This window comes from Mytilus trossulus, chromosome 9, assembly GCF_036588685.1.
Source record: "Mytilus trossulus isolate FHL-02 chromosome 9, PNRI_Mtr1.1.1.hap1, whole genome shotgun sequence".
NCBI classification, from domain to species: domain Eukaryota; kingdom Metazoa; phylum Mollusca; class Bivalvia; order Mytilida; family Mytilidae; genus Mytilus; species Mytilus trossulus.
In genome coordinates, this window is record NC_086381.1 from 68,215,729 (window position 1) to 68,287,817 (window position 72,089).

Genomic DNA, 72,089 nt, shown 5'->3' on the forward strand with positions numbered 1-72,089 from the left:
TTGAGAATCGCTTTTGTTACAAGTTTGAAAAGCAATATATTTGATGAAGAATGAATGAGGAGTTTGTATTTCAATTTGAAAATACATGTTTCATAAATCCTAAAGTCATCATCTAAGTTTTCTTTTCATTTGTTGCAAGTGCATTTAACACATAATTCAACAATAAAAATTCCTCGCATCTTTGAAAATTCTACATTAATAATGACTGCACTAACAGTGATAATTCATCGCATCTATAGTTAAAATGGATCGCTTTCAAGAATCGATATGCTATATTACGATGCTTTCATAACACTTATTTGAACTTTAATGCTATGTTTGTATATTATAAAGACATATCACAATGAAAATATGTTAAAACTTAACTTAAAATCCTTTAACTTGATATTTTCAAAACGTAAACAAATACAGTTTTCCCATGATCCTTTATTCTACAATAGACATACCCGCATATAACAGTAAAAATGAACTAGCTGGATTCGCACTTTATATACACTGATTAGGACATTAACGGTTTTATTGAATATAAGTTTTTTCCCGAAGCATGAGTTGAACCCATATGATTTTAAAAGTTCAGCAAAAATAGTGTACATAATTCCAATGAACTTAAAATCACGTTCATGAGACCTCATAATTAAAATTAGATTGAATCGTGAAACGTTTATCTATCTCAAAGATAAGACAGAAATCACCTTTTATAAGTGAAACTCGTTACTAAACATTTCACATACTATCTGTTCTAATTGAGCCTATAGGATTAAACATGAAGATCGCCATAATTTTAGTTGCTTGCATGATTGGTGAGTTTAAAATAATACTCTGGTAGTTGTATGGCAATTTCTTACTATTGTCCTTACATGTATGTATAATGTATTAAATGTACTTATATTGTTTTACATGCACGTATATTGTATTGCATTATAGATACATGTATGCACAGACACATGTTTTCTTATCTTAAAGATATGCAAAGGTTTCGTGATTCCCTCTCACAATAATTCTGAGTTACAATAGAAGAAGACAAATGAATGCTAAGATTCGCTTTCACAAGTTTATTGCTGAACGTTTAAATAGAAATACAAGATGTTCTCCCTTTTAATGCAAGATTACACCACAATTGAAAGTATTATCTGTCATATTTATTAACTTCAGTCTCGCGCGTGTATACATATTCGTATTTTTCATCATTTGCTTTAACATAGGGTTTTAAAATAATATCAGCGTTTGTCTAGTGTATTTCTTATTGTAATTGGAACTTTGGAAGACGGGTCAAGTCTGCACTATATCCTGAAGCTGTTTTACGCCGTGTCTACAAGCTACTCCGTTGATGTTCACGCTTTTAAGTAATTGTCATGCTAAATTATGATCGTACATATTTTCTTTCTTTGACAAATAATTAATTTTTACATGTATTCCATGGTTTTCTCCATCAATTTACAGCTGTAGCGTAATCATCAGTGTTGAAGGAATTCTGCTAAAAAAACAAGATTAGTGATTTTACCCTATGTTGAAGGCCTAACTGTAAATACACTGTTCCTTTGATTTGTTTGTTTGTTGCTGTCCTTTCTTGATTGTGTATCATGGATAAATTCCGCATTACTTTTTGTATCTTTTTTTAAATAAAAAATTCCGACATGATAAATTGTAGTCAATATATATAATCCGTTTAAAAAATCTTTAGGGAGATTGCGATGAATTTAATAAACTTCTACGTACGTACATAATTTACATTTTAGCTATCGTTGCCGGAGAGACATGTACAGGCAACTCAAACTTGAACTCTGAATGCTCACATCTCAACTGTGATGGTGGCTGGCATTTGGCATGTGTTAACACACAATGTACATGTGTTGAAAACACAGCTCATAGTAAGTGCACGTTTTAAATCTTAATTTAGAAACTTAAGATAAATCTAACTTTGTGATGATGAATTGTCGTAAATCAACTTTGAAAAAGACCCTGCATCATCTTCGAGTGCATCTTTATTCAACAAAAATCAAAATTAGAAGGCTATAGAAAAACCTTTCTGTATACGGGGCGCCGAATGGGACTCTTGTGGTTTTGTACTCAAAATTCAATTTTGTACGGACAAAAGTGACTTTTGTTCAACAAAAATGAGTTCAGTTTAACAAAATTTGTATCATACTACAAATTTAAAATTGTGTCATACAAAATTATCTATCAGCGGACAAAAGTCACTTTTGTCATGACAAAATTCATTTTTGTTACACAGAATTGACTTTTGTTACCTAATTTGAAAATTGAGCGACAAAAGTCAATTTTGTATTCAAATTAGTTTAGTTTGGTTTCTGTGAACTAATTTGCATACAAAATCGACTTTTGTTACACAAAATTGACTTTTGTTACACAAAATTGACTTTTGTGAGACAAATTTTACAAAATTGATCAATGTGATCAACAAAATTGACAAAATTGACTTTTGTGAGACAAAATTAACCAATGTGAGACAAAAATGACTTTTGTCTCAACAAAATTGACAAAATTGAATTTTGTCTCAACAAAATTGACAAAATTGACTTTTGTGAGACAAAATTGACCAATGTGAGACAAAATTGACTTTTGTCTCAACAAAATTGAATTTTGTCTCAACAAATTGACAAAATTGAATTTTGTCTCAACAAAATTGACAAAATTGAATTTTGTCTCAACAAAATTGAATTTTGTCTCAACAAAATTGATTTTTGTCTCACGAAAGTCAATTTTGTCTCACGAAAGTCAATTTTGTCTCATAAAAGTCAATTTTGTTGTTACAAAATTGAATTTTGTCGTCACAAAAATGAATTTTGTCTCAACAAAATTAACAAAATTTACTTTTGTCACAACAAAATTGATTTTTGTCTCAACAAAAATGACAAAATTGACTTTTGTCTCAACAAAATTAACATAATTAACTTTTGTCTCAACAAAATTGACAAAATTGATTTTTGTGTCAACAAAAATGACAAAATTTACTTTTGTCTCAACAAAATTAACAAAATTGACTTTTGTCTCAACAAAAATGACAAAATTGAATTTTGTCTCACAAAATTGAATTTTGTCTCACAAAATTGAATTTTGTCTCACAAAAGTCAATTTTGTCTCACAAAAGTCAATTTTGTCACACAAAAGTCAATTATGTCTCACAAAAGTCAATTTTGTCTCACAAAAGTTAATTTTGTCTCACAAAAGTTAATTTTGTTTCACAAAAGTTAATTTTGTTTCACAAAAGTCAATTTTGTCTCACAAAATTGAATCTTACCTCACACAATTGACTTTTGTGATTTAATTTCCATATCAGGTAACAAAAGTCAATTTTGTATGCAAATATGTTTATATTTGCATATATTTGCATACCTTTTGTCATGTCAAATATGAATTTTGTCTACAAAAATGAATTTTGTCCACACAAATGAATTTTGTCATCACAAAATTGAAGTTCTCACAAAACAAGTCTGTAGCACATAGTTTTGTAAGACAAAAATGATTTTGTTATGACAGAATTGAATTTTGTACAAAACCACAAGAGTCCCATTCGGCGCCCCGTACTGTATGTTGAATCCGTATTTTCCGGAACTGTATTGTCTTAACCATGATTGTTGTGATGATGGCATCTATCAGTCTCTTATGGCGTTTGAATCCAAAGTCACAGGACGATAATTTGAAAGCTCTCCGTTTTATTTACATAATACTTGTCTTAAGTCCCCCAAACCTAAGTCAGGTATATTACACTACGATGTAGCACAAATAAAGTGTGCAGTTCTTGGCTTTTATCTGTTGTTTTCAGTTTTAAATCACCCCAACAATATCCCATCTGAATCAATACGTTCAAAGCATACTACCAGATGAGTAGTTCAGACTATGCTTTTGAGTACCCTTGTTTCAACATTGAACTCTGAATGGTTACCAGTCTTATTATGCATCTTTTTCGATCCTAATAACAATGTTTACTTGATTGTGATAATCTACCTAATATATATTGAAATATTGAAAATACTTTGATGCTTTGGCCTTGGTGATTAGAAATTCACAGAATTCTTAGGCGCCAAAACGATGAAGTTCGATAACTGTCTTTCAATGACTATAATAGTAAACGAAATTGATACCATAACTCATAAACGTAATGGGAATGCATGCACCTACTCAAATAAATATATTCATATGGCGTTTGAATTATTCATATGGCGTTTGATTGAATAATTTGTTATGGTTAATAAAACGGTCCAGTTAATAGATTTGTATGATAATGAGATTCAGACAAATAATTTTCCATGTTATTTCTGATACTAAAATAACAAGTAGCTTACAACATCGACCTGACCCACATTACTCGGTATGGTAGCAGAATGTTTTAGCAAATAGAGAGTAAAATATCAAACAAACGAGGTTCTTCAAAATGGCTTCTTTACTCTTATCCAGGGTCATTCATAAAATGAAATATTGACATGCATGTAATACATGTATATATAAGAATTGTAATTTAGTTAGAAATTGTGTATTTAAATGATTACTTAAATGCTATATTTATTATTTTAGCTTGTACCTCAAAGGCTGAATGTGATGCCGTGACATCCTGGGACTGCCCCAATCGTCGTCGTCATTGTGTCGATGGCACATGCAGATGTACCAGATTTTAATTGTACTTGTAATAAAAATGGCGAGATTTAGTATTTTCAGTTGTTGTTTTTTATTTACTATAACATATACGGAAATATAAGATATGATAATAATAATTTTCAAGGGTAAAGCCTTTTAAAATTGTTCCGCACTTCTAAGCCTACCAATAAAACAGAGATTGGACCAGTATCCTTAGCTGGGAGTGTGATGTTACTTTTCGGAGAATGAGGTCTACAATAAAGTCTAAAATGAATGACGTTTTCTATTGTTTATGAAAAAGGTAAGATATGTGATACTAAAACACGACATTGAAACAAAAATCTTACGACGCAAACATAAGACAAATGAGACCCACTTTGAACGTCTTTGACAACAGATAAATATATATGCAAAATATAAAGTGTTTAGTGATAAATGTAATCGATAATTTCACACATTTCCGTCCGAAGTGCTTTTTTGTACTTAAATTTCTTCCAGAAAGCTTGAAATGATGATCGGGGACATACAATATTAGACACTTTTTTCTTTGAGGCTGAGAAACTGGGGAAGGGCGATGTTTTACCGAGACCTTCCTCAGTTTTGTGTCGAATACAACTTTGTACTTGTTTGGCTTTATAACTATTTTAATATAAGATTAAGCATCGCTGATGTGTCTTATGAAGACGAAACGCGCGTCTGACGTACTAAATTATAATCCTGGTACTTTAAATTTGATAACTTACTACTGTAATATAACAGTTTTAATAGATTTAGAAAATAAATACAACTAGTTTCGGTATAAATAGAAAGATTGGGCGCAATATCAAGAAAAGAGACATCTGAGTAATCTTTGTTTGCATTAGGGAGGTTTTTTTTATATTAATTTCCAATTTTTTTAATAGATAACGTTATCCGAGTGAAATTAAATTCTATATAACTAAATCATGACCGCGTTGTTAGGACTCAAAATGAAATTTGTTATCTTCATTTAGAAAATAAACTGTATTTGTAAAATGATACCATATACAGGTAATTCACAATAAACTCATCAAAGGTACCAGAATTAAAATTTTATATTAACGCCACACGCGCGTTTCGTTTACAAAAGACTCGTCATAAAAAAAAATGTTAAAAGGCCAAATAAAGTTCAAAATATTGTTGCCGTTAATTTCGAACGGAATACAGCATGTCATTTCAAAAGTTACTATTCACTTATTTTCTTTATATTGACAATTGTTTTGAAATTATTTAGTCTATTGAATATACCGCGCTGAAGTACGTCCATTATTCATAGTTCATTATTCAATAATGAATAATGAACTATTCAATAATGAATAATGAACTATTCAATAATGAATAATGAACTATTCAATAATGAATAATGAACTATTCAATAATGAATAATGAACTATTCAATACTGAATAATGAACTATTCAATACTGAATAATGAACTATTCAATAATGAATAATGAACTATTCAATAATGAATAATGAACTATTCAATAATGAATAATGAACTATGAATAATGGACGAACTTCAGTCCGGTATTGAATATATGGTTCGCTAGGCACTTAGGTGAGGTTTTGGAATAAGTGTCAAATGTTCGGACTCCTTGGTGTTTTCCAAGCGATACAAGGTAAACTATTTTCCCCCCATAACACCTATATTTGTATTTATTTTGTAACATAAGACTTGGTAGTTCATAAAAAGTCATTTGACAAAATTTAAGCAGATTTTTTATTTTATTTTTTTTTTTTAATTTGAGACCCGAATAATACCATTCAAATATAAGGTAAAAGTCCGAGTCAACCTTAACCCGCATATCTTAATAATCAAATATCTCGAAATGGAGCAATATTTTTGACTTATTTCGATCCTTAACTAATTCTCTTTCCGCTTAAATTATCAATTTTGAATTCTTGATTTATTTAATTTAACCATAAAATCACCTAAGTACACCCTTAGCTATATACAAGTGTGTATGGTGTTGTGTGTATGTACACAAAGTTTATCTCTCGTTATTTAAATATATGATTTACCAATAGTGTTTCGATTGGAGTCCTAAATTATGGACAAAACTGCTGTCAAACCACAAGGTACAGTTGTTGTGTGGGGTGTCCTGATAGCAAGTCACATTTTGTGTGCGTGCTGTGCAGTGGGTTTTTTCTAAACTTGACGAGTGTAAAAAGTTACTTTTAGACCTCTTAGACTGTTAAGGTTTTCCTACAATTTATATAACTGTATATTCAGCCTTTTGCGCGATGTTTACATTCTAGCGAAAATTGCGACTAAAGAGATTTCACATAAATTAATCAAAGTACTGAAGTACTGAACATCGGATGACCGCAAGTTCTTGTGAATGGCCAAAAGCTCTTGTCACAGAAATAAATCATTCCTCTATTACTAAAAATGAGGTTAATGTACAGAGATTTTTTTCTGAGACAATTTCACACATTTCGTGACCTTTTTTTATACCGGCTTTACATTATTGGGTTTTGTCATTGTTGAAGGCCTAAAGGTTACCGCCTATAATTGCTTACATCCAATTCATATTAAGATAATTGCCTCATTAGCAATCATATCACATCTCTTTTTTTTTTTATTATATACAAAACTTTTTATCTAGTGTTTTCCTGATTATGCATAAAATATTTGTCACTGGGCGTTAAAAAAATACCATCATTTTAAACTTGACTGTGTCAAATAATAGAAAACCATCTTGCGGTCATAAAACTTTCGAGAACGATTTTTATACTCAGACTCCAAAATCTACCAATCAAATTGCTGGATTTCATGTTTCGAGCATGATTTTTGTGCTCCGAGCACTGAGCAAAGTTTTATGCCTTCATTTATTCATTTATTTGTTAGGATGGGGGACAGGAAGATTTTATAAATATATATGGTTTCCTAGTAAGAGCTACAAATCTATTGATTTAAACTAATTACTAGCTCAATCATGAGTGTTGAAAGTAGCTTTAAAACTAATGAATCAAAACATCTTCCCTTGAATTTCAACTAGTTGTCCCTTATCTGTTATTGTTCGTGTAGTTCTTATATTCGATCAGCTTATCGTCCGTATAATAAAGATGTCCTACTAAGCCTATCGTGCCATAAAAACGTTTATAACATAGCTCACATACATGTATCTTCATTCGTTATATTAATGTCATTTAGACTAAACGACGCCATGTTTGTTTTGTGCCTCCGCCGTCTAAACCACCTATTTAAAAGGAAGAGTCGAAAGAGAGTCAGAAGATCTTCCCAAAGCAAACAAATAGGAATGGACATCTTCTGGCTCACTACCGAAGAACAAAAAAACACGCCCCAAATGTTACACTATAATTTAACTAATTTAAAGTGAAGGGGAAATAACTCGAAATAAATTGACAAATTTCCATTTTAATGTCATTTTCGTTCATAACATAATATGCTTACGTGATGAGAGGGTACTAAATTCACAATTGATATTTTTAATTGTAGTGTATGCAAATTGTATACATGTATCTTTAAATAATGATTCATTAGGAAACATAAACTGTCACATCTGTGACCATGCAGGATCATTATGAAAGTTTTTTTTTCGCCTTCAGCGGACCATAAATATAGTTAGAACTTATTCACTTCTTAAATATATTACAATGTATTTTGGTAATGTTGTTGCTTTAACGTATTGTTACTAATTTGTATAGCAGTTTTTGAATTAATTTTAAACAACATTTTTGACTATATTACGTATATAATCATTAACGAACAATAGTAAATAATTTTCCACCTATGTTTGGAAATGTTTGCTCTTTCCACAACTGAATCCTCAGCTACATGTTGGCATTCAAGTACAAGGATCAATTGGTGCGTGAGGAGTTTTGAAACGCTAAATTTACACACACACTTTAATATATATTTATAATTAATAGACCGATGTACATGTATGTTGGGTTGTAAATGTGTATCATTTTATTATTAACAATAATCACAATAAACCTATTTCTCGTATCAAACATAAACTAAAAGAACTAGCCAAGGAATTTGTGTTTGTCCCGGCCGATAAAGCTGCTAATAATATTATTATTGTTTGACGTAAATTTTACATTGAGGTTCTGAAAAAAGAAATTACCAATTCACCAACATAACAACTCACTCCATTTTCAGAAAACGACATCTGTAACAAACATAAACTTTTAGCTACCGCTTTACAAGCAGAACCAAGTACAATGAAAGTCCCTATTATGTATTGGCTTCCGAAGCTACACAAAACACCTTACAAATTTAGATTTATTATGTCTTCAAGCCATTGTTCCACTACTAAATTGTCTATTCTTCTTACCAGTACACTTGGTACAATCAAAAACCGGATATAAATTGTTTAAAATAAGACCTTCGAAAATAGTGAAATTAATTATACTTTTGGAGTGCCAAGAACTCGTTGGAAGTACTTGATAAATCGCATGCTTATATTGGTGATTTTGAATCTGTTCAAAGTTTTGATTTGTCTACCCTGTATACCACATTGCCTCTCATTCTTATTAAGAAAAAATTTACCCACCTAATTAAATGGGCATTTAAAAAGTCGGAATGTGAATATATATGTTCAAACTCTTTTAGGTCATTTTTTAGTAGCAATAAACAAAAATACTATGTCAATTGGACATGCTTTGATACTATATATGCCCTTGAATTTTTACTAGATAACATTTGTGTTCGCTTTAGAGATTCCGTATATCGTCAGGTTATCGAAATTCCAATGGGGACTAACTGTGCACCACTTATTGCGGACCTGTTTTTGTATTGCTATGAGTTACAATTTATGACAAAAATCAGCAAAGACCCATCGAAACAACATCTCGTAAACAAATTTTATAATACTTTTAGATATTTGGATGATATTTTGGCTCTCAATAATGACGACTTCAGTATGAATACTAAAGAAATTTATCCTGTTGAACTTACTTTAAATAAAGCTAATACTAACAATGACCACTGTCCTTTCCTCGATCTTGATATCTAAATCACTTACCGGAAAGCTTAATACTAAAATTTATGATAAAAGAGATGATTTTTTATTTCCTATTGTTAATTATCCATTTTTAGATGGTGACGTTCCCTTGTCACCATCTTTCGGTGTTAACATATCTCAACTTGTACGATTCGCTCGTGTATGTAACAATGTTTTAGATTTTAACGAGAGAAATTTATGTATTACTGAAAAATTATTACACCAGGGATTTCAATATCACAAACTAGTCAAAACATTTACTAAATTTTATCATCGGTATAAGGACATCATTCGTAAATATAGATCAACATGCAGACTTCTTATACGTTCTGGTTTTTCACATCCAATTTTTTATGGAAATATTCTTTATAAAGCACAAAATGTCAGTATGTACCTCATAAACTAACAAAAGCTTTAAAAAGACTTATCAAGAAGGGATGTCGTTACGATACTGTTGTCAGGTCATTAAAGATTGCTTATTTTGGCGTTAATATTGATTCACTTATAGGGTCTTTGCATCGGAACTAAACATATTTATTCAAAAAACAGTTGTTGGCATGACACGGGTTATGTTCTTCTCATATATGTTATGATAGTATGATACTAAAACCCTAACGGGAAGAATTGTGCCAGATATGCATAGGATGAAATCATAATCTTTCAATCAGTTTAACTGAAGTCTGGAGCTGGCATGTCAGTTAACTGCTAGTAGTCTGTTGATATGTATGTATTATTGTCATTTTGTTTATTTTCTTTTGTTACATCTTCTGACATCAGACTCGGACTTCTCTTGAATTGAAATTTTAATTTGAGTATTGTTACGCATTTACTTTTCTACATTGGCTAGAGGTATAGGGGGAGGGTTGAGATCTCATTAACATGTTTAACCCCGTCGCATTTTTGCGCCTGTCCCAAGTGAGGAGCATCTGGCCTTTGTTAGTCTTGTATTTTTTTAAATTTTAGTTTCTTGTGTACAATTTGGAAATTAGTATGGCGTTCATTATCACTGAACTAGTATATATTTGTTTAGGGGCCAGCTGAAGGACGCCTCCGGGTGCGGGAATTTCTCGCTACATTGAAGCCCTGTTGGTAAACTTCAGCTGTTGTTTTTTATATGGTCGGGTTGTTGTCTCTTTGACAAATTCCCCATTTCCATTCTCAGTTTTAATCATACACGCCTGATTGCAGAAGAAATTTATGATAATATCTTAACTACATATAAGTGTGCATGGTGTGTATGTACACACAGTTTATCTCTCGTTATTTGGATATAGAATTTACCAATATCGATTGGAGATCTCAATTATGGATAAAACTTCTGACAAAACACAAGGTACAGTTGTTGTGTGGGGGTGTCCTGATAGCAGGGTATATCATCTGTTTGTGCGTGCTGTACAGTGGATATTTGCAAAGCTTCGCGATTGTAAAATTTCACTTTCACATATTGACCTCTTAGAATTGGGGTTTACCTATGAACTACATTATACATATATGGCCCGTTGAAAAGGTGAATATCCAAAATTGTCAACACGAGAAGGTTATTTCAATGAGGGCTCAGCCCGAAGTGAAATAACTTTTAATGGTTGACAATATTGGATATTCATCGAATCTATGGGGCCACAATTGTTTTATTATACCAAACTAACAGAGGAAGGACCTTTTGAACACTAACTATATTTTTTTACATAACAAACACAAGCTGACGTTTGAAAGTAGCTCAAGAAAATACGTTTGTCATGTTTGTGTTTAGAATACAGAATTGTGTTCAAAAATTTATCGGAGGTACAACAAAGGTAGAATCTTTTTGTAAAATATTCATGGCCCTGAAAAGGACCGTTTATAAGAGAAATCATTGGTTGCTGGCACTCTATTCATTATCATAGCCTTATTTACTCATCTCTTAATGGGCTGTCACGTGTACGCTATCATCTTGTTTATTTACGTCTGTGACCTTATTTTCAAGGTAGCTAGGTAACTCGAGTGCAAATCTAGACACTAAAAAGGTTATTCGCCGTTACATAATAGGGTTATTCACCGCTGGCGTAAATTTTAAGGGTTTTGAAAATAAATAACTCAGCCTTGATAATCACAAAAATAAATGGTTTGTTCTGTGGTAGTTTGAAAATAAATTACTTGACTTGCAATGTATTGAAAATAAATAACTCAGCAGGTCTATAGCTTATTGGGCCTAAAACGGTTTCAAAACCCTTCAAACAAAATTTTGCTTCGCTCCGCTCGGCGAAATATGTTTGACAATACTTTTCAAAGAGGCTAGATTAAACCAAACTAAATTAACCTTAATACTATGTATGTATGCAATAAGTGTATATTGCTTGGGAATATAAATGATTCATTTCCTTAAGAAAATTATAAAGTACTTAATCTAATTATACCAATTGCCTTTTATAATATACTTATTACTATGTATTTGTGTTTCGTTTGTTCTGTTTCGCTATGTATTATCTTAAAATGTTTGTATATATTGTCCTCTCGTACACAAGTATGTGTTTGAGGTTATGAATGAAATCTTGAATCTTAAAAATTCTGAAGTTGATAGTGATCTACTAGTATTCTGATTAAATGGTACACAATGACTTGACTATACATGTATTAAAGGTTTATCCTTTTTTTAAATGGTTACTTGGATGGAGAGTTGTTTCATTGTCACTCACACCACATCTTCCTATATCTAGTTATTCATAATTAACAAATATTTAAAAAATTGTATGTTTTCGAATATCATAAATATAGTGGTAAAAAATGAATAATCAGTCCCTTGCTTTAATGAAAATGAAAAATCTTGCTTCATTAGTGTAGAAAATGAATAATCTGTTCTCTCAGTTTTCAAAAATAAATAACCGATCAAAAACAAATCCTCCTGCCCCCCCCCCCCCCCCCTTTCCCCCCCAGAATATCAAATGGTCGTCCCCTTAGTAAATTTAAATTGCACTAAAGTCTATTTTCAAATGGCAAGGGCAATCAATTCCGTTAGAAGTTGGTCGTGATATAATTTGACTGCAATTTCTTAAACAGAAGAGTAGAGTTCTAATACCACACATTGCTACTTTGTTCAGTTTCGTTTATTATAAAAATAAAAAGTGGGAAATTTACAAAATTTCAGCAATGTCGCCTATTGTAAAAAAAATACTTTCCTCAGAACAGATAATTCAAAATAAGGGGGCAAACAGTCTAGGAATTATGGGCCAAAAAGGGGCCAACTTGAAAAAGCACTTTTGAAGATTCGAAGATTTCCATATTCCTTATTTCCGAGTTTCAGCTGGTAAACAGCTTGCTTGTCTATGCATAAACCTTAACCAAAAATTCACTTTTTAGTTTATAGTGTTAAACGATAAAGAAAACATATAAAAACACTACTATCTGCATACATGCGTAATTTACAGTCTGAGAAAATGATAAAGGACATAAAAAAAACTTACTACTAATACATTTCCAAAAAATTAAGGATGTGAAGAAGCCAATATTTCTATGACTATTAAAAAAAACAGTGCGTTGGGAAACATATTTTTAAATTCCTGAACTAAAATTAGTTATCAAAGGTCCACCGGCAGTGGCATCGACCCAGTGGTGTAAATAGTTTTCAAAGGTACCAGGATTATAATTTAGTACGCCAGACGCGCGTTTCGTCTACATAAGACTCATCAGTGACGCTCATATCAAAATATTTATTAAGTCAAACAAGTAAAAAGTTGAAGAGCATTAAGGATCCAAAATTCCAAGAAAGATGTGCCAAATAGGGCTAAGGTAATCTATGCCTGGGATAAGAAAATCCTTAGTTTTTCGAAAAAATCAAAGTTTTGTTAACAGTAAATTTGTAAAAATGACCACATTATTGATATTCTTGTCAACACCGAAGTGTTGACAACTGGGCTGGTGATACCCTCGGGGACGAAACGTCCACCAGCAGTGGCATCGACCCAGTGGTGTAAATAGTTATCAAAGGTACCAGGATTATAATTTATTACGCCAGACGCGCGTTTCGTCTACATAAGACTCAAACTATAAGCCTAGCCTTAAACACATCACATGAAAATCGTTTGTATAAAATTTGACTAGAACAATTTTTGTTACAAACAGCCATTTATAAAGAGCTCCAAATATCAAGAAAGAAAATATCCTGCACACATACATGAACAAAATTACATTAACAATTACAGTGTTTTATCTGTTTATTAATGTAGTCAAAACGCAAAAAATTTAAATAAATAAACTAGGTCTTCCGTTCACATTATCCGTATTATGTAAGTTTAAATAGCATATGTCATACGATAGTATATATAACACATAGCTGAGAGGATGAAAGAGCAAATTGTTACCCCTAGAAAACATTATCAACCGCGGCGAAGCGTTGACAATGGTTTTTCGAGGGGTAACAATCTGCTCTATCACCCTATCAGTTATGTGTTATTAAATTTATTATTCTGAATGTCCTACCATTATTGTCTTTTACAGACGTATTTTATTTTAACACATGGTAAGAGTAAAATCTCTTTGTTCTTACTGTGGTATAATCTGGATAATGCACAGCTAAGGTGTGCATTAACTACCTCAGATAACTGCACAGTTCAAATCTATTTTTACCTTTAGGGGCGGTTCTTTGATTTTGAAAGGGGCGTTATTCTATCAAACTAAAAAAAAAATCCACGAGTGTAGCGAGACTAAAGACAATATTGACGTTTTGAAGCTAAAACACGATACTTTGTCAAATCCAAGGGTTAACGACCTGTTCGCCCCCCACCCCCGAATCTGCCATCTGCCTTGAAATTACGACAAAGATAAACTTCGTACAAACATCGTAGTTTCAAAATAGGAAAAAGAAAGGTTTCTCATTCCTTCATTTTTTTTTATCTATTAAAGCTGGGACATAAACTATTTTATTATATTTTGTGTACAACGTAAATCTATATCAGTGTTTTAAAGTAAAAAAGAAAGTTAAAACAATTTTTGTTAATTTCTGCCCAAAAAAAATTGTATCTAAGAATATCCGAATATAGAAATCAATCTGATTTAGATTAGTTTCAGACTCAATGGAATTTATAACGACTTTTTGAATATCCGAATATAAAGGAACTATTTTTGGACCAAATTTAATGAGGACCATATTTCAGTTTGTTTTAAAACAGGGGGATTAGCTGGAGATCAATCAGACTTCATTTAGATGGACGTGTCTTAAAAAGTAATACAGAAGATAAAAAGAGATTGGGGGGGGGGGGGGGGGGGTTAAAGGTTTTGAAAGAGAAACGTATTTTCTGTTTATTTAACATTTTAGATTTAGATAATATAATATCTTCCTCGTTTCTTTTTCTCTCTAAGCATATCATTGAGGGAAAGAAATTCAAAAGCAATTATTCTGATTTAAACTCAATAACCCTTGCAGTTATTTTTTTTTATATTCATACACCGATTTGAAAGTACACAGTTTGTGAAAGTCTTAATCGTCACCAATTAAATAAAAATGGGGAATAAATTTAACGGAAATATTTTAATCAACAAAACATTTTTTTGTATCATTTACCCAAGCCTGTGGAAGCGATAAAAAAATATACCATTAAATCGCAATTTTAGAAATATGAAAAAAATTATTAATTTTAAACTTACCAAAGTCGTATTTTCGCCTTGCTTTACCCTACAAGAAACTTTCCTAGGATCCGTGGATTGCGGAATGACGTCAACATTTCTAAAACGTTCACGTAAATTGATTGCGTCATGTGTTAAAACAGTTATTGGCCAATCAAATCGGTATATGGAATTTAATTTGCACAGCACGAGATGACCCAATAACCCGAACTCCTACGTCGTTCGGGTTATTGTGTCATCTCGTGCTGTGCAGATTAAATCCCATATACCGACTTGCTTGGTCAATAACTATAACTTAAACGTATTTTCTATAACGTCACGTACATAACAACGTTACGGGTATTAGCAAAAAAAAAGTTAAGCAAGATGTTTTATTTTTCGTTTATTTTTTAAACAGTCAAATTATAAAATCTGAGCCAAATGTAGAACTTGAGCATTAAAATTGTATTTAATTACTTGATGTCAATTCAATTCATTGTCCTTTAAATTATCGATATTTGATTGGTCTGGACGAGAGGGAAACATTCAAAAAATTGTCACCCGCGCAGCCATGTGATGGAGTAAATTAACACCCTCGTATTACCCAATCAAAATGTGTCATTTTAACGTGAAGTATATTAAAATTAGATATTGAATTAATTAGCCATTGAATTATGTACTGCATTTTCATGCTATACTAAAGTGTCTTTATACAAATAAGACGACGTGGTATGATTGTCACTAAGACAATCATCCACAAGAGAATACATTACGTAAAAAGCTAACAACTATAGGTCAACATATGACCTTATACAGCAAAATCCTGACCACTTTTGAAACTATCACTTTCCAAGCTATTTTGAATTTTAGGAAACATCTTTAACATTTACTGATCGACATTGCAACGTTGGTTTAAACAACCTTTTCAATTTCCAGATTCAACTAGTCCCTGTTGTGCACAGCGATGGATTCTAGCTTTTATCTTTTCCGCTGGATTTTTCTTTGTTTTCGCATTGAGAGTTAACTTGAGTGTTGCTTTAGTCTGCATGGTAAAGACCGAGCTTGATAACACAACAATATCAAAGATGGTCTCCACGAATGTGTCTGGAGATGCGTGTAGTGAAATTCAAGCTTCAAGTCAAAATTTTAATGAGGCAAGTACGTATATATATATATAAACACATAATATGTAGTTAAGTGCAGAAACAAACTTCGTTATTACATTTAAAATACTCATTATTAACAACTTTAACAAACCATGACTAACTGAATAAAACTATAACAAAATCACTGAACTAACGCTCCTCTGTTTGATATTACGACGGTACTACCCAAGATGCTTTAATTATTTTGGCGTCTGTTTCAGAGAGCAGAATTCGACTGGGATAAAGAAACCAGATCATCTTTACTGTCAGCATATTTCTATGGCTACATTATAACCCAGATTCCTGGAGGTTGGCTTGCCGATAGGTTTGGAGGTACACGTGTATTTGGGATCGCAATGGGTGTTTCCGGAATATGCACTGTGTTGTTACCGGTTTGTGCCAGAACCTCAGTCGTGTTGGTATTTATTCTTCGTGTGATAATAGGACTAGTTCAGGTAAGAGTTATAATAGGTGAAGTTGAAATCATCCCTTCGTAAATATCAAGGACGCCATTGCGAGTTGGTTGACATTATAAAACATCATATAAAGATGATATCATATATGTTCCTCAGTTCGTAATTTCAATCTCGCTTCCTTTTCATGAATATGACCTACCAAATAAGACCATTGACCGTGTTTGTTTGAACATGAGCAACATGACGATTGCCACTTGTGGAGCAGGATCTGCTTATCATTCCGTAGCACCTAAGATCATCCCCAGTTTTTAAGGGGTTCGTGTTGCTTAGCCTTTAGTTGTTCCTTGTTGTGACGTGTTGTATACTATTATGAGCTATTATAATTTTAATATAGATATAGGAAGATATGGTATGAGTGCCAATGAGACAACTCTTCATCCAAATAACAATTTATAAAAGTAAACCATTATAGGTGAAGGTAAGGCCTTCAACCCGAAGCCTTGGCCAAAACCGAACAACAAGCTATAAAGGGCCCCAAAATGACTAGTGTAAAACTATTCAAACGGGAAAAAACAACGGTCTAATCTATATGAAAAAAACGAGAAACGAGAAACCCGGAAAAATCACATAAACAAACGACAACGAGGTGTTGTCAGTTTATTTTTAATCTAATTGTTGGATTGTCTATCTGGTGCCCTTCGTCCCTCTTCTCTAATATTCATGTATAACAGCGACATGTCTTTCAATTTAATTTTCAACTCAAGCAAATCTGTGAAAATGTGATATCGGAATGTAAATGTATGATTTTCTTATAACATTACATATTTTGTATTATATATCTGTATTCAAAACTGGAAGTCTGTAAACTACATTTAGGTTAGAAATATTTGTCAACAATGTTTAAAGATATTATTATACTATTATTTATAGGTTAAACAATACTTGGTCATGTTTTATGGAGATTTTAGCCCAAGGCGAAGCCGAGGGCTTAAATCTTCATAAAACATGATCAAGTATTGTCTGACCAATTTAGAACATATTCACACTTTCGAGTAACCTTACAAAATTAGCTTTTCCCATTGTAATAATCAAACATTAAAAAGAGTTCACATTTTATAATGAACCAAAACATAGGTAATCATCATTTCAATGGATTAAATGAAATAGCACTGACGTTGTTTGTGAGGACCGAACGGATAAATTGTTTTTCTTCTGCTTCAGGTAAAATTTAATACTAATATATCTTGAGATATTTTATTTTAAATAGCAACACAATGTTATATAAATCACCTTTTTGAATTTTTATTTTTTTTAGAAAGATAAAACTCTGTATAAGCATTTAAATTTAGACCATTCAACGTTAAATGCTTTTTTTTATTGATAACTTTTTATGTACTGTGTTTCTCCGTAAAAAATCCCTTGCTCTATATATCAGCAGCCTGAAATTGTTTTCTTGAAAGAAAACAAATATCCCTCAAATGCCCGGTTTATAATAAATAAATATTATTTAACTTTACATCCTTACCCCATTGTTTTTGTTTATTCAATATATGTGTACCATTAGAACATTTATGAAAATTTGCAAAATTCAAAATAATTTGTTTCAATCTTTGATCTTTCATCTTTAATCAGTAAGCTCTTTTCCAAGGAAAAATGCCTCAGGTGATTGTACACTTCATTAGTGCAGTTATTAAGAGTTCACTTTCAAAATTAACTGACAATGAAAAGTCATTCATGTATAGCATTTCATAGTGCATGGAAAACCATGTACTATGAAAATAAGAGGGTGAAGAACTGACTTTTCATTGGACGAGAAGTGGTGAGTATGTTCTAAAGATAAATGAATGTGGTTAAAGTTGAAATATTGAATGATTACTATTCAGCTCCGTTTCAGAGGGTTACTTTTATCTCAGGTGTTTTTTATAATATAAAACAAGACAAGTGCCCATGAGACAACTTTGCAAATAAGATAACTTTACAAAAGAGACAAACTAAAAGTAGATGTTAGCATATAAACGTCACCGCACGGCTTTAAACAATAGGTGAAAAAATAACGTAAGCTAAACACGTCCCGAATTGAACCCGTTTATTAAGCATTCATTATTAGAAAATTCGTACAAGCAGCCTGCGATTTGTTACTTATTCATGCTATCAATTTGCATTGGATCTTATTGATATAGCACGACATTTCAGTGTTGTATTATATAGATATATGTTCAATGCGGACTACCTGTGTAATGGAATATTTTTAGGGCGTAGTTCATCCGGCGTGTTATTCCTTATGGGGAAGATGGGCGCCTCGATTTGAGACAAGCAAATTGTTAGCAGTATCGGGTGTTGGTAAGAATGTGGATAATTAATTGAAAATATAATATTAAATCGAGGTGAATGCTTAAATTTATATTGGTATCAGTCAAGAATTAAGTATTAAAAAGCCACATGCTCTATTTATTAGATAAAAATGCACTTTGCGATCGTTACTTTTGATCTTTTGTCATTCCAAGCTTGGTCACTGTGTTTTTATCTTTTATTCAAATATTTTATGCTTAGTTGCCTCATTTGGAATTAATCACATCTTCTTTTGCAAACTCTTCTTATTGACTCTCGTCAGAATGAAAATTTAGAGTCATAAATATGGAAATATTTACATATATTATACGAATTTGATAATATGTAGTTGCCGTTTCAGAATATAATGCATTCTGGGTAATATTTTCATAAGCGTACACTAGAACGTTGTAATTGGTTTAAAAAGTACTTAACAATGGAATTTCAACCGAAGATGGAATGCAATTTGCATATTGGTGTATGAACAATAAGATTACACATGGTCCTCTTGAATCTGAAAAGGTTATTAATCTAATTAAATGTTGGAGCGTCAAATTTTCAGGAGCTGTCATTGGCATTATAACAACTTTTGCAACCTCTGGATTGTTATGTGAATATGGATTCGATAATGGATGGGGTTCCATATTTTATATATCAGGTAAACACATATGATCCATAGTTAACAGCTAAAAAACTATAAAAATGAGAAAAGTTATAAATATATTCATGGATCCGTTTTCGCTTTACTATTCAGGTTATGGTCGGATATAAGGGAACTTCAATTGGAAAGAGAATGTTTTCACGTAATGCATTTCACAATTAATTTTAACATCTGCATTGCACATTCACGTTCTATTGTTATTCACACTGAAGAAAATGATACATACATATATGGCTTTTATGCATCGGCTGGCACAATATCCGATACTCTCAAACTGATTAATTAATCTTTTTCTTAAATACTTCTTATGAGCGAACGAAAAACAACACAGGAGCGAATTTATATTTAATAGAAGTAGATTAGTGAAAGATGGTAGCGTTTCCAATACCGACCACAGACAAAACTACATAAGGAAAGTTAAATTGAAGAATTGGGCAGTACGAACAAAAAAAATTCAGGAAACAAGCTCAAGTGTTCTGGAAGTACTGAAAATTGCAATGACGTAGACGACTAAATACAGCAAGATATTCGAATTCGCGTAGACATTTTTGTTTTGCCCTAATTTTGTAATGATATAAAAATAAAATACATAAAAGCACAACGTACATGTATTAAATTTACAATATGTTTTGTTCATATTTTTATAGGTGGTCTGTGTTGTGTTTGGACGGTTCTTTGGTTTTATAACGTAAGAGATTCACCTAGTAAACACCCAAGGATTTCCGAATTGGAAAGAGCGTATATCGAAAACAATGTCGCATTTGATACAAGAAAAAAGGTAAAACAAATACAATAAGTGATTATCGATAAAGCTTTCCAATAATCGGTGACGAAAATTCAATGGAACTATCACAATACTGTTCATTTCGTAGTAACATCTGTGTTCTTATGCATACAGCTTTTTATTTCTTGATTTTTTTGTCATTAAATGATAAACAGTAATTAATTGATTTGTTTACATCTGAAACATTGTAAAATATTTAATGAAACATGATCCGGTGTAACCTATAGAGTTATACGGTGTATACATACTACATAGTTCTCATTGGTTTTTTAAAGCATATCTCGTATTCAGAGTGTTTAAAACATTGTTACATGAAGTCGAATAAGACTGACCCTTAGTCTGCATTTTTTTATCAGAACTTTAATAGTACATATCGAGAATTGGCCATGATCTATCAAACATTCAGTTTTTGTCATTTTTAAACATTTCTGATATTGAAAAAGATCGATAAAACATTGAGTTTAAGCTATGATACATGCAGTTGATAAAAAATAAACATAATAAAGAACGAACAGACTACATTAGAACTAGTCGTCCTGCTATCATCTGTAGTGATCTATGTTGTGATCGTATCAAAGAGATTAATTATTTTATAAAAGTTTACCAATGCGCATCTAGTACAAGAAAATTGGTACCGTTAGTTTTATTAACATCTCGTTGATTTTAATTTGGATATGTAATTAAGACATATAGAGAAAATCACAAGAACTCAAAATCGGGTGCATCTACCGGAAAATCGTCTCTTTCGATCCATGCATCGTCCTTCATGCAAAACAAGCCACAGGTATAATGACACTCTTACCAGGATTTAGATTTTTGAACGCCAGATGCACGATTCGTCTTTAAAATCTTCGACTCAACAGTGACGTTCAAATAAAAAAATTAAAAATAACAATACACAATCGGTAGATTTATATACCATCTTCTCTTTTTCATCGTTTTAGAAATCATACTTTTTTCTCATAGTATATGAAAAACTATCTCCTTTTCTAATATGTAACCATGGTAACAAACATGAAAGTATCAATATTTTTTCGAACATTTTCTTAACTATAATGCAGAATCTGACGACACCCTGGAAAGACATGGTGAAATCTGCCCCACTATGGGCGTTACTTATATGTCACTCATGTAGCAACTGGGCGGATTATACATTGATGACAAGTTTGCCTGTATTCATGAAAGAAGTATTGAAGTTCGATATTAAAAGTGTAAGTATATTTGTCCTTTTCCTTGGACTTTTTCTTAGTTTAACATTTAATTTTATATCGGATTTCAAATCGTGTTTGCATTAGATTTTGAATATCCTGCGTTCCTTGAATTCAGAACATTGCATGAATAATAATAACGCAATTATACAACCCACATATAAGGATACGTTTTATGTCAATTCTGAAAAAGAATGACCTACATGTATGGTCCTGAAATAAAATAACTGCATATAGGTATATAATTTATAAAAAGAAATTTAACGACCTTTCTTCTTTGTAAATTCTTTACAGATTGTCAAACTAACGGATATATAAATATATACAAAATAAAATAGTACAATAAATTTATTGTCAAATAAAGACACCCCTAATGGCAGTATAATTACAACAATTTACCACAATGATATTGGTGATTATTGAAGATCGGTATATAAAACCCTCATCCGGACGATATATTGTTCATGACCATCACATGCAAGCAGACATGCAATGAAACAAAACGATCTCTAATGTAACAATCGAAGTCATTTAATGTCAGAAGAAGTTAAAAATTACATATTCGCTTTAAATGTTTAATTGATTTAATATTTTTTATCGCCTAAAATATAAATTATAAATAGAAACAAATAAAGCAGCATGGATGAGGTTTAAGAGTTACCGCCAATTATTACCAAATATATCATTTCAAGACCGTTGATTCCTGAGGTATAAGTGTTACCGCCAATAAATACCAAATATATCATTCCAAGACTGTTGATTGATGGAGTATAAGAGTTACCGCCAATAATTACCAAATATACAATTCCCAGATCGTTGAAAACGTATTTAGTATATCATGAGGTCATTGTACCGCATATCTTTATTCATTTATTGAAAAGCGATTCTTTTTATTGGTAATTTAGAACGGAGCATTATCAGCGACTCCATATATATGTTCCTCCGTTAGTGTTTTGTTGGTAGCACACTTAGCAGATAGACTTAGAAGTAAACACATACTTACAACGACTCAAACAAGGAAGATTTTTCAAAGTATTGGCAAGTAAATAAAATTATGTTATTATTATTATTAACTTTTACTGCATAACGTACCATTGAGTCTGCGTAAAAAATATACATACTGTCATATGGCTTCCCATTATAGTTTTATATTAGAAATGTATGCAGTTGACATTAATTCGTCTGATTAAATGTGTTTGAACTATAAAGGCACGGCTAGCTTCGATAAAAGATCGTGTTAAATAAACACGTTTACTGTGTTTAAAAAAAAAAACATTTTCATTCATTGATTTTTATTCATAAAATCAATAAAACTCTACAGCAGCATAATATTGAGAATGAAGCAACATTGTTATTAAGTTATTGCTTTTTACATTTTTTCAAAAAAAAAATCACAATTCATTAAATATATCTTTAATAGATGTATTGTATCAGTTCGTTTCTATGTGTGTTTGCGTTTTTTGTGTGTTTTTATTTTGTGTGTAGAAATTAAGTGTTTCTGTTGTTCTTTTGTTTTCTTGTCATGCGTTTCCCTCAGTTTTGATTTGTGACCCTGGTTTGTTGCAGTTAAATCGATTTATGACAATTGATCAACGGCATACTAACATTGACTTTAATTAATAAGCGAAGTTAAATTATTTATTTTGATATATACTAGTATATGATTCTGGGTAAAGTCTATTACAAATCAAATAAAATCAGGAGAAACATCTTGATCTTCAACAATCATGACTGTAAAATTAGACAAGCTTTATGATGTACAATAAATATAAATCATCCAACTTCTACACAAGCAGTGCGGACATGTATGAAATCTAACAACGATCTGCATTTAACACACATCTACTCTGTGTTTCCTAATGCCAACTATAACTCAGATGGGAACAATCTTAATTTACAAATTGAAATCTTATACATGTTATGTATGTAAACTAATATTTATAACGACAAAGATTCAAATATTAATTTACTTCAGCATTTATTGGAGGGTCAATTTTTCTGGTAGCAACAGGATTTGTTCCATGTTCTAAACGGGAACTTGCAGTTATTTTTCTTTGCCTTGCTGTCTTTACAAATGGATGCAATGCCGCTGGATACGGTGCAAATCACATTGATATAGCTCCTAAGTAAGCTTTGATATTTAAAACCAAATGAATAAAATAAACAAATGAATAACAACTGTAATCCGAAAGTATATGTTCCAATGACGAATAGAATTACTGTTGGTGACAAACATTATAAATCTACGTGTAACGTACAAGAGTATTCAATCGAAACAAGTGTTGATGTCATCTTTAGTATTTTGTTTGTTAATATAGTATGCATTGCTATATCATGGATAATGGTATTCCGTGTATTTGACACAACTTTTTTTAGAATTTTAGGTTCGCAGTGCCTTACAACTTTGTACTTGTTTGGCTTTTTAACTACATGTTATTTATATGAGCGTAACTTATGAGTCTAATGTAGACAAAACAAGCGTCTGGAGCATTAAACTATAATCCTGGTACCTTTGATATCTATTTACACCACTGGGTCGATGCCACTGCTAGTGAACGTGTCGTCCCTGGGGGTATTACCAGCCTAGTAGTCAGCACTTCGGTGTTGACATGAATATCAATTATATGTTGACTTTTGTAAATTTCCTGTTTCGAAACTTTGAATTTTGCGAAAAACTAAGGATTTTTTTATCCCAGGAATAGATTACCGTAGCCGTATTTAGCACAACATTTTGGAATTTTGAGTCCTCAATGCTTTTCAACTTTGTATTTGTTTTTTTCTTTTTAACTATTTTGATATGAGCGTCACTGAAGAGTCTTATGTAAACGAAACGCACGTCTGGCGTATTAAATTATAATCCTGGTACCTTTGATAACTATTCATGCATGCACAACTTATACTGTTTAAACCTTAGGCTATTATGTAAAACTGAAAGCATATGTTAGACTGTAAACAAAATCCCCAAAAACTGTTGTTTAATTTTCTTTATCGAATTTTTCATTGTATGACTATTAATAGATTTATTTAAATTCTTAACTGCAAAATGGAATTTTAAAAGATAACTACAATGCCCCGATAGAAAGATATTAGATACGAATATACCTTGTAATTTGCAGGTATGCAGGCCTTCTAATAGGAATAACAAATACTGCTGCAACAATTCCAGGAATTATTTCACCTATGGTTGCTGGAGTCTTAACACCAAATGTGAGTTAATATTTTGTTTAATCAAGTTTTACGTTAAAATGATTGAATATTAAAGCAATTTGTCATGAATACTATTGAAAAAACAACGAAAACAAAACACATTTGTTTAAGTAGGACACATATACCCCCTTATCGTTATTTTGGAATCTGCGACAATTGCATCACCAGATGATTTACGACATTTGAACCTTTGACGTCATACACTTTTTATTTGTGGCGTCAGACATTTCCTATTTTGATATCAACATTTAGTTGGAGCCTTTGTTAATTCCAGTGATGGCGGATACATAACACTTTCTTCTTTTTTTCATAACGACATTCTGTTTTCTGCGATTGTGACATTGTTGAAACAGGACAACCCTTTATACTTATTGGGGTTCCCATTTAGCCTTTAGTTTTGTGTGTTTTCTATTGTATACATGAATATTTGTTTGTCTTTCGGCGTTTTACTTTTTTTGTCATGGCTTTGTCGATTATACACCACTTCTGAGTTTAAATGTTCCTTTGACATTGGATGATTATATTTTATTATTCATTTTACATGTTTCAGGGTGATTCAGAAGAATGGCGGAATGTTTTTTATGTCGCTGGTGGGTTTTATATTTCTGGAATGGTGATTTTTGCAATCTTTGGAAGTGGAGAAGTTCAACCGTGGGCTATGGATAAGGAAATTGAGATCAAAGTGTCTTCTAGTCTTTTATTTCCAGACAATGGAGACAATGATAAGAAAGTGGTTTCTGGAAATGACACAGTCAAACAACGTCTTTTCATTGAAAATAATGACAACCATAATGATTTGGATGATATTCAAAATACAAAACTTGATTAAAATTCAGTATTACTTGGTGGTAATTTTCTTTTGCAAATAGACCATCACTCTCCTTTTCGGATTCTATGTAAAATACATTCAAATCTCATTCTAGTTTATTTTGAACCGGATATGATTTAAATGTTGTTGTTACATGTTTATCATGATACATATCTACCATGATAATAATATTTTCTACATGGAAACGCTAAGAAATAGAGCTAAATTAAAATAAAATAAATTTTAAACCTCACTTTTTCTCAGTGTAAATATACATAATGCCTCCCAATGTAAAAATTAACAAAGATCATGATATAATGAAATTATGTCTTGAATAAAATTTAGAATTCAGATCGTTTGTACACACAAAGATTTGAAGTCACCCAAAAATATATTGCAGAACAAAGCGTCAAACATTTGAAATTTGAATTTTGAGTACACTTGCATGTTGTCAAAATGCGCATTGTTCATTTCAAAACTATTACATACTGAAAACGGCTACGTTAAATATTTTTGATTAATAAATAATATAAATCTATCGTTTCCATTATAGCCATGATACCAAACATATTCTAGCATGTCAACACTATAAGACAATTATCCTTGGCTTCACTGATAGTGAGACAAAAGATGTAGTTTCTAGCATTAACCACTTGATTGATGTAATTCAACAATTTGATATAACCAAAAATGTTCTGAAACCAGACTAAAACAGCATATTGTTGTCATTCCGGTGCACACTAAATCTCTTTGTTTTTGTGGGGTTTCTGTTGCTTAGACTTTGGTTAATGTAGTATTTTAAGACTAAAATGTAGTTTTAACGAAAAATTACTTGACAATAATGTTTTTCTACTTCTTTTCTTTCTCGCATCTCTGCTTCGATTAAAGCTGATATTGATATTTCTGAAAAAAAAGTAAAATCACAAAAATACTGAACTCAGAGGAAACTAATCGGAAAGTCCATAATTACATGGCAAAATCAAATGACAAAACACATAAAAAGCGAATGGACAAGAACTGTCATATTCCTGACTAGGTACAGGCATTTTCAAATGTAGAAAATGGTGAAAATGACCTTTCAAAAAAGCAGTTCAATCATCGTAATAATGAATGCTTCCTTTTTGAAGGGAGAGACTATCGTTCAAAAACAGACTAATAGAAATACAAAACTGATATGGTTGCTTAAATGTAGACACTTATTTGCAGGATAATATAACTAAAAAACGTAATAATTTATCAATGATACCAGTCGTAAATTGGTTTGTAGTACGCTAGTCCTTCGACATGTCTACATAGGACTAATCAGTGTCTGTCATTCAAAACTAATTGGAAGGTCAAATAAAGTATTGAAAACAAAAAGAAATAAAATAGGTTGGCTATGTATTTTAGTAGTAAAATTACAAATAGTTACAGAAAGATAGAATAATTTCGTTAAATTTTACTACCCGCAAGCCAAAACTTTCAAAAAGGACTCCAAAATTTTAGCACACAATTTGGTCAGGTTTCAGTCATTAGTTCCAAAGCGATTTGTCAACATCCGGTGTAAATTATATTTCAAAAGTTATTTGATCATTATCACACATGTAGTAAGTTGACAAAAATACTGCCTGCGAAGAGCACTCAAAATGGAAAGTTTCTTATCAAATGGTAAAATCCAAAGCCCAAACACATCAAACGAATGGAGAACAACTGTTATATTCCTGACTCGGAACAAAACTTCTTTAAAAGACAAAAATTTCTTCATGTCTACAATTGAAAACATACAAAACTAAAGGCTAAATAGGAACCCCCAAAAATATAAAGGATTGTCCTGATTCGATAAGGTCATAATCGCAGAAAACAGTTTGTTAACATTTTTTTAATGTTTAAAATGATGCATTTTACCTGGTTTTATAGCTAGCGAAACGTCTCACTTGCATGACAGTCGCATACAATTTTATTATATTGACAACGATGTGTGACCAAAATAAACAGACATAATAGGTATAAGTGTCGAAAATAGGGGTACAACAGTAAACATTGTGTTATTATCTCAATCCCCATACAGACAAACAAACATATGAATAAACATTAACCATGGCACAATAACATTATGCCGGGATGAATGAGTACAGAGCCATGTCAAATGGAAAACAGACTAAAAAGAAAAGTAATATTCATAAAGCCAAATGACAGAATACTATAACATGTTATTTATTATGAAAACAACGTCGGTACAAAGAATCTATAATTCAAGACCATCGTATATTGCTTGTGAAGTTTTACAAAGTCTGAGTAGTTGCTGCATGCCCTTGAGTACCGAATAAATTGGGAATTGTATATCCCATATGCAGGTTAATTTTGTATATTGCTACTAAGATGGTGAAATTGATAATCGTCTCAATTTACTTCACCTGCATATGGGATATATATTTCCCAACTTATTCGATATTCATGAGCTTGCAGCTCCTACTCAGACTTTGTAAAACGTCATCAGTGTCTGAGTAGAAAGTTGATGAACCAGGGGTATGTCAAAGAACTTCTCGTCCTTTTTCTAAAATAAAGTTCATCGGAAGGTACCAAGACCTTGTTGATAAATATTCCGTATCAACTTCTCAAATAATACACGATGGTCTTGATGTATAGATTCTGCGTACTGATGTTATGTATCATCTTAACAACATGTTTTATTGTTCTTTTATTTGTTTTTGTTCTATTATTAAGATTACTTTTACTGTTGAATGGTTTTATGTGATATCCGTTTGACGTGGCTCGGTACTTGTATTGGCTTTCATGTTTTGGTGATTTGTTTTGTATATGTGACTCTTTGTATTTCTTTTGTGCTTATAACGTGACTCTGTACTTTAAAAGATCCCGTCAGTATGATATTTGTCTATAATATGTCATTATGATATATTTCTATTATGAATTTCTATATACGTTGAACCACAAACGTCAAAATCAATCAATGGCGTAGTGGAATTAACAATTTTTGGATTCTCATAAATTCTATGTATAACTTTTGGACTAGTTTGAATCTCGGTCTATTTCTGTAATTTATTCTTACATACTTTTGATTTTTTAACCCTGTATGCGTACATTGCCTATGTAAATTTTAAAATTGTTTGTATGCACATTGAACGACAAATTTATGTGACGTATATAATTTTTCTGACGTCAGACACTCAAATCAATCCATGTGTTCGTAGATAGTAGATGTTTTTGTGTCCTGTTAAATTGTTACTTTTAAAAGTTTTGGATTCTCATAAATTCTATGTATAACTTTTGGACTAGTTTGAATCTCGGTCTATTTCCGTAATTTATTCTTACATACTTTTGATTTTTTAACCCTGTATGCGTACATTGCCTATGTAAATTTTAAAATTGTTTGTATGCACATTGAACGACAAATTTATGTGACGTATATAATTTTTCTGACGTCAAACACTCAAATCAATCCATGTGTTCGTAGATAGTAGATGTTTTTGTGTCCTGTTAAATTGTTCCTTTTAAAATTGTTATACGATAATGACTGATGTACCCATATTTTAACTATTTTATTAATTGTGACTGTTTATTTAACGCATCATGTAAATGTAGTGGAATTTGACGAGACTGTTATTAAAGTGAGAGGGTTAGCGCTATAGAACCAGGTTTAATCCACCATTTTCTACATTTGAAAATGCCTGTACCAAGTCAGGAATATGACAGTTCTTGTCCATTCGTTTTTTATGCGTTTTGTTTTTTGATTTTGCCATGTGATTATGGACTTTCCAAATTGATTTTCCTCTGAGTTCAGTATTTTTGTGATTTACTTCTTCTTTTTTGGACATAGATTTAGGTACTGAAATGACCATGTATGTCAAATTTGAGGTATATGTCTGAAAATGAGGCGGAGGAAGCCGTGTCTGTTGTTTCTTCAATTTCTAGTAGAAATGCCGACAATTTGTTGAAAAAGCCTTACCTCCAAGTTCAACAAATATGTCAATTGTCAATAAGAACCTTCAGCATACTGATCACATATTTCTTTGTGTAGCATGCTTTATCTTTTTTTTCACTATTAGCAAATGAATATACCGTATGGTGTCCCAAAGTAATAAAGTATTTAAAACATTTGTAAGATTCATAAAATATCCGGTATTTTATCAAACTTCAACAGAAGCGTCTTGCAGACAAAAAGATAGTATAGAGACTCTTAAAGGAATATTTTTATCATTTTTTTACCTCGTTGTTGTTGGGCCTGCGATTAATAGCAGAAGTAGGCGAGACACTGGGTTCGACGGAACCATTGCGAATTTTAATGTTGAAAAGCATTGTGGATTGTTGCTTATAGAGGATTTTTCAATTTAAGATGCATGGTGAACGATGGTATACAGGGTTGAAAAATCCTAAGATTTGATAGAACTAATTTCAGAAAAAATTTAAAATATAATTTGTAATATAATATATAATCTTTTAAGTGTTGACTAGTGGGCTGATGATACTCTCGGGGAAGAAACGTCTACCAGCAGTGACATCGACCCAGTGGTGTAAATAGTTATCAAAGGTACCATGATTATAATTTAGTACGCTTGACGCGCATTTCGTCTACAAAAGTTTCATCAGTGACGATCATATCAAAATATTTATAAAGCCAAATAAGTACAAAGTTGAAGAGCATTGAGGGTCAAAAATTCAAAAAAAGTGTGCCAAATACGGCTAAGGTAATCTATGCCTAGGATAAGAAAATCCTTAGTTTTTTGAAAATTCAATTTTTTGTAAACAGGAAATTTTAAAAAAAAAAAAATGACCACGTTATTGATATATTTATGTCAACACCGAAGTGTTGACTACTGGGCTGGTGAAATGGAATGTAGAATTAAATTATAAAAGATGAATGTAAAATATTTTTGTATCTATTCGAAATAACATAAAAAAAATATGGTGCACACTTTTAAATAACCTACTACGCACGTTATTCAAATGTGCACCACATGTTTTATGTTATTCCTTTATAGACAGAAAAAATACTATAGTCATTCCTTTAAGAAATTATTTTGCACTTACATGAAGTGATTTTTTTAACAAAATGATCTTCACTAGCAAAAAAACACATACAGTATTGCCTTTTAATTGATATTGTATCTTAGAAATTTTCTGTTACATGAAAGCGTCCAGCTTATAAATTTGAGCGTTACTGGAGACATCTTGGGCGGATTTGGGACATGAGCAAACTTATCTATTGTTCCAAAGTAAAAGTTGGAACAAAATTTTATTATTAAATTATTTTCAGAAAATATTAGATTTATAATACTCAGATTAACAATCTGTATATTTCTTTGATTTCTTTACATTGTTAATAACGTTTATCTTATAAACACATGATATACTTTTTGTAAATTTCTTCATGCATATGTACTATACTATTCAGTATTTAGTACCGTAGGCCAGGAATTAATTTCCAAATATTATTATCATATGAGTGTTGCATGAAACCTGGCCTACAATATAAAACATTGGACTACTAACATGTATATGCGACATTTTAAGGTAACGTGTTGTATTATCACGGCTGAGAATATGGGTCAGAGATCAAGTTTACATATGTATATAAACGAACAATCCTTGGATGTCTATTGTTCCTATCTCCAGTTACGAAAATGAGGATTAGTCTGGTAATCGCTGTTATTTTTGGTGAGTTGTTTCACTTTTGGTTAGAAAAAAATCAGACGGTTCAAGATTTCTGTTGTTTTACCTTATGTGGCACTTTGAGAATTGCATTGTTTTGTCATGTTTGCAAAACTATACTTTACAAAAGCGCTTGATAATTTTCTTATGTCCGAAGCGTTTCACTTAGTTTATACTAATCATGAATGCTCAAAATCAGTTTCGAGGATAGTTTAACTGAGCTGACGCTAACCTCCAGTACTATCAACTCATTTTTAGTGATAACATATAACACTTTGTAAATTAAGTGCGTTTGAGACGCATTGCCGGGTAGTTCTTGATTAGAAATGCTTATAAAATCTAAGGATGTTTATATATGAAGAAACATTATGATGATAATTTTATACTTGTTCCATTGTTAAAATCAAATTTCAACTTAATATCCAACTGTGTCTAAACAAGTTGAAATTAAAATTCAAACATACATTAAAAATATCAACTTAATTCGAGTACAAACTGACACAAAATAAAGATATAATATATATTAGATGTTGGCTACTGACTTAATTAAAACAGTAATCATAATCGAAGGATGGTATTTAATAGTGTTTAATAACAGTGAATATTATGCCTCGCCTGAAATACTCAGAAGATATGTTTCAGATAAAACCACTAATGCAATAATGCAAACCCTTGTTCAACTCGTTAATTTCAAGCATTCAATGCTATTTTTCTGACGTTTTATAAACTAACAACCATTTCAAGTCAAATTTATACCAGATCTTGGTGTGTGCTTAACAAATTTAGCAAACCTTTGTTTTGATATTGAAACACACTTATTCCCGGAAGATTGGTAACAAAACTGATATGAAAATGAAACACATGTCCTCCCTTTTCAATTTTATATGATACTAAATAAAACAAATGATCTTACTTATTTACAGCTATGAGGAAGAACTTTGTTTCAAAATTAAACTTTGTTCTATGATATATCGCATCAAATGTTAATTACAGGTCGCAGATCCATTTGAACTAAGTTATTTGTCATTATTAAATTAAAAGACTAAGAAATACAACATGCACAACAAGATTTTTAATAGTGTTGTTATTTTATTTCCAGCTGCAGCATGTGTTTGCACAGCACTAGAAACAGAGAGGTAATTTAATCAATGTGATATCGAGATTCGGTTAAATAAGATATATATTTTAAAAGGCATAAGTCATCTATACTAAATATATGTTGTAGTATTTTATGAGACTCTTTTTGGAAGAAAAAGGGTTTCAGAAATAGCACTTGTTCATACTAGTTTATACCCCAGTAAAGATTTTTTCGATGTTGTACACTGCTCAAATGAGGAAGTTGTTAAAAAAAACTTAGAACGGCATATATATGTAAGTTGCAGTTATACTAGTAGTACATTATTTGATAAAAACAAGTAATCTTTTATTAGACGTCAAGCTGCCAAATGTGGAAACGGAGAGACATGTGATTGTGGTGATGGCAATCCCCCAGGACATTGTGACCACAATGGAGTGTGTCATTGTCATCACAGGTAAGAAAAGAAAGATGATTACAACCAAGCTAATTCAGTAGGAGGATGGACACGCCATTCTAAGGATAGTTTTGACATTTACAAAGAATTCTATTTGGCTTTTTCCTGATGTTAACTAAGCTGTCTTTTTTTATCATTATTATAATGCAGTTCTATTGTTTACATTATTCAGCTTTTATGCCGTTAGTAATTTTCATGTCAAACATTTCGTTTCATCATAAACCAAAATGCTTTCTTAACCTTTTAAAACGGCCATTCAAACTGGTTTTTCTATAGTCTTTTGTATGTTTATTGAGTGTGTCGCTATGGATTGGTTGGCGACTTCCATCACACAATGTGTACGTATATCTTACATTTTCTTAACTGTCTTATTGTATAAATACAAGTTGTCTTCATTTCATAGTCAACATACATCCAATCAAATACAAAATGTTCTATAAAGAAAATTAAGTTGATTTGAATTTTTTAGACGACAAACAACATGCTCAGATGGTGGTTCTTGCACTTGTGCTAATGGAACACCAGGACACTGTGACCATGCTGGAACATGTCATTGTCATCACAAGTAAGTAGTGTACTATTGTTCGAACGATCTTTTCGTAAATGTTTATTTAGAGTTACATTTTTTAAATGATTCTGATCAACCTAAGTTGCAGTTTTTTAAATCTTAAGTCACTCTCTTATTCATTTCTTTCTTTTTATAATGCTCACTCCTCCATTACAAACTTGTTGCGGTAACTTTAATATTGGCTGTTATAACCAGAAAAAACACAATATAATTTTGATTCTTTTTCTTTTTATTCTAGCGTCACGTTTGAGTTCTTTGAACATGGGTCTGGCGTCTAAAATAAAAAAAATATTGTATATCGTAGGTTTTGTAAGACTTCGTACAGCCACATATTTCAACAGAGAGAAAAATAAAGTTATTTATAACATATTATATACCAAGATTGAACAACAACAAACTCATTTGGCACAAAACAAACTCATTGTTTGGACCCTTTATAGCTTGCTGTTCGGTGTGATCCAAGGTTCCATGTTGAAGACCGTACTTAACCTCTAATGGTTTTTCTTTTACATATTGTGGCTTAGATGGAGAGTTGTCTCATTTGATAATACCACATCTTCTTATATATTTATATATGTTTTTTCATAAAAAGTTGAATCTAATCATAAATCATAAAAATAAATCCCAAATGTATTTCCAAGTCATTACCAAAGGATTTTATTATTGTTAATGCATTTTAGACGACAAGATACATGTACAGATGGCGGAACTTGCACTTGTGCAAATGGAACACCGGGACACTGTGACCATAATGGAGTATGTCATTGCCATCACAAGTAAGTAGTGTGTTTTTCTTCTGACGTTCGTATTTCCAAAATATATCAGGAATAATCTTTTTCAAATAAATTTGATCAATCTTGCTTTTAGTTTCTCAATTTTTGTCACTTTCTGATTCATTGTTTTCTTTTTCTAATTCTTAAATTTTCCGTAAAACATTGACCTCGTAATTTAAATACTGGCTACAAAATCATAGGAACAAAACAAATCTAAGCTTGTTTCTACTGTTCGATTCTATCGCCCCTTTTGAGTCTAATGTATTCGGCTCATGCGTCTAGCGTACAAAATTATATAAGTCTTGTATATTTGACATTTGTTTTGCTAAGAATCGTGCAGTCAGATATTGCAACAGAGAGAACTTTTTTTATGACAAACTATGGTTTATTGCTGATCAACAACTTATTTGACACAGAAATAAATCTATAAGTTTTCAAGTATTTCTTAGCTTATGTTACTAAAAATATAAATACCCAACTGTTCTTATTCTAAACACAATTATAATTGGTCTTATTATTAGTAAACCGTCATTGTATTTTAGACGACAAGATACATGTACAGATGGTGGAACTTGCACTTGTGCAAATGGAACACCAGGACACTGCGACCATAACGGAGTATGTCATTGCCACCACAAGTAAGTAGTGTGATATCATCGAACGATCTTTTCTCAAATATCTACAAGGAATCATTCTTTTTAAATGAGTCTAATCAATCTTTGATTGCGTTCTCGTTTTATCCGTTTTGTTCGTTTTCTAATTCTTAACTCTCCCAGTAAAACCTTGGCGTGATAACTTTGATACTGGCTTCAAAATAATAGGAACAGAACTAATATAATCTTATTTATCCTGTTAAGATTGAGCCGTTCCTTTTGGGGTAGTGTAGGCGGAACATGTGTCTTGCGTACACATTTATAAATCTTGTTTATTTAATAAGTCTTTTCGAAGACTTCGTGCAGTCACATATTGCAACGGAGATAAAAATATGTTTTATAACAATTTATTGTTTATGGCTAATCAACAACTAATTTGACACATTATGAATCAAAATCTATGAGTTTTCATAGCTGGTGTTACTTAAAAATACAATGAATAACTGTCAATATTCAAAGGTCAATTCTAATGGGTCTAATCATTTGTGAACTCGAATTGTATTTTAGACGACAAACAACATGCTCGGATGGTGGATCATGCACTTGTGCAAATGGAACACCGGGACACTGTGACCATGCTGGAACATGTCATTGTCATCACAAGTAAGTAGTATGCTCTTTTTCGAACGATCTTTACTAAAAAAAAATCTAAGAAAATAATCAACTTTAAATAATTCTGATCAATCTTTGATTGTTTTTTGTTCAAATCTTGTCTTATTCGAATTCATTTCGTTCATTTTCTAATTCTTAACTCTTCCAGTAAAAGCTTGACGTGGTAACTTTGATATTGGATACAAAATAAGAGGAACACAACTAATCTAATCTTGTTTTTTACTGTTTCGATTATATTGTTCCTTTTGAGTCCAACGTAGGCGAAACATGCGTCTTGCATACACATTCATCAGTTTTGTATATTTTTTATTTAGTCTTTTCTAAGACTTCTTGCAGTTTATTTCAACAGAGAGTAAAATATGTTTTTGATAAAAAAATATTCTTGATTGCAATTGGTGATCAACAACTCATTTGACACAGAATGAAATCTATAAGTTTTTATAGCCAGTGTTATAAAAAAATACAAATGCACACTATCCATATTCAAAAAATCAATACTAATTGATCTAATTAATTGTGAACTCGAATTGTATTTTTAGACGACAAACAACATGCTCAGATGGTGGATCTTGCACTTGTGCTAATGGAACACCAGGACACTGTGACCATGCTGGAACATGTCATTGCCATCACAAGTAAGTAGTGTGCTCTTGTTCAGGCAATCTTTTCTCAAAGATTTAATTGGAATGATCTTTTTGAAATTATTCTGATCAACCTTAGTCACAGTTTTCAAAATCTTCAGTCACATTCTGGTTCATTTCTTTTTCTTTCGTATTCACGTTATCAAGTTTATTATATTTGATAGCCGGTGTTACTTTTAATTTACAAATGCACACTGTCCATATTCAAAAGCCAATGCTAATTGGTCTAATCATTTGTGTATCGAATTGTTTTCCTAGACGACAGACAACATGCTCAGATGGTGGATCTTGCACTTGTGCAAATGGAACACCAGGACACTGCGACCATGCCGGAACATGTCATTGCCATCACAAGTGAGTAGTTAACTCCTTTTTAAATCTGTATTCGCAGGAAAAACTTTATGTGTTAATTGAATACAGGCTAAAAATAATAATAACAAATTCAATATTATCTCTTTTCTACTTTTTCATGTTTTTTTCTCTTGTTCGTAAGATCTTTTCTCAAATATTCATATGGAATAATTCTTTTTTGAATGATTTTTATCAACCTCAATTGCAGTTTTTTTTAATCCGTATGCATTTTCTGATTTATTTCCATATATACTAATTCTTACTATTGCAGTACAAATTTGTCGATGTTACATAAATCGTGGCTATATTTAAAAGTTACAAGCATAAAGATAAAATCTTCTTTCAACTTTATCGTTTTTGCGTCACGTTTTAGTCCTATGTAGACTGAACATGCGTCTTGCGTCTTAAAAACTTCTTGTATATTTGGTGGTATTGGTTTTTTTTTAAATATCGTAAGGTCACAAATCACAGGGAGAAAAATAGGGTTATTAATAACAAATTCTTGATAATTCTTGAAAAACGACTTGTTTGGCATAGCATTCTATGTTTTTTATTATTGTAGGTTTCATTTTAATCATACGAAAACCTCCCAAATGTAATCCAAAATCATTGCAAAGTATATTATTATTAGTAAACCGTAACTGTATTTTAGACGACAAGATACATGCTCAGATGGTGGATCTTGCACGTGTGCAAATGGAACACCAGGACACTGTGATCATGCCGGAACATGTCATTGCCATCACAAGTAAGAAGGGAGCTCTTGTTCGAACGTTTTTTTATGAAATATTTATAAGGAATAATTCTTTTTAAACTTTTCTGAGGAATCTTTGATGTTTTTTTTTTTTTTTAATTTTGTCTTATTTCAATGCATTTCGTTCTTTCCTAATTTTTAACTCTTTGAGCAGAAACTTCACGGGGTAACTTGATCCTGGCTTCGAAATAATAGGAACAAAACTAATCTAATCTTGTTTCTACTGTTCAGATTCAATCGTTCGTTTTGGGTCTAATATAGAACATGTGTCGTGCGTACACAGTTATAAGTCTTGTAAGTTAAGTTGTTTTCTAAGACTTCTTGCAGTCACATATTGCAACAGAGCGTAAAATATGTCTTTGATAACAAACTATTGTTGATGGCTGATCAACAACTCATTTGACACAGAATGAAATTTATAAGATTTCATAGCAGGTGTTACTTTAATTATAAAATGTCTAACGGACCATATTAAAAAGTCAATGCTAATGAGTATAAATTATAACATGCCTAAGCCTCGGTCCCGATATGGGAGTCTCGGGATGATACCAGGGCCAATATGGAAAAGACATGTTATAATCTGTTCATCACATATTTAAGTTCTACATTAAAGAGGAAAACAAATTCAATTATAACAAGTAAACGAAACATAACAGGTAAAAGCTTACACATTTTGTCACAAAAGTGTCGTCAAGCGTGCAATAACGTCACGTCATTTGGAATCAGTGCACAATTTTAAAATACTTTTTTTGCCCGGGCAATTTTGAGGTTATTGTAAATGCAAAACCCAAGGTATTCATAACAAATAAGTGATAAGTCATATCATTTGTGAACTCGAATTGTATTTTTAGACGACAAACAACATGCTCAGATGGTGGATCATGCACTTGTGCTAATGGAACACCGGGACACTGTGACCATGCCGGAACATGTCATTGTCATCACAAGTGAGTAGTGTACTATTGTTCGAATGATCTTTTCCCAAATATTTTAAATGATTCTGATCAATCTTAGTTTGTATTTTTTTAAATCCTAAGTCACTTTCTGATTTTTTTATTTATTTTTTTTAATTCTTAACTCTTCCGTAATAATCTATCTGGAAATTTGAATACCGGCCTTCAAAATAATAGGAACAAACATAATCTAATCTAGTTTTCGATTCGAGTCTAATGTAGATGTCCGATACGTCTTGTATATTTAACAAGGTTCTTTTCTAATATTCTTGCAGTCGTCACCTATTGCAAATGAGAGAAAATAGTTTTGTTGATAACAAATAGTTGTTTATAGCTGATCAACAACTCATTTGACACAGTAAAACATCGGTTAGTTTTCATAGCTGGTGTTACTTAAAGATATAAATACCTGACAATATATATTCTAAAGTCATTGACAATGGGTCTTATTATAAGTAAACTGTCATTGTATTTTTAGACGGCAAGATGCATGTACTGATGGTGGAACTTGCAATTGTACAAATGGAATACCGGGACACTGCGACCATAATGGAGTATGTCATTGCCATCACAAGTAAGTAGGATGCAATTGGTCGAACAGTCTTTTCTCAAATATTTATCAGGAATAATCCTTTTAAAATTATTCTTATCAACCTTAGTATTAGAACTTAAAATCTTAAGTCACTTTCTGATTTATTTATTTCTTTTTATTTCGCACTCTTCAATTAAAAATTGACGTGGCAACTTGAATACCGGCTTCAAATTATAGGAACAAAACTATTCGAATCTTGTTTCTACTATTTTGATTGCATTGTCCCTTTCGGACCTAATGTTGGCGGAACATGCGTCTTGCGTTCACAATTATAAGTCTTGTATATTTCAGAAGTTTTTTTTCTAAGACTTCGTGCGCTCACATATTTCAACAATAAATCAAATATGTTTTTAAAAACAAATTATTGCTGATGGCTGATCAACAACTTATTTGACACATAATGCAATCTGTTAGTTTTCAAAGCCGGTGTTACTTAAAAACACAATTGCCTAACTGTCCATATTCAAAAGTCAATTATAATGGGGCTTATCATTTGTAACCTCGAATTGTATTTTTAGACGACAAGATACATGTTCTGATGGTGGGTCTTGCACGTGTGCAAATGGAACACCGGGACACTGTGACCATGCCGGAACATGTCATTGCCATCACAAGTAAGTAGGGAGCTCTATTTCGATAGATCTTTTCCCAAATTTTTTATTTGGAATAATTCCCTTTTAAAAAAGTCTAATCAACCTAAGTTGTAGTTTTCAAATCCTATGCCACTTTCTGATTGTTTTCTGACTATTGCGATTTTGTAATGTCATCTTCTTTCTTCATAATCAATTCCAGCGTCACATTTGTGTCATATATAGACTGAGCATGTGTCTGACCTCTTTAAAAAATCTTGTATAGTTGGTTTTTGTTTCTTAAACTTTGTACAGTCACATTTTACAAATTTTTATTTGGATAAATTCCTTTTTAAAAAAAAAATCTTATCAACCATAGTTGTAGGTTTTCAAATCCTAAGTCACTTTCTGATTGTTTTCTGTCTTTTTCTAATTTTACTGTTTCAGTAAAAACTTGTCGTTGTAGCTTTAACAGTGAATTTAAAAAGGAGCACTCTTACTTATATAATCTTATTTCTACTTTATCAATTTAAGCGAAACGTTTGAGTCCTATGTAGACTGAACATGCGTCTGGCGTCTTAAAAAATTCTTGTATGGTTGGTTTTTTTTCTTAAACTTCGTACAGTCACATTTTACAACAGAGTATAACATAGGGTTATTGATAACAAATTCTTGTTAATGCTTGATCGACACTCATTTGACACAGTATGATTCATTTAATCATAAACAAAATCTCACATGTACAAGTAATCTAAAGACATTGTCAAAAAGTGACTTATGATTAGTGAACCGTAATTGTATTTTAGACGACAAGATACATGTTCTGATGGTGGGGCTTGCACGTGTGCAAATGGAACACCGGGACACTGTGACCATGCCGGAACATGTCATTGTCATCACAAGTAAGTAGGGAGCTCTTGTTCGATTAATCTTTCCCAAATTTTTATTCGGAATAATTCCTTTTTAAAAAAGTCTTATCAACCTTAGTTGTAGGTTTTCAAATCCTAAATCATTTTCTGGTTGTTTTCTGTCTTTTTCTAATTTAACTGTTTCAGTAAAAACTTGTCTTGGTAACTTTAACAGTGGATTTAAAAAAGAAACGAGTTTACTTATATAATCTTATTTCTACTTTATCAATTCAAGCGAAATGTTGGAAACCTACGTAGACTGAACATGCGTCTTAGGTCTTAAAACAATCTTGTATTGTTAGTGTTTTTTTTATCTTTAATTCGTACAGTCATATTTCACAACAGAAAATAAAACAGGGTTATTGATAACAAATTATTGTTAATGCTTGAATGACACTTATTTGACACAGTATGATGAATTAAATCATAAACAAAATCTCACATGTACTAGTAATCTAAAGACACTGTCAAAAACTAACTTATGATATGTGAACCGTTATTGTATTTTAGACGACAAGATACATGTTCTGATGGTGGGGCTTGCACGTGTGCAAATGGAACACCGGGACACTGTGACCATGCCGGAACATGTCATTGTCATCACAAGTAAGTAGGGAGCTCTTGTTCGAACAATCTTTCCCAAATTTTTCTTCGGAATAATCCTTTTAAAAAAAGTCTTATCAACCTAAGTTGTAGTTTTTCAAATCCTAAATCACTTTCTGATTTTTTTCTGTCTTTTTCTAATTTAACTGTTTCAGTGAAATCTTGTCGTGGTAACTTTAACAGTGGATTTAAAAAAAGGAATATACTTACTTATATAATCTTATTTCTACTTTATCAATTCAAGCGAAACGTTTGAGTCCTATGTAGACTGAACATGCGTCTGGCGTCTTTAAAAAATCTTGTATAGTTGGTGCTTTTTTGGTTTTTTACTTCGTACAGTCATATTTCACAACAGAAAATAAAACAGGGGTATTGATAACAAATTCTTGTTAATTCTTGAATGACACTTATTTGACACAGTATGATGAATTAAATCATAAACAAAATCTCACATGTACTAGTAATCTAAAGACACTATCAAAAACTAACTTATGATAAGTGAACCGTTATTGTATTTTAGACGACAAGATACATGTTCTGATGGTGGGGCTTGCACTTGTGCAAATGGAACACCGGGACACTGTGACCATGCCGGAACATGTCATTGTCATCACAAGTAAGTAGGGTGCTTTTGTTCGAACAATCTTTCCCAAATTTTTATTTGGAATAATTTCTTTTTAAATAAAATCTTATCAACCTTAGTTGTAGTTTTTCAAATCCTAAGTCACTTTCTGATTGTTTTCTGTCTTTTTCTAATTTGACTGTTTCAGTAAAAAATTGTCGTGGTAATTTTAACAGTGGATTTTAAAAAAAGGAACACGCTTATTTATATAGTCTTATTTCTACTTTATCAATTCAAGCGAAACGTTTAAGTCCTATGTAGACTGAAAATTTGTCTGGCGTCTTAAAACAATCTTTTATAGTTGATTTTTTCTTCTTTAACTTCGTACAGTCGCATTTTACATTAGAGAATAAAATATGGTTATTGATGACAAATTCTTGTTAATGCTTGATCGACACTCATTTGACACAGTATGATTAATTAAATCATCAACAAAATCCCACATATACTAGTATTCTAAAGACATTGTCAAAAAGTAACTTATGATAAGTGAACCGTAATTGTATTTTTAGACGACAAGACACATGTTCGGATGGTGGGTCTTGCACGTGTGCAAATGGAACACCGGGACACTGTGACCATGCCGGAACATGTCATTGTCATCACAAGTAAGTAGGGAGCTCTTGTTCGAACGATCTTTCCCAAATTAATATTTGGAATTATCCCTTTAATAAGCGATTTTGTGAATAATTCTTTAACAGCGTGTATAATCTTAAAAGAATTAGTTGTATAAATGATTACTGTAAGACCTAAAATTCCCTAAATTAAAGTTCAGTAGTCATAATTAAGTTTTGAAGATAAGCCTGTAAAAAATCATATTAAATTACAATTTAACAAGTGCCATCAATTTAGATGAGGAAACTCTAAAGAGGGTTATTATCTTCTTATTTAATTTGATTGATTTTGCTTAACACAATATCTGCCGCGGCAAGACCAACACGACTGTAAATGATATATATCTTCCCTTATATAGACATCTAGCTAGCATTTTCGATTATCACTGAGTTTTCTTTATCAAATGTTCGTGTCATTTAAGAACTGCATCCCAAGACGTCAGGCAAAAAAAAATATTTTTCTAATAAATGCCGTTTGAATGAACATGATGAATTTTATTTATAATTCCACTAATAATTTTTATTTTTGAAAGATCGACAGAACCCAAATTAAAACATATAACTAATTTCTAAGATAAGTTAAAAAGATATATGCTTAATTAATGAATGCGTTTTTTATTTATTGTAGATGAAGGATGTCACCATGGAAAACTTTTTGAACAATTCCACTATATTCAAACATATAAAAATGTAAAATACATTACCAATGTTTTTTTTCAAAAGCTCCTATATGAAAGTGCAAATATTCTTGAATCATTATTGAAAACGAGAATCTAAACAAAATGGCAGCGTTTACGTTACACTGGAAGCCCGTCGAGAGACGAGGAAATAAGGCAATGGAGATGAATAGAGTGCCATCAGTCGAAGACATCTCTTATAAATGGTCCTTTTCAGGGCCATCAATATTTTACAAAAAGATTGTACCTTTGTTGTACATTCGAAAAGTTCTAGAACACAAATGTAGAATCGATGAATATCCACAATTGACAACCATTAAAAGTTATTGCACTTCGGGCTGTGCCCTCAACGAAATAACCTTCTCGTGTTGACAATTTTGGATATTCACCTTTTCAACGGGCCATAATTGTATATTATGTAGTGAGACGTAAACATTTGTATTTACTGCTTCTTATTGTTATCTAATTGCTCGTTTCTGTGTGTTTTGCATTGTCGTTTGTTTGTTTTTTGTTTTTTGTTTTTTGTTGCACTTTAGTGTTTCTGTTGTTTCGCTCTTACATTTGATGTGTTCACCTCAGTTTTAGCGTGTAACCCGGATCTTTTCCCTCTCAATCGATTTATTACTTTCAAATAGCAGTAGACTTCTGTTGCCTTTATATATTCGTAAAACAATAATACATTTCGAAAAAAGGCAAAGAACTGTCAAGCTATTGAAAAGATATTTTAGATAGAATATAAATGCCTTTCTTACTGTTGAAACCTTACGATATAGTAAGTTAGAAATTCATATATCGGTCTTGTTCATGAACGAATCAAAAATATTCATTTCAACTCATTATTATACTCTCATTTTAAAATTGGTATTCTTAAATGGCATATTATGAGGGCAACAATATAGGCATGCATTAATCAAATAATTTCTGCCATCTGCCTTAATGACAATATGGAAACATTATTAGGTCATGAAAGAAAACCTCAGAGAGGCAGATGTTGATGTTCTTCGGCGTTCTTATATCGGTATTTGTATTATTAGGTCTCTAGATGACTTTAAAAGACTGATTTTTTTATATAAATATTGTGCATTTGGACTTCTTATAGGACAATTCCGTCATATGACTGTACGTATTACAAATGCGCCCTTTAGGATATTGTTTTTTTTTTGTTTCACGCAATCCTTATATTTGCACAAACATATTTGACAGGTAAAGCAGGTACATATACAAATAATTCGTGATAAATATGTTTATAGTATTTATAGTATTTTTCAAATATATTTCTAATTTTGAATAATATTATTTTCATATGAAATTCTAAAAATGAATATTAGATGATCATGAGGAATCCAGAAATCACTTGTGATGAGTGTGTACACAGTTTTGGTTACTGTATCTGAATCATTATCATATGAACATATTACTCTAACAAAAAGCAACTGTCATGCAAGTGGGAGATTGAGATAGATATAAAACCAGGTATAGCTGCTATTTTCATTCAAAAAAGGCTTACCAAGTTAGATATATGACAGTCGTTTTCCTTTTGTTCACTTAATTGATTAATAGATATAGGAAGATGTGGTGTGAGTGCCAATGAGACAACTCTCCATCCAAATAACAATTTAAAAAGTAAACCATTATAGGTTAAAGTACGGCCTTAACACGGAGCCTTGGCTCACACCGAACAACAAGCTATAAAGGGCCCCAAAATTACTAGTGTAAAACTATTCAGACGGGAAAACCAACGGTCTAATCTATATAAACAAAACGAGAAACGAGAAACACGTATATATTACATAAACAAACGACAACTACTGTACATCAGATTCCTGACTTAGGACAGGTGCAAACATTTGCAGCGGGATTAAACGTTTTAATGGATCCAAACCTTCTCCCTTTTTCTGAAACAATAGCATAACATCACAACATAGAAAAACATACGATAAAATATCAATTGGCAGACTTAAGTCTATCGTTTGAATTTGCCAATGTTTATGGACTTCCCCTGTTTTGAAAAATAAATTGCATATGTATACCAAAGAATATTAGAGAAAACTACTTTAAAATGATGGTTGTCTTTATTTTTTTCCTTGACTTGCCAGGTCACTTTTGTAATATTTGCTAATATGAACTAGATTAATTCAGACTACAGTTAGCTAATAATTCAAACCTACATGTATGTTCTGCAGGGGTTGGCTCAACTTTGGATTTTTACAGTTAGTTTGATTGCGATTGACATAATGGTTGTTTTAAGACATTAATAACTATCAATTAGCTATCTGAGAAGAAATTTGCAAAATTTTGTTTGAGGTAAAAAAAAAATGATCGAGATCTTAAAGGTTATATGCCTATCCTAACTTTCTATAATAAAGCAGAAAATGTATCAGACCGGTGTTATAAAATGAACACGTATCTGCTAGCCTTTTTGAACATTTACGTTTAGACATCCGTTTGTTTTATATTAAATACTCAGAATATTTAAAAATACTAATGGAATTCCATTAGCCCCAGCCTTCTTAATATATTCGTTAATGACCTAAGCCCAAGATCTAACACTAAAGAATGTAGACCTGCCAAATTACTACACTCTAAACTGGTTCACCTTCTTTTGCATATAACCTTCTCACTATGGCTGAAAGTAAGGAAGGCCTATACAATTGTCTTGATATTCTTATGTTTGTGATGATTGCCAACTCATTGGCAATCATACCACATCTTCTTTTTTTATATAACTAATCTTAAATATTAAAAAGACAAAAACTATGGTTATCCAACACCACACTAGGATAATTCACCCGTCTACCAAACCAAAAGATCACATAAAACTTAAAGATCACTGAACTAGTATACATATTTCTTTAGGTGTCAGATAAATGATTCCTCCAAGTGCGAGAATTTCTCGGTGCATTAAAGACCCATTGGTGACCTTCGGCTGTTGTCTGCTCTATGGTTGGGTTGTTGTCTCTTTGACACATTCACTGTTTCCATTCTCAATTTCATTTTATAGAATGTTACTGAATATATTTTTTTAGGTTGCTTATTAAAGTGTACTGATAACCTCAAACATAGTCTAGAAGAGCTGGCAAAGAAGGCCAGGAAAGTTTTATTTTCCCTTTGAACAAAGACAGCCTCTCTGGGCTCTTTGCATTTTTCGGTTTCAAAACATCTCTTTGATAAATTGATAGAGCCCATTTTGACTTACATCTCTGAAATGTTCTTAATCGATTATTTCTTTGTGTACCATAGCGAAAAGCACAGAGCAACTCAAAGAAATTGTGACATTGACTATCTCAATTTTATTGGTAAAACACCTTTTAAAAAAATACATCTTTTATTTTGTAAATACCTTCTTGGAACCAAGAAAACCTTATCAAAGATAGGAGTGCGATTGGAACTATGTAGACTGCCAGTTTATCACAATCCTATCTTTCTCATACCTTGCTAGACTACATATTGATAATATAAACTCTTTATTGAAAAATGAGTCTTTGAAAGCATTTTGTATCATTATCATTTAATTCAACTATTGGGTCAGGATTATCACAGTTGTTTTCCATCCGTTTAATGTGTTTGAGTTTTTTATTTTGACATTTGATCAAATACTTTCCGTTCTGATATGTCCGTGGTTTCACATGGTTTTATCTATGACTTTTCCAAATGACAGAATACACAAAAAACACAATATAAAGAAACGTGTTGAATCCATTTCTGTTCCTTTTTTTTTTATTAAAACTAAACATACAAACAATCAATTTAAAAAAATGTTAGCAATAGTAGGTATATTACAAACATGCTTATAATATTGAGATGCCTATGATTCTTATTCGATTTTAACGGTTCAATGGTAGATATGATTGAATTTTTTTTATTAAATTCATTTGTCATAACTCGGTCGTTTCCGTACCTCATAGAAGGGGAGTTGCGGAGTCACCCGAAGATTGCCGATTGAGTCAAAACTTATGAAATCTGACAAACGGAGCTATAATTTGCATGCATGTAATGGTCGTGCCATCGATATCCTTCTGATTTCTTTATTATAATAGTAACTTCATTAGGTTTAAGATCTGGTTGTTTTCCCTGCTTATTCCAGTTGAAATATCCAAGAGTTTCGCCATTGTTGTATCTCCATATATTTCCAGGGTCACGTTGGCCTTGAATCCTAAAACCACCGTCGTGTTTTTGTGCTGCAGTGTATTGAGTGGAATAAAAAAATGTATATTCATAAATTTACATTTGAAATTACATACAGATCTTACTTTAACTAAATCTAACATAAACAGCAGTACTTGTCCTTTTTCTAGATTTAGACATTTCAATTTATAAAGGGAAACTCTATACTAAAATGTGTGACAAAAAGACGATATTTCGTTACCTATTGTTAATTTTCCTTTTATAGACGCTATGTTCCTTTGGCTCCATCAAACGGTGTTTATATATCCCAACTCGTTCGTTATGACCGTGTGTGTACTGATGTCATAAATCTTAACGAACGTTATCAATACATCACTGGTAAAAAAAAAGTCATGGATTTGTTACCAAAAATTACTTAAAACGTTTACTAAATTCTTTCATAGATAGATTGATTAGAAATTGGCTGTACCTGTAGAAAACGATATTTCGCATCCTAAATTTTACGGTAATATGGTACTAAAAGCGCGGAAATCACTATGTGATCCGTGTAAACTCATCGAACCTTTTAAACAAACTGATTAGTAAAACTTATCTTACCAATGTTGTAATAAGATCTTTGAATATAGTTGACATAGGCACTAATATCGATTTTGTAATCAGCAAATTAAAACATAACTAAATTTGTATTCTTTTCAAACGGGATATATAGAGACACACCGACGTTCAATATTATCTATAGTTTAACTCTTACTATATCCTACTGTCTGGCGACACATTTATTTTGAGCATTGCACACGTCATGTCTTCAATGACTGCCAATGATGTTAAAATACTTAATCCCTGGGATGTGTTGTAGTTGATTTTAGTCGAAGTCATACATGTCGGCTTGATGCAAACTTCAAATGACGGGTGATTTCACCTAGTGGTAGGATTTAAAAAGCATGAGGATTTCAAAATAAAGAAGTGTAATCAAAAATCCAAATTGAAAATCTAATTTGATAATTCAATTTACTTAATGCACCTGTATAAAAATTAGAAAAAATATGATCACTGTAACATTAAAACGAAACGCCGATAAATACATGGTTCCAGGTTAGATTAATGAATTTAACTTGATACTATTTGCTCTCTTTGTCTTAGAATGAAATAGTAAAAAATCAATCTTAATACCCAATATGTGTTCCAGTGTATGTTGAATGAGTCCTCTGTTTACTTTAGCCAAATAACCGTTTAATGAAGCACAGTTTTTCACAGCATCCTGGTAGTTCAGTTTTTGTGGCACGTAACGATAGCAGAAACAAACTCCTTGAACATAGTCGAATCCAATGTGTGAAAGGCATTTCTGTTTTGTGATGCTACATTCTAACAACAAAGTAGAAATAAGAATCATGATAAGTATAGTCATTTTTGGTCATGACGTCATTTAGCCAATATTTGACATGACGTCATATACGTACACTAATAACTCAACAAATAGTAGTCAGGGAAACAGTTAGTCTTTTTTTGATTTTAGCCACTTTAATAAAAATACTTTTCTATTCGATCCTCTGATTTTAAAATGGTTAATATAATATTCATGTTGGAATAACTCAAACAATAGTGAATATGAACGTTTTCATTTCCCCTAACAGTTACGTTTTACATACTACATGGAAGCCCTGTCGGCAATGCATTGACAAAAACACTTATAACAATGATACTCTAAGGATGAATGTAGCAGACACATTCCCAAATTGACCCTGTAGTTTCAAAGAAGACTTTTGAAAACGTTAATGGACAATGTTTGCCATGTAATGAAAGTAACCCAAATAGACCATTAGTCAGGTGAGATAGAAAATTATGCTTTTAAACGAGCTTTGTACCGTGATGTCCTATAACAATCACTGCAATTCAACTTTTCAATATATCTCATTGTCTTAGTCAACTTAATGATAAAGGCCGCAATTATACTGATATTGTTAAGTGACATTATTTGGTAATTGCAGACAACAGTTCGCTGATATTATGATGTTGCTCGCTGTATGGTTACTCCAGCAATGATATGTTGTGGGCAAAACTGTATAAATGTATTGGTGCATATGTAAACTTTTTGTTCTGGTAACTTCCTTTGCAGTTTTAATCTCGAACCTATTTAAGATGAAAAACATATTTACATGTTCAATTGTTTTTGTTCTTAATTTATTCATATTTTACGTTTCATGCAAACTAAAGTTAAAGTCTTGCATCTCATGAATGTCGAACTTGTTAGAAGTTAAAACATCTGAGTATATTTTTGCCATAATTCGGTGTTTTGTATTTCACCAATTTCGTTGTCACAAGTCGCAAAGCAATTTTTATTTATTTCAAAAACGCATTGGACGAGTTTCAAAAGCGTTGCAAATTAACTTTTTTTTTCACATGAAAATGCCCCATTGAAATATAACTAACATGTTAAAGTCAATGAAAGTACTTACAAACATTTATCGATGGATGTTGATATATATTAACTATCAACGGGTTAAATAAGCTTCTTCAACGAGTTCGATAATCAATGACGAGCAATTATTTTAACGTGATTGATGCCTTTGAAAAAAAGATATTAAGTGAAAAATTGCATTGTAAGCAATTTTGCGCTTTTATTTCGTTAAGAAATTGTTAAAAAATAGTAGACCCATATTCTTACCTCTGATAAGGTAGTAATAGCTCCATCCAGCTTCTGTTAAACTTTGTTTTTTATCAATTTGAATGAAATCTTCGCCCCATAACTGGCATATATGTGTATTGTTGTTATAGGAATATGATCGACAATGTTCATTGTCAACACAAAGAATGTTACAGCTTATCACAGTTAAACCATGACGAGTGTTCAAATTTTGTTTTGTAATCTTCAAATCGGTAAAGCCGGTATTTTCTAAACCAATACCAGTTCGTATTAATATACAGTGTATGGACTGCTTGTAAATCAAGAGAGCAAAGAAAACGTCCAAAACTTTCATACTGCACTGTTAACTTTCAAAGGTTGCGGGGAATATGTACTGGTTCAATATAATCATAATTGTAACATTTTTATAAGGAGCATTGATTGGTTTTGTCTCTGTACCAACAATACTTTATTTGTATTCAATTTGACATCAGTGCCTTTATCATATTAGAAATCCGAAGAACATTTCTAAAAAACTAGGCAATCTAAAAAATAATAAGTAATGTATGTTTTTAGTTACGTCCAAATTTAATTATCTACAAGAGCCAACTTATAGGTATATTCTCTAATATCCTTTCCTTTTCCCTGCATTCTTTTCTTTGTAAGTTTATTCGCTGCTTGATCATATTAAGGGAAGATTTATACAAATTGATTTTAATTTAATAATCGGGAAAACTTATCAAACGAAAATCACCTCAGTAAATACAATATACTAGCTTTATAAAAATGTCCTGACGTTTTTTAATATTAAAAGTATTTATTGATTATGTCTCAAAATTGTCATTTCTAGAATAACCTTAACAAACCAAATTGTTCTAATTTGTTAAATTTTAAAACTGTGCATGCTTCCGCCAATAAGCGACAGGAATATATCGAGTAGCGGATGTCGATAATTTGTTTTTTTTTAATCAAACAGATGTCCAATATGTATGTAAATATTGTTCCTTCCGAAGCACCATAAACCATCTTCACTTTTCTATATAGTGTTATGATGATTTGTTTTTGTCTAATGTGGCCATATAACTTAAGCTTCGGCATTGAAGTAATCTCTTTAGGGTCTTTTTATATTCTTTTTTTTTTCAAGTACAAAGTCGCCTTGCTTCCCTTTCCATTATTATCAAATATGTTCATGATATTTAGTACTAAACTATTGGCGTGTAAACGGGTTTATCAGTATAACAATGCATTGCAATTTTGAACATGTTTTTTTTTATTTAATTCATAAGTCTGAAATTGCGTGAGAAATTACTTTTATAAATGGTTATCAACGTTATAAGTCACGGTACTTGTTGACACAACGGCGCGAACACAAAACGGGAATTTTTTTCTTATATTGTAACGTAAGATTTTATGAAGTGTCACTTGTATACTTCGGCATTCTATAGAATGATTACACTTATTAAAACATGCAACGTTTTGTTACAGAATTCACCTATTCCCCACAAGTGAGTGCCATGACCAGGATGCGACAAGATTTTACTCGATGTCTGATGCAGAAAACATAAACAGTAAAAAAGTGACGTTCCCGCGTTGTGTTCGCGTCGTATTCATAACAGTACTTTATTCTTACAACAAGACAAACATTTTATTGAAAATAAATTAGTGTTCGACAATTGACCTTAAAAATTGTACTCAAATTTAAACACCCCCCCCCCCCCCCCAAAAAAAAAACAACCTCTTATACATTTTTGGGTTATTTTCAATTTCCGCAATTGAAGGTTTGACAAAGTTAGTGATGATCATTTATTTATTTTTTTTAACTTTAACCAGTCTAAAATCAAATAATGACGATATAATACAAAATTGCTTTGCATCCCTTCTGCGTCAAAAATGTCATAGGCTCGACAAATATGTTCTATTTAATATATATTATGCCTCGCAATTGTTGTCAGCCAATCAAAATCACAGATTCTACTGAAACATAGAAAGATGTTACTAGTTTGTAGTTTAGTCAATAAAATAGTGGTGGACAGGGTCTATGAATTTATTGAATGTATGTGTTCTACACAAGAATGAATAGTGGTCAAATTTGATTAGAGTTTCAGTGGCTTGAATATAGATTTGACAAAACCTATGAGGAAAATTGCATTTATTTGTAAATTCTGCCAATTGATTCATGTTAATACCATATAGTAACCTCTTTTATTATTTACCTCCTTCTTATTATAATTATTGCAGTTATTCTACTATTTCGTTAATAACGCAACCAAAACCTAAATTTTTTATAGTCCAACGTGCTAGATGGACTCCAGAAACTAAAGAAAATAAACCCTTGATAACAGCCTGCGTTGATAATATCTATGTTACCCATTTGTAACATATAATTTACACGAAAAAGGGTTTATATACATTCCATAGTAACAATACAACTTTCTTGTCAGAAGCAGACGATTAGAATATACAACAATTGAGAAGACTTGTAATGTTTCAATATGTACTGAACAACATAGATATAATCAATATAGTACAACATTATATAAAGAAAAAAACCAACGCGATTTTGCTTAAAAAGGATTGTATTTCTATACGAAGTATGACAAGATATAGTAAAAATATACTTTACGGACGTAGTATTTAAGATAACGATACAAAATTAAGACGACTATGTGGTTGGAGTGTGCTCCGTAAATGAAGTATTCATACTACTAGTATTTTAGATTAAGGCCATGGTAACGGGTCAACTGTCTAAACACATCAATGAAAACGTCTTAAATGGCAAGTCCAAACCACCGTATCTGTAGGACGCCAAAATATTTATGACAAATGACGTCACATTGTTCAGATGCTAAATACGATGCATTTTTAAGCCAAAACATTTAAATGGAACTTATTTTGATATGTGGCATTAGAATGGAGATAACTGTATTGTTTTTTTTAGCTTGGCGTTCGTAAACCGTAGATTTTACCGTCGCAAATTTAGTTTACCTAGTGACGCGGAGCGGAGCTAGGTACACGGATATTTGAGACAGTAAAATCAAGTTAACAATACAATACAGTTATCTCCATTATAAAGCCACATATCAAAATAGGTTCCATTTACAATGTGGCGTCATATGTGGGGCCGGCCTATATTCTAGACGTATTTATAATTCTCGTACGCCTCAAAATGACTTCATTACAGACATAAAGGAGATTGTGAGGCTCAAAATGGAACTTTTTTGATTTTTTTTTTATAAGTTAGATACCCCAAAAATTCGGAATTCAAAATGGTGGCTTTCTAAGTTACTGACTGGTAGAAAGTGGAATTGAACCCCTCAAATATTTGTCAACGTTCACTGAGGTATGAGGATAAAAAGGTGATACAGGGATGCTGGTTGATAAAAACATGGAACTGAGGCTGGAAAGTGAGCTGTAACTTAAGAACTGATTTATCAACACTCGGGCATTTGGGGGAAAAACGAAACAAAAGGAGTGAAATAAGAATATAGATTACACATTTAATATAAAAAAAAATGGCTTCATTCACAAGTATGTTTATTTTCGCTTATGAGTCTTTTGTCTTCACCCAGAACGCAAATAACAATACCAAAAACTCATCAGGTACTCGCTAATAATAATTATGGCATATATAAACAAACATATATAATGTCTATCCCCTAACTGTAGCAATATTATAAATATACATATTCATGATTTTAGTATTGATACCCATACATACATGTAGCAACTCAGTTTCAGTCTAATCATACAAATCATATACTTATTTCTAAATACAACAGGAAAATTATTTATACATATAACAATATCAAAATGTAAGGTAAGTGTTCACTAGATAGAGTTAAAGAACGCCTTACTTTATAACAAGAAAATGCACCCTTTGGTCGATATATTATACAGTTTATTCGTTTGGTGACTTTGATCCACTTTTTCAGATTTACTTTTATGAGGAAAGCTCAAAGAAACAAATATGATAATCATGAATCTATAAAAACGGCCTCCAGCAATAAAAAAGCACCATACCGTAACGTCAGCTATTACATGATAATGTATGAGGACTACGAAGTGCACATAGAGTTGTGTTTCAACTTTTGTTATATTCATGTGAATTGACTCAATCTCTTGATAGAAAGTTTACTATTTCAATATTACCACCAACACAGGCCCAATTGAATGCCGTCTGTCCTTCCTTATCTGTTACGCTAATGTCAGCACCTTTCTCTACCAGCTGTTTTACTATTGAGATATGTCCTTTACCACATGCATTCATCAGAGGCGTTTGTCCAATATCATTAGGTGTATGTATATCACAACCTTTTTCTATCAGTAAATCTACTAAATCAATATTACCTCCGGAACAAGAACAACTAAATGCCGTATTTTCTTTCTTGTCGGTTATATAAATGTCAGCTCCTAACTGAATGAGATGGTTTACTACTGCCAAGTTCCCTTTACTACAAGCTTCCATTAGAGGTGTCCTCCTATCATTGTTAGGTTTAAGTATATCACAACCTTTTTCTATCAGTAGGTTTACTATATCAATGTTACCACCAGAACAGGACCAATAAAACAGCGTGTTTCCGTCATTGTCTGTAATGTGAATGTCAGCACCTATCTTAATAAGGCGTTTCACTAATATAAATTTTCCACTACCACAAGCTTCCATTAGAGGTGTCCTCCTATCATTGTTAGGTTTATGTAAATCACAACCTTTTTCTATCAGTAGGTTTACTATATCAATGTCACCACCAGAACAGGCCCAATAAAATGGTGTGTTCCCCTTCTTGTCTGTAATGTGAATGTCGGCACCTATCTTGATAAGGCGGTTCACTACTGCCAAGTTCCCTCTGCCACAAGCTTCTATTAGAGGTGTCCTCTTATCATTGTTAGGTTTATGTATATCACAACCTTTTTCTATCAGTAGGTTTACAATATCAATGTCACCACCAGAACAGGCCCAAGAAAACAGCGTGTTTCCTTCTTCGTCTGTTAAGGTAAGGTCAGCATCTTTCTCAATAAGACAGTCTACTACTGTCAGATGTCCTTCACCGCAAGCCCTCATAAGTGATGTCATCCCGTCATTGTTTCTGTTATGTATTTCACAACCTTTTTCTATCAGTAGGTTTACTATATCAATGTTACCACCAAAACAGGCCCAATAAAATGGTGTGTTTCTCTCAGTGTCTGTTATCTTAATGTCAGCACCTAGGTTTATAAGGCGGTTTACTACTGCCAAGTTCCCTCTACTACAAGCTTCCATTAGAGGTGTCCTCCTATCATTGTTAGGTTTATGTTTATCACAACCTTTTTCTATCAGAAGGTTTACTATATCAATGTCACCACCAGAACATGACCAATAAAATGGTGTGTGTCCTTCCGTATCAGTAATGTGTAGGTCTACATTTTTCTTTATGAGAAGATTTACTACTGCCAATTTTCCACTATCACAAGCTTTCATAAAAGGCGTCATCAATTTATTGTTTGGTTGGTGAATATCACAACCTTTTTCTATCAGTAGGTTTACTATATCAATGTCACCACCAGAACAGGCCCATGAAAACAGCGTGTCTCCGTCATTGTCTGTTAAGGTAAGGTCAGCATCTTTCTCAATAAGACTGTAGAATACTGTCAGATGTCCTTTTCCACAAGCCCTCATAAGTGATGTCAATCCATCATTGTTTCTGTTATGTATTTCACAACCTTTTTCTATCAGTAGGTTTACTATATCAATGTTACCACCAAAACAGGCCCAATAAAATGGTGTGTTTCTCTCAGTGTCTGTTATCTTAATGTCAGCACCTAGGTTTATAAGGCGGTTTACTACTGCCAAGTTCCCTCTACTACAAGCTTCCATTAGAGGTGTCCTCCTATCATTGTTAGGTTTATGTTTATCACAACCTTTTTCTATCAGAAGGTTTACTATATCAATGTCACCACCAGAACATGACCAATAAAATGGTGTGTGTCCTTCCGTATCAGTAATGTGTAGGTCTACATTTTTCTTTATGAGAAGATTTACTACTGCCAATTTTCCACTATCACAAGCTTTCATAAAAGGCGTCATCAATTTATTGTTTGGTTGGTGAATATCACAACCTTTTTCTATCAGTAGGTTTACTATATCAATGTCACCACCAGAACAGGCCCATGAAAACAGCGTGTTTCCGTCATTGTCTGTTAAGGTAAGGTCAGCATCTTTCTCAATAAGACTGTAGAATACTGTCAGATGTCCTTTTCCACAAGCCCTCATAAGAGATGTCATCCCCTCTTTGTTTCTGTTATGTATTTCACAACCTTTTTCTATCAGTAGATTTACTATATCAATGTTGCCACCAGCACATGCAAAATAAAATGGTGTGTTTCCTTCAATATCAGTAATGTTTATGTCGGAACCTTTCTTTATGAGAAGTTTGACTACTGCAAATTCTCCACTATCACAAGCTTCCATAAGAGGTGTTATCATGTCATTGCTACGTTGGTGTATATCGCAACCTTTTTCTATCAGTAGGTTTACTATACCAATGTTACCACCAAATGCTGACCAAATTAATGGCGTGCTTCCGTACTTGTCGATACAGTTAATGGAAGCACCTTCCTTGATTAGAAGGTTTACTACTGACAGATGTCCAAGAATACAAGCTTTCATAAGTGGTGTTTGTCTATTATTATTAGTTTTATTTATATCACATCCTTTTTGTAGCAATAAATTTATTACTTCAATGTTATCACCAGCACATGACCAATAGAATGGCGTGTTGCCTTCCTTATCTGTTATGTTAATATCAGCGCCTCTCTCGATAAGATGATTTACTATTGACAAATGTCCTTTAGAGCAAGCGTCCATAAGGGGTGTCTTTCCATTATTGTCAGGTTTATGTATATCACATATGTTGCCAGCTGACACTGGCGATATAAGTTGGTGTATTGGAAATCCGTCAATTGATAGTTTATGAGATCGATTATCTATTTGAAAATCTGTTGAATTATGATGATCCGATTCTCTTTTTTGGACGAATACGTGTTCTTTATACTTGGTATATTCGGTTAAAACAAGTTTGCCATTTTCTGCGTCACACATTCTTTTATTCATTCTACGTCTACCAATACCTGCAAAAAAGAGTTCAGATTCATATCCCTCGCTCTCCTGGTTGATCCAATTGATATTTCATAGTGTGTCTTTCTATGTTTTTTTATGTAATACTATTGTTTCAGAAAAGAGAAGAAAAGGTTTGGTGCCATTTACACGTTTAATCCCGCTTCAAACGTGTTTGCACCTGTCAGGAATCTGATGTACAGTAGTTGTCGTCTGTTTGTGTAGTTCATCCGTGTTTTTCGTGTCATGTTTTTATATAGATTTGACTGTTGGTTTTCTCGTTTGTCTGGTTTTACACTAGTTATTGTTGGGGCCTTTAATAGCTTGTTGTTCGGTGTGAGCCAATGCTCCGTGTTTAAGCCCGTGCCTTGGCATATAATGATTAACTTTTATAAATTGTTACTTGGATGAAAGGTTGTCTCGTTGGCACTAATATAACATTATCTTATATATTTTTGTATTACATGTTAACCAAAAAATTTATTGGGTGTTTTTAATTTTAGTCTTTGTGTCGTTGTTGTCATGGTACGGGTTATAATCTTCTCATATATTTTATTTTACTAAACGCCTAACAGGAGTGATTGTGCTTGATTTTGTTCTCATTTGTGCTATAATGAAGACATATTCCTTTAAATGTGTTTAATTGGGGTATAGAGCTCAAATGTCAGTAACTGCTAGTAGTCCTTTGTTTGTTTATGCATTATTGTCATTTTGATTAGATTATTTTGTTACCTTTTCTGTTATCGGCGTCTGTTTTGTTTTAAACTGAGTTTTACTGTGTATATTGATGTGTGTGTTTATTCTATACTGACTAGCTATATAGAGGCATAAGGAGAAGATTCAGATCTCACAAAATATGTTTAACCCCGCTGCATTTTTGCGCCAGTCCCAGGCCAGTAGCCTGTGACCTTTGTCAAATTTTTTATTTAAATTCATTTATTTGTTTGGAGTTTAGTTCGACGTCCATTTCACTGAACTAGTACACATTTTTTGTTATGTTTAAGCCCGCCTCTGGTTTCTGGATTTTCCCGCTGTGTGGAAGACCCAATGGTGATTTCAACTGGTTTCTGCTTATTGGTCGGTTTGTTGTCTGTTTGACACATTTCCCACTTGTATTATCAATTATATAACTATGTTATCTCCTTATTCGCTACGCAATTAGTTTGCCTTTTATATTTTTGATTCAAAGTTATTGGTGAGATTTTTGAAGGGAATATGCGTCTAGCGTACACAATATTACTTCAGGTTTCTATGACGAGCTGATTTGAGATGTAAAGAGAAGATATCAGCGACGTAATAATATGACAACAGAGCCACTAAATCTTATTTAGGACAGCCAATCGAAAAACTGTCTACGAGAGTGAAAACAAATGGTACGATCAACAGATAATATCGGAGAATGCCAATTTATAAAAATCTTGTCAACGTCTACATGAAATTATATGGTACTTAAAGTTATTCTTAAGCTAGCTCCTATTTCAAAATTACAAATCCTGATCTTATTCTTAAATGATTGTGATTGGGCACTGCATCGTTTATGCTAAGTTTTCGTATAACAACTATCCCATAACACTGCACCCCTTTTCCCACGAGAAACATTTGTTAATCATATGTGGAATTACTGGAGCATGAATGTATCAAGACCCTTCTAATGCAGTTAATGTCCCCTCCCTTTATAAAGAGTTCTGAATCGGCCACTATCATAAAATTGACTTTTCATGTTATGAACTCAGCATTTCAAGTCCAAATGATCATATTCTGTATAAATTAGAACAGTTATTGAATATGAGTAATTCGACAGAAAAAAGGGGCGTAAGATACCAGTGGGATATCAAAACTCAAAAGTCGATAATAAACTGATATCATCATGACTGATAAGAAAAAGTTCAACAAAAAAAACATTAGTACACAAAACACAACATAGACAATGATTGATTGGACAACATGAAACCAAACGGTAACTGGGGTGAAAGTTTGACCGTGTTCGCTGTTATGTTCTTAGATGTTTTTGTGGTTTTGATATTCTCTGGTGTTATTCGTTTGCTAAGAACAGTTTGAATTATACATACTCGATAACCTTAAAACTGAGACAAATCCATAGGAACAAAAAATCATATTCTACTCTACTCACCACCAAAAATCAGGTACATTACTAACAGTATTCCTAGAATAAACAAATCACAGGACGTCAGTAAGATATAATTATAACGTATAATCAATTGTTCTCTATAAATTAAGATGTTTGACATAAAAAATAAACATGCATTAGTAACATAAATGCATGGATAAATAAAACAAAACTAAAACGTACAAGCAACTTATACTTTTCAGAAAAAAATAGTAATGTGATAGATCCAAAAGTAATATTCAAACTCACGTTTTAAAAAGGCAAAACAATCAAAAAATATAAACAGAATACAAACGCTGTATAGAAAATAAGGACTGAGCAAGTACCCCACCAAAAACATGTGTTTTCCTTAAGTGCTCTTGAAAAAAGCTACAAGGTTCCACATGTCACAGCAGCATGTTGCTCATACATAAGAAAATATTATGTAACAATTACATGAATTATTGTTATATAATAGGACAACACGTTGTTGGGTTGCTGCCTCTGAATAAATAAGTTGATTCAATATGAATTAAACCAAAGTATCTAACGCTTGTAAGGAAACTGATTTAACTTCACACGACGGGTTTACAAAAAGAGATTAAACAGTTAATACATTTCTGTTTATAGATTAATATTGAAAATGATAAGGACAGAAAAGGATAAACAATTCAGTTTGTATGTACTTTAATATTTTCAAAATTCACCGTTGAGACTACTTCTTTCGTTGTTTCAGATCAATATATCACAAACATTGAGATGTATTAGATTTATAAGGAACATGTGATGTAGCAAACACTTCAAAATAAAAAGAAACACATTTATGGGTGAGTATGATATAGGAAGATTTAAAATCGTGGATTTAAACAATTATTTTTCTACTATGAACACTATCAATTGTCCAGAGTGAAATTGCGCGGTTTAACATCTTTATTGTTCCTAAAAACCAGTTATAACGGAAAATATATTACAATAGACAATGATTTTTTTTTTGTAAAACAGAAGAGTACGATTATTCATATTACTTTTTTATTCTTAGTGAACAGTTTAATGCGCCATCTTCTATTAAAAACTTCATTTGAAAATCAAGATGTCAGTAAAACAAATAGTTGTTTAGACAAATATCGGATCAAATATATTATGGTTATTCTGGCAATGTTAATTTGTTTTAACCAATAAGCCATATTAAGAGCAGATAATAAAATTATCCGATCAAACATATTAAGTATATAATGTGTTTTTAAAAGAACTACGCAGGGTTGTGAACGAGCACAAAATGGTCCCTCACTAATTTTTAGCTAGAACAAAGTATGCGTATGTTTTTTAGTATATTCTGGGTATTTTTGCTGGACATTCTGCGGATTCATTACGGGAAAATTTCACAAGCGATTGACCACCTAACCTGAATAGTAACGGACATTATGCACATTGTCAATATGATATATGGACATGATGGACATGATGAAAAAGAATACAAATGTAATGCCGAATCCCTTCAAAATAAACACTCTTGATTTACATGTTGTTGTGTCATGAACCTTTTCGTCCGGTCGGTTAATGCTTCTTTGCCAATGAATCTAATGCAATTTATGGTATATTGATTTACAGTATAAAGAAATTGACTTTACAGTGAATGGTAACTATAAGCATATTGGTTCAATCTTATTAAAATAAGTTCTCATCACTTGCTCCCCGTTTTTTTTATGTCGCCGTGTGACATAAAAAAAATCGGGGAGCAAGTGATGAGAACTTATTTTAATAAGATTGCATATTGGTTTATCAACTATGAGAAAAGGCAAAATTTCATAGCGGTAGATTTTTTTTAATTTCTTTTAAAAGTGTTTATTCTCTCTTTTCCGTGGCCTCTGCTTCGTGTTATTTCCAAATGTCTTCACAACTGTAATGAAGGCAATTCACATTTGTAAAAAGGATTGTGTCAAATACCGTGATACTTTTTTGTGTTCTAAGTGTTGATTTTATGGCACTGTCGAATCATCCGGACACAAAAAGAAATTTCTATTTGAATAATATATTCCAAATGTATTTATGCTGTTCAAGATAAGTAAACAATGGTATTTCAAATAAGCTCTATGTAAATGTCATCTTGGTAAAGATATGTCAATAACATATTGAACAGATAAGATAGGATGTGTGACGTGACATCGCCACCAATTTTCCTAATTGAAAATAATAAAAACATAGAAAACTATACTTTGTCATGATACCTGATCATTTGTGTTATAAATAAGATAACGACAATCAAAACTGATTTCGAATAATACAAAAAATGAATGTCGTACAAACTGTCTGAAGGGCATAATAAGTGCTTGATTTTGTTTTCTTTACTTTATATTCTACACGACCTACAAATTATTTCTAATGTACCTAAAATAAAACTGGAGCTAATTATCATCACTGCTACATCTTTTTGACCAGAACGCGCCCAAACTTGGAAATGCTTATAATCTGAAAATTATAAAAAGTTGTATATATATTTGTTTGCTTTTCATTCCAATCTGCATTTGAATATGTGTGCGTATGTCATATATTATTTTAAAAGTTCCGACATTAGATATTTTATTGATAATCTTGATAAAAAACAACAAAAGAATGAACTGCTAAACAGTTGAAAAGATTATTTCTACATCATGTTGATATATGAACTTATATTCTGGCAATGTACAAAGACGCATTTCCTCTAACTGGTAATGACGTCTTTACTCTAAACACATAGGGTGTGTACTACTTGATACTTTGACCTCCGAGAGCATGATGGATTTATTGGATTAGAACTTTCAGAAATTTCGAGAACTTATCGATCGGCACTTTGTGGGGTTTTTTTTGTTGTTTTTTTTTGCATGTAAATTTGTTTTGTGCTCTATGTCAGTCTGATTAGCTTGACCAATCACAGCCGATTTGTACTGAAATTTGGTCAGTTGTGCTGTTGTACTACTGTCTCGGGTAAGACTATGAATAAGTGATTACATTCGTGTCTACCTCCGTCAAATTCATTGTGTTCCCTCCAAGGCCAGGTGGTGGTCCTGCGTGTTATATTTCAGTTTCGTTAATTGTTTTGTAACTATTCATGTCATTGATGTTTGTTTTCTTTAAAATGATTCTCATACTGTCATGACAGAGCTTTTATAGCTAACTATCTGGTATAGTTTTATTTGTGTCTACCCTCACCGCAATTTGGATTCGGGTGAATGGATTTCTTGCTTTAAATCACAACACTTCTTTTTATGTTTTATGGTAGATTCAGCTTTGATATTTAAGATTGGAAAGGCAATAGACAAAAATAGTTTTCCTTATTTCTGTGCTGATATTATATTTAGAATAATTTTATTAATTGAAAGGAATAGATTTTCGAAATGATTTGAATAGGAAGATACAATTTTGGCTAAGAAGCACACTTTTTCATTTTACCTATCATTGATTCAAGACATAAAGTCTATAAATACTTAGAGATTATAAAAAAAAAACGTTTAAAATCATAATTTCAAATTAATAAACTCTGGCGTACTAAATTATAATCCTGGTATCTTTGATAACTATTAACAATGTATACACTAATGAGAGCAAATGAGATGCAATGTAGAACTTCTTTTGGTGGCACTTCATATTCCCTCGCGATCGAGGAAAAGTATGTATCGCAAACAAACAACGATTTTCGACCTCAAAAACCCTAATGCTGCTGGGCATATAAAATTTGAAGGATTCTTACCTTTAACCTTAAATAAAACAGCCATGTCAGTTTCGTTTCCATTATTTTGCCTGAAATGTAGCAATGTACACTTATAGAAAACCCCATTTTAATAACATTTATAATACCGAAATGTATCATTTGTTTGACTAGTTTAGGCTTACACTTTTGCTTACAATGTCTATGGATTAACTAATCGAGCAAGGAGGTTTGTTTGCTACATAGTTCATTCTTGTTAACAACTTATAGTATTTTATATATAATATTATCTTGTTAAAAATGCGGTATAGTCCATAAATACACGATTAGAAATCATCAACAATATAAAAAGTTACTTACCTTTTCGTAACTTGCTGGCAATCAAACTTTTCATTTGTGAAAGCAAAGGATGTGCATCCATAGTCTGAAAATAAAGATACCAAAAGGTGTTTAAATCGTATTAGATATTTCTGTAGTTTAATAAGATAAAAATATATATTGCGACTGGTAACTACAGATATAATTTATTACTAACTACCAGTTGATTTCTTAAATATAATATATACATGTACAAGAACACAAGCGTCTTTTTGTATAAATGCAATACACGTTTTACTTGCAAAAACCTATAGAAAACTCATTTTAACAAACATTGTAAAACCAAAATGTATCATTTGAAAAACAGGTTTTCAACAAATGGTAAATATACATAAATTGGTATGGATTTTACCAAAAAAAATAATTTTTAATTGCAGTACTTATAATGTCGTTTTGAGTTTATTTTCGATCTATGAATTGGAATGTCCCTCTGGTATATTTCGCTCCTTGATTAAGCATATATGTGTCAAACTAACAACGATCACAGGGGGTTCCCAATAAAGCCACAGTAAAACACGTATTTAAGCTTTTATGTATATAAGAACATATTTGCATGAACAGTTAAAAGTTCAATTACATAACCATAGATCGTTAGTGTTAACTTTTCTGAATAACTTTCAAATGGGATGTTTGATACAAAGAAAAACACGATAAAATGCAGACAATCTTTCAAAACTATACTTACTAGGAGATAATGTTGTATTGGCTGGACAATATTTTATGTAACAAGAACAATCTTCTTCCGATGGATTACAAAAACATGGATTCTGCGTTCGAGAGACAAATGCATATCCCATGGTGTAATCACATCTACAAGTAGCATCATAAATTGTGGAGCTACTGTCGTGAACAATTTGTCCTGCACCGGTACACTGTGACTTTGAAAATAAGCAATCACTGTTTTGGTTTGACCAGAATCTCACTGGTTGATATCGACCAGTTGAACATTCAACATTTCTAAAAGTGCCGGAAATGACATATTTAAGGCCTACAATTAATGTAATAACAATCAACGTGACGCTCGATATAAACAGAAATACAATGAGGTTAATCTTTGAATAGAGTCTTGTTTTCTTTTCTCTTAATGCAGAAAAAGGAAAAAATAATTTAAAAGGAATCGTCGTGATTCAGTATTCAACAAAATTTCTATATAATGGGTATTTTTTTTTTTTTTTTTATTATTTTATATAACATGTGGAATCCTGGTATCTTTGGTGAGGTTATTTTCATGATACATTTTGAGATGCTGCATTTTTGCAAGTAGAATATAAAATACTTCATTTGAACAGTTTTGTATATTATAACATTAACGCAACAATACCAGTTCCAGAATTGATGTCTTTTCAATGATGATCAAGGTAATATATATATATTTGTTACATATTAATACAAACGTTGAAAAAGTATAGCTAATCGCAAAAATGAATTAGTGCTTTGCGAGTATTTCCAACATTCTATGTCAACAAAAATCAATTGATATCTATACTTCCATGACAGTAACAACGTGAAGACTCCTCGGCGTGTGATACCCTCGGGTTCTAAAAAATTAACAACATCGGTATACATATATATAGCACAACTGCATCAATTTAACTGCATATATTCGCATTTCGAAAAAATTATGGATCTCATGTGATGTCCGAGGCAGAAATGTTTGTTAATTAAAACCCCGATAAAACCCGTTAAAGAACTAAAATAAACTTTAAAAACAAGGGGACTAGCCTTACCGATCGAGAAACCAGAGAAACTAGAGAGAGATTCCTTGATAACAAAAATATTGGCAACTATCATTACAGCACCAGATGCGCATTTTCACACTCAATGTATCTTCAACTATGTTCGTGGCCAAATTATTGCAAAATCCAAAACCATATAACAACGTTTAGGAACCAAAACAGTCAAAATGCATACCTGACCACGAATATGCAATACAAATTTTGCATGATGGAGAGTTTGAAATTATATATTTTGATAAATATGAAAACAGCTCTTATATCAGGTTTTGATTTTCAGTTTTTTTCCCTAGAGCATTACTGAAAGATATAATATGATAGCACATAAGAAGCAGTTCATCTTTAACTGGGTTTTTTATTGCCTTACGTTTACAATCAGAGAATAAGAATGTTTTATAAATTTCATAGCTATGATTAACATTTTTGTATTAAGGTCAATGCATATGCCATGCACGAAGAAAAAAGAGTTTTACTTACAAAATTTTTAAAATAAGTAGACAGAAACTTTTATGATAGATATCTTTTTTGTTATTCTCATAATCATTTTCAGACTATCAAACGAAGTATTGACAGACAACAAATTTAAACGATATTAAAACACACAAACTAGACAAATAAACACAACGTGACAGATTATATTGCAGATAATAGACACATAAATACTAAACAATGGATATTATTTAAAGAAACAATCAGTGTTTAAAACAAATAATGAATTGATGGGAGTTGTTGTGTTTTTACATCCTGCAGATACTTAACAAAACTTAAAATAGAACGAAAAAGTCGCAATATACCAAATTGAAAATCACAATTCACGAGTCGAATAGAAACTGCCAAATCATGACAAAAAACGAAAAACGAAAGAAATACAAACATCATCCTACAAAACACTACAATAAACCCAAGTACAAAGCAACACAAATCCCTTCAAGGGACGGGGTGATCTCAAGTGCACTGAAAAAGGGATGCAAACGATGTGTCGTATATGTGACATCCGTGGTTCTCGTCAATTATTTCGATGTAAAGTCTCATTTTACACTCGAGGTAAATATCATCATGTTTATCATATTCTAGGAGAGAAATCAAAACAATAAAACATACCTGCTCTAACATAGTTATCTTTCCTATTAGCACAAAACTCGTCGTAGCCGTTCCTTTTAGTATCATATAAACACGTATACGCACTGACATTACCATGACAAACACTCCAAACACGATGTATCCTTTGTGATGGATGTGGACATTGTAAATCAAACCCGTTGATTGTACATATGGATCCAAGTAAAAGAATCTGAAATTATGTTTTTTCGATACATTGTATGTTCAATTTCAAGCGGGATGTATAGAGACACATCCACGTTCATTTTGTATCTATAAATAAGTTAACTACTAACTATCCTACTCCTTGACGATACATTTATTTTTGACCTTGCACAAGGCATGTTTGTTTTAACTGTTCATGACGTAAAAATATCAAATCCCTGTGATGTGTTTTAGTTTATTCAAGTCTCTTGATATGCAGGATATTTTCGTATTATTTGCTTTTGGCTTTTCACTAGCTGTCAGTAACTGTGAGTACTCTTAAATCGTACTTTCGTGTAACTGTTAATACTAGTTGTAATGCTTTGTTGTTGATTTATGTTTACTTATTCAGGGTTATATCGTCTAGATATTGCAGCTTTGATAAGGGTTTGGCATAACTATACATTTTCTTACTATGAACAACAAAATTATTCATTTTGAAAAATGTTTCCATTCTCTATCTAAATTGTATACTTAACACATTTGTATTCATTTTCTTGTGTATAGTATTGTATATAGCTGCTTTGTGGTCAATGTTGTGTTTTTTTTTATTTTTTAATTATTTAACATCTCACAGAGTATTACTTATGTTGCCTTTATTTATTCATCCCTTATTTTATTGATTTTGTATATACATTGTATCACTGATTAATTTTTTTGGTTCATTGTATGTGTTCTAGAGTTATTATGTCTTTTAATTGAGAAAAGCCATTTTAATTTATGTTTTATAAAGTGTCTTTCTATGTTGATATGTTACACTTTTGCGATTTATTGTTTCAGATAAGGCTGGTGTGTACCAAGACTTCGTGTCGAAGACCGTACATTGACCAATAATGATTTACTTTTACAAATTGTGACTTGGATCGAAAGTTGTCCCATTAGCACTCATGTCACATCTTCTTATATCTATTTGAAGTCAACATAAAAAGGAAGTGTTAATAATATTTGTATCGGATCAAAATCGTGGCAATATTCAGTGTTTTTTCTGTCTTGAGGAACGGGTGTGATCCGGAAAGATTTGTCATTTCTGCTTTTTGTCGATTGACTCAACATTGCATGTAGATCTTGCCGAATGAGAACTGTTTTTATTCCGGAACAGTCCATTTATAAATAAGTTATTCAACAATTATATCAACGTCGGAGTTCCGACAATTAAAGAAGACGATACGACTGAATCCAGACAAAATCATTTGCAATGCAGTGCAAAAGACTGTGATAGGATTGAGTTCATGAATAACTAATCATCCTAATATCTACTGAATATGTCGCTTTTTTGTAAGAAGTGTCTATCACATAAAACGGTAGATTACGGTGATCTTCCGGTAGCGTCGGTTTACTGTCTATCGTATTCGGAAGATTCAGGACGGTATCGGGACATTTTTGGTCGTCTTTTACCATGCAAAAGATTCAAATGGAAAAGAATTGAATTATAAACGGAATAATCGTGACAAACAAAAACGGATTAATTTGGACGATTCCTGCACAATATCTGATTTGTCGTGATTTAATAAATGTTTTTACAAATTTTAATAAATATTGTGGATAGTTGTTTTATTGGTAATCATACCACATCTTCTTTTTTATAATGGATGAATTTCCAGTCGTGTTTTTTACCGGATCTTGATCAGAGTGTCGACAAATTTTAATCGGGAATGGTCCTCTCAAGGAAGGCAGTTATAAGGGGAATTTCGATCCCGGCATAATTTGGATATATCATTTTCACACGAGTAAGATTTGACGGCACTAGTTTATTTCCTTCAACTCATTAAAACAAAGTTTTAACAAAAAAATCCTTCTAGATACATACTAGCTTTCGGTCATAAACAAGCTTCTATCCAAGTTTTGTTTAGACATCATGGATAGCTTTAAAAGAAAGATATTAAAAAAATAAACTTTAACCGCCTGGCAGAAACACTAAGTTCCTTCACACGTTAGATACGGAAAAAAAGATTTTGTTCTTCAAAGCTTACTTCTGGATACTATCTTATGATCATAAACAAGCTTCTGTATGAGTTTGGTAGATATCCAGGATAGTTTGATAAAGTTATTGAAATTTTCAAACATTTAACCACAGAGTGAATGTATTTTTCCCTGGCAGAAGAACTAAGTCCATTTATAACATGTATAAGTTAAATACGGGGAAAACTGGTTTTGATATTTTTTACACATTTACCTCTGGATACTATCTATGATTATAAACCAGCTTCTGTCAAAGTTTGGTAGAAATTCAGGATGGTTTAAAAGAGGGACGAAAGATACCAAAGGGACAGTCAAACTCGTAAATCCAACAAACTGACAACTCCATGGCTAAAAATGAAAAAGACAAACAGAAAAACAATAGTACACATGACACAACATAGAAAACTAAAGAATAAACAACACGAACCCCACCAAAAACTTGGGGTGATCTCAGGTGCTCCGGAAGGGTAAGAAATTCATCAACATTTCAAACATTTTTACCATAGAGTGTATAATTGTGGACGACGTGGGCGACGACGTAATTGCTATGTCTCGTTTTCGACAGAGTCAAAGGGTTGACAAAAAAACAGAAAATAAAGATTTATCCACAAATTACTTAAAATCGTTCATCATAGCTTTTTTTTATTTTTATTGGAACCCATTATTTTAGATACGACCCATGTTAACGCAGTGACACCTTATGTCTTAGGATTAACTTAGTCTTTATTTTCTTTATATGTAACAGTGCAATAACATCCTTTATATTAATTCATCGGTGCAAAAATTGATAATATTATGTCTACATGAATAAATATTCATCGATCTAAATCAACTTTTAAAATGTAATAAACCATGTACACGGATTTATTAAAATAATTCGTTGGATCGGAAAACTCTTTCAATTTTATATATCGTCTGTTTTATTACTTGAAGCATGACTAGTTAAAAAATCTTTTGTAATGTTAATCTTTAAAACATACTGTAATGCAGTATTTTAAATAAAATATATTTTTGAAGAGAAGTATGTTAATGTATTTACTGTTATATACATCATATATGCATGAAAAGGCTTTACCTGTAGGAAAGCAGTTCAATGGCATTTCATAAGATTGAAATACCTGTCGAATTTTTCTTAACTGCATGTATTAGATATGAACACCAAACTCATTGTTTTGGAGTTTTTGCACAAACAACTTTTGTGAAGTGATAAACGTGTGATATGTAACGTGAGTTCATGTTTAACTTGGCGTTTACCTTGCATTATGCTTGCTATGTACCTGTCTGGATAACAAAAACAAATAAACATACAAGTCCTGTGATTTCTGTGGCATGTATCGCCCTATTTTACTTATCATTGATTTCACGTTGAAATCCTGCAATGTGAAGATTTTACTTCAAGTATCGCATAATCTTTACATTATCAATGTTCTATGAATTTGAGATCATAGTCTGATGAAACATGCCATACATAGATATCGACCTTAAAAATCATTACATACACAACCTATAGTGCTTCTATCGCTTATAGTACCGTAGAAAGAGGCCAAACCAACACATCTGAAGATTGATTAATAAAACCATGAAAATGAGGCTAAGGTCATATGAATTCTCCAAAACAGATATGTTCACCTACAGTTCCATCCGCCAAAAATATTATTCATTGTATATGAGATATAGATGAAACCATAAAAAAACATATGGCTTATTGCATTTGAAATATGGCATAGACCATGAACATTTAACCTTGTTTCGTCCATGAAATAGGTTTGAGGTCAAGATAAAACTATCCAACACACATATGGTTTACGTACACGTCAAAATTAAAAATCTTATAACTTATAAAGAGAAAATATAACATTAGAAAAATTTACAATTAAAGACACTTAACAATGAGGTCAGTCAATGACAATTGGCAGATATCAAACAGAAAAATCATAATATGAGGCATCTCTGTACAAAGTATGAAGCATATTGGTCTTTGACCTTCTAAAATATTAGGCTTAAAGTAATTTAGGAACGCTGACCATGCCTCCGAATCACTATTCCTACAGTAATCGCAGGCGAGATAAAACTGTGCACTGGGGTAAATCTTCGGATGAAATCAAGCATCTTTTTCATATATGTATATCAATTTGTTAATAATGTTATTTATATAAATGCATTAAATTATATTTTATTTCTACCTGAATGCAAATCATCTGTAGCATTTTTCGATTTCAATACTGCAATCTTTGTTCCTACTGAAATAAACACAAGTGGGAATATTAATAATAAAAATAATAATTGAAACATACAAAACGAAATTACAAAATAAGCAATGACAAGTTAAGAAACACCAACCTGATTTTAATCGTTTCCACATGCCTTTTTAAAAATGTGTCAGCCCTCATAAAAGGATGATTTATATATGACCAGTTATTTTCAGACATCGATAAATCTATATTCAACCTGGTATCGAAACTCTACGAATGAATCCACACTGATTTCAGCATTACTTCTTATTAAATAACTATTTTAGAAAATATATGCTTAAACTTCTGTGTCACTTAGTCTCTTGTGAATAGTTATAAATTGCCAATCTTACCGCATCTTCTTGTTAGATTAGCATTCCAAATCAGTCGTTTATATAAACAGCTAATCAAACTTTAAATTCGGAAACATATATCTGTTATTGTGAGAACCGTACTAATTGATTTCTTATATTTACAAATAATGCATTATCAATCGTAGTGGCATGAGGTTTTTCAATGGTTCCTTTAAAATAGTATGTTTTAATGGATGGTGAATATTTGCTATATAAGTCAGGATTTGACAAATTGACACGGTATATGAAAGGACATCCTTACTACTTTTGTTTGCGATTTATCCAAAGTATTGTTACAATATTCGGAATTTCAATTAGAAAAATGATTTCAAAGTAATCTATGGTTTATTTGACGAGACACAAACTAAATTTGAAGAGACTTAATATTTTCTCACATATGATGAAATATGTAATCCCCTTTTGAGCGGTATCAGATATAGATAAGGTTGTTTTTTTTAGAAAACTATTTGAATGGAATTTATTTTTCAAAAAACTGTTCTCATTTTACTCATCCTTCCAAAGAAGCCCGTTTAGCTGGACAGACGATTTGAAAACGCAACAACGGTCGGATTAAGTGATTCATTTTAGGTATTTCAATTTTACAAAAAAAAAATACTTTGTACAATAGAAACTGTCATTGTACATTCTGCATAAGAGTAGGCAATTATATCAAAAACTACAAAAACAACACAAAGCAAAAATTAAGCAATATGGTGTCGGTACACAATACTATTATGTCATGTTAAGATATTTTTTGGTTTACTGTATATATTTTTATAATAAACTACTTACTTAAAGTTAGATCGTCGGTTGTTTTCCATAACGTGCACTGCAACCTACATATCCTTATACTTGTGAACATGAATATATATTTTTTTAAACGCCTTCATCATTTAAAACGATAGGTACTTGAGTTCCTTCATTTTACCTATCAAACTTGTGTTTATTGGAACGTAAATGTATGTACTTATTGAAACTTATAGTCATGCACATCACGTTCCTTTACATAAAAGTTAAATATGTTGTGGATAATTTTATTTTGACTACATCTTTGAATAAAAATATTCAATAATATTTTTAGAGGTTGCGGGGGTGAACTATTTGTTTGCTTATTACGACAAATGAGGAAATGAACGTAAATCTGATGTACAGTAGTTGTCGTTTGTTTATGTTATTTATACGTGTTTCTCGTTTCTCTTTTTTTTATATAGATTAGACCGTTGGTTTTCCGGTTTGAATGGTTTTACACTAGTTATTCTGGGGCTCTTTTTAGCTTGTTTTTCGGTGTGAGCCAAGGCTCCGTGTTTAATGCCGTAAATTGACCTATAATGGTTTACTTTTTTAAAATTGTTATTTGGATGGAGAGTTGTCTCATTGGCACTCATACCACATCTTCATATATCTGTATAAAGACTACATGTATTATTTTGTTTAACATGTTGAACGTAATTAATCATGACCTTGATTGTTTTTTTTAAAAAGAATGAAGAAAAACGATTATATTTACAAAATATTTCAACTAATAGTCCAGTCAATTTAGCATAAATTTGACCCTTACCTGAAAGTAATTGCAACAGAAGATTTTTAAGTTTTAATCTTTAGTACTATACCCCAAATATACACAGAAAAAAATCACCATTTCACCTATGGAGACTTGCATGAAAAGGGAGATAACTCTTGCAAAAAAGGCTGAAATAAAAACTGGTGCAAAATTATAACTAT

At 31.8% G+C, this 72,089-nt stretch overlaps 4 protein-coding genes across 13 annotated transcripts; 3 read left to right on the top strand and 1 right to left on the bottom strand.

Annotated features, from left to right (window-relative positions):
* Window positions 1–668: 668 nt before the first annotated feature.
* LOC134684172 (serine protease inhibitor Cvsi-2-like) lies at window positions 669–4,665 on the top strand. The gene is made up of 3 exons (XM_063543444.1): window positions 669–800; window positions 1,737–1,868; window positions 4,534–4,665. Exons 1-3 carry the CDS (start codon window positions 764–766, stop codon window positions 4,632–4,634), a joined length of 270 nt encoding a protein of 89 aa, XP_063399514.1. The 5' UTR covers window positions 669–763; the 3' UTR covers window positions 4,635–4,665.
* Window positions 4,666–16,311: 11,646 nt separating this feature from the next.
* Window positions 16,312–25,752, top strand: LOC134684891 (sialin-like). The gene is made up of 10 exons (XM_063544207.1): window positions 16,312–16,320; window positions 16,529–16,762; window positions 18,976–19,063; window positions 19,614–19,709; window positions 20,360–20,490; window positions 21,558–21,707; window positions 22,610–22,746; window positions 23,675–23,830; window positions 24,821–24,911; window positions 25,462–25,752. Exons 1-10 carry the CDS (start codon window positions 16,312–16,314, stop codon window positions 25,738–25,740), a joined length of 1,371 nt encoding a protein of 456 aa, XP_063400277.1. The 3' UTR covers window positions 25,741–25,752.
* A 5,556-nt stretch (window positions 25,753–31,308) lies between these two features.
* On the top strand, window positions 31,309–42,810 carry LOC134684173 (neurogenic locus notch homolog protein 1-like). Of its 10 annotated transcripts, XM_063543445.1 has the most exons (18): window positions 31,330–31,371; window positions 32,465–32,501; window positions 32,796–32,897; window positions 33,367–33,462; window positions 34,146–34,241; window positions 34,781–34,876; window positions 35,399–35,494; window positions 36,043–36,138; window positions 36,403–36,498; window positions 37,148–37,243; window positions 38,101–38,196; window positions 38,681–38,776; window positions 39,313–39,408; window positions 40,170–40,265; window positions 40,782–40,877; window positions 41,395–41,490; window positions 42,009–42,104; window positions 42,739–42,810. In XM_063543445.1, exons 1-18 carry the CDS (start codon window positions 31,338–31,340, stop codon window positions 42,740–42,742), a joined length of 1,521 nt encoding a protein of 506 aa, XP_063399515.1. In that variant the 5' UTR covers window positions 31,330–31,337; the 3' UTR covers window positions 42,743–42,810. The 10 variants fall into 10 exon arrangements, with proteins under 10 accessions (XP_063399522.1, XP_063399515.1, XP_063399518.1 ...); XM_063543452.1 differs by lacking the exon at window positions 32,796–32,897 and having other exon boundaries at window positions 31,309–31,371; XM_063543448.1 differs by lacking the exon at window positions 39,313–39,408.
* A 10,833-nt stretch (window positions 42,811–53,643) lies between these two features.
* Window positions 53,644–56,619, bottom strand: LOC134684892 (ankyrin repeat domain-containing protein 17-like). The gene has a single exon (XM_063544208.1). It carries the CDS (start codon window positions 56,617–56,619, stop codon window positions 53,644–53,646), a length of 2,976 nt encoding a protein of 991 aa, XP_063400278.1.
* Window positions 56,620–72,089: the final 15,470 nt, after the last annotated feature.

Excerpts from the sequence above, each read along its gene's own strand:
- LOC134684173 (XM_063543445.1), top strand. The coding sequence starts at position 31,338 with ATGAGGATTAGTCTGGTAATCGCTGTTATTTTTG. Across the intron at positions 32,898-33,366 it reads GTGTGTCATTGTCATCACAG|ACGACAAACAACATGCTCAG; the intron begins GTAAGAAAAGAA and ends TGAATTTTTTAG. Across the intron at positions 38,777-39,312 it reads GTATGTCATTGCCATCACAA|ACGACAAGATACATGTTCTG; the intron begins GTAAGTAGGATG and ends TTGTATTTTTAG.
- LOC134684891 (XM_063544207.1), top strand. Across the intron at positions 21,708-22,609 it reads TGAAGTTCGATATTAAAAGT|AACGGAGCATTATCAGCGAC; the intron begins GTAAGTATATTT and ends TTGGTAATTTAG. Across the intron at positions 24,912-25,461 it reads CTGGAGTCTTAACACCAAAT|GGTGATTCAGAAGAATGGCG; the intron begins GTGAGTTAATAT and ends TACATGTTTCAG.
- LOC134684172 (XM_063543444.1), top strand. The coding sequence starts at position 764 with ATGAAGATCGCCATAATTTTAGTTGCTTGCATGATTG. Across the intron at positions 801-1,736 it reads TTTAGTTGCTTGCATGATTG|CTATCGTTGCCGGAGAGACA; the intron begins GTGAGTTTAAAA and ends TTTACATTTTAG. Across the intron at positions 1,869-4,533 it reads TGTTGAAAACACAGCTCATA|CTTGTACCTCAAAGGCTGAA; the intron begins GTAAGTGCACGT and ends TTATTATTTTAG.
- LOC134684892 (XM_063544208.1), bottom strand. The coding sequence starts at position 56,619 with ATGAATAAAAGAATGTGTGACGCAGAAAATGGCAAACTTGTTTTAACC.